We start from the raw sequence: 72,089 nt of genomic DNA on the forward strand, positions 1-72,089 counted from the left end.
AAAGGGGAGTGAAGGGACCATGCATACCACGAAAGGGGTGTGTGGGGACCATGCATACCACGAAAGGGGGGTGAGGGGACCACGCATACCACAAAAGGGGAGTGAGGGGACCATGCATACCACGAAAGGGGGGTGAGGGGACCACGCATACCACGAAAGGGGAGTGAGGGGACCATGCATACCATGAAAGTGGGGTGAGGGGACCATACATACCAAGAAAGGGGGGTGAGGGGACAATGCATACCACGAAAGGGGGGTGAGGGCACCATGCATACCATGAAAGAGGAGTGAGGTGATCATGCACACTACAAAAGGGCGGTGAGGGGACCATGCATACCACGAAAGGGCGGTGAGGGAACCATGCATACCACGAAAGGAGGTTGAGGGGACCATGCGTACTACGAAAGGGGAGTGAGGGAACCATGCATACCACGAAAGGAGGTTGAGGGGACCATGCGTACTACGAAAGGGGAGTGAGGGGACCATGCATACCACAAAAGGAGGGTGAGGGGACCATGCATACCACAAAAGGGGAGTGAGGGGACCATGCATACCACGAAAGGAGAGTGAGGGGATCATGCATACCACGAAAGGGGGGTGAGGGGACCATGCATCCCACAAAAGGAGGGTGAGGGGACTATGCATACCACGAAAGGAGGGTGAGGGGACCATGCGTACCATGAAAGGAGAGTGAGGGGACCATGCATACCACGAAAGGGGAGTGAAGGGACCATGCATACCACGAAAGGGGGGTGAGGGGACCACGCATATCACGAAAGTGGAGTGAGGGGACAATGCATGCCACGAAAGGGGAGTGAGACGACCATGCATACCACGAAAGGGGGGTGAGGAGACCATGCATACCACGAAAGGGGAGTGAGGGGACCATGCATACCGTGAAAGGGGGTGAGGGGACCATGCATGCCATGAAAGGGGAGTAAAGGGACGATGCAAACCACAAAAGGGGGGTGAGGGAACCATGCATACCACAAAAGGGGGTGAAGGAACCATGCATACCACGAAAGAGGGTGAGAGGACCATGCATACCATGAAAAGGGAGGTGAGGGGACCATGCATACCATGATTGGGTGGGTGAGGGGACCATGCATACCATGAAAGGGGAGAGGGGACCATGCATACCACGAAAGGAGGGTGAGGGCACCATGCATACCACGAAAGGGGAGTGAGGGGACCACGCATACCACGAAAGGGGGTGAGGGGACCACGCATACCACGAAAGGGGAGTGAGGGGACCATGCATACCATGAAAGGGGGGTGAGGGGACCATACATACCAAGAAAGGGGGGTGAGGGGACAATGCATACCACGAAAGGGGGGTGAGGGCACCATGCATACCATGAAAGAGGAGTGAGGTGATCATGCATACCACAAAAGGGCGGTGAGGGGACCATGCATACCACGAAAGGGCGGTGAGGGAACCATGCATACCACGAAAGGAGGTTGAGGGGACCATGCGTACTACGAAAGGGGAGTGAGGGGACCATGCATACCACAAAAGGAGGGTGAGGGGACCATGCATACCACAAAAGGGGAGTGAGGGGACCATGCATACCACGAAAGGAGGGTGAGGGGACCATGCGTACCATGAAAGGGAAGTGAGGGGACCATGCGTACCACGAAAGGAGGGTGAGGGGACCATGCATACCACGAAAGGGGAGTGAGGGGACCATGCATACCACGAAAGCGGAGGGGACCACGCATACCACGAAAGGGGGGTGAGGGGACCACGCATACCACGAAAGTGGGTGAGGGGACCATGCATACCACGAAAAGAGGGTGAAGGGACCATGTATACCATGAAAGGGGGGTGAGGGGACCATGCATGCCATGAAAGGGGAGTAAGGGGACCATGCATACCACGAAAGGGGAGTGAGGGGACCATGCATACCACGAAAGGGGAGTGAGGGGACCATGCATACCACGAAAGGGGAGTGAGGGGACCATGCATACCACGAAAGGGGAGTGAGGGGACCATGCATACCATGAAAGGGGAGTGAGGGGACCATGCATACCACGAAAGGGGGGTGAGGGCGCCATGCATACCATGAAAGGAGGGTGAGAGGAACATGCATACCACAAAAGGAGGGTTAGGGGACCATGCATATCACGAAAGGGGGGTGAGGGGACCATGCATACCATGAAAGGGGAGTGAGGGGACCATGCATACCACAAAAGGGCGGTGAGGGGACCATGCATACCACGAAAGGGGGGAGAGGGGACCATGCATACCATGAAAGGGGAGTGAGGGGACCATGCATACCACGAAAGGAGAGTGAGGGGACCATGCATACCACAAAAGGGGGGTGAGGGGACCATGCATACCACAAAAGGAGGGTGAGGGGACCATGCATACCACGAAAGGAGGGTGAGGGGACCATGCGTACCATGAAAGGGGAGTGAGGGGACCATGCATACCATGAAAGGAGGGTGAGGGCACCATGCGTACCACGAAAGGGGAGTGAGGGAACCATGCATACCACGAAAGGGGGGTGAGGGGACCACGCATACCACAAAAGGGGAGTGAGGGGACCATGCATACCACGAAAGGGGGGTGAGGGGACCACGCATACCACGAAAGGGGAGTGAGGGGACCATGCATACCATGAAAGTGGGGTGAGGGGACCATACATACCAAGAAAGGGGGGTGAGGGGACAATGCATACCACGAAAGGGGGGTGAGGGCACCATGCATACCATGAAAGAGGAGTGAGGTGATCATGCACACCACAAAAGGGCGGTGAGGGGACCATGCATACCACGAAAGGGCGGTGAGGGAACCATGCATACCACGAAAGGAGGTTGAGGGGACCATGCGTACTACGAAAGGGGAGTGAGGGGACCATGCATACCACAAAAGGAGGGTGAGGGGACCATGCATACCACAAAAGGGGAGTGAGGGGACCATGCATACCACGAAAGGAGAGTGAGGGGATCATGCATACCACGAAAGGGGGGTGAGGGGACCATGCATCCCACAAAAGGAGGGTGAGGGGACTATGCATACCACGAAAGGAGGGTGAGGGGACCATGCGTACCATGAAAGGAGAGTGAGGGGACCATGCATACCACGAAAGGGGAGTGAAGGGACCATGCATACCACGAAAGGGGTGTGTGGGGACCATGCATACCACGAAAGGGGGGTGAGGGGACCACGCATACCACAAAAGGGGAGTGAGGGGACCATGCATACCACGAAAGGGGGGTGAGGGGACCACGCATACCACGAAAGGGGAGTGAGGGGACCATGCATACCATGAAAGTGGGGTGAGGGGACCATACATACCAAGAAAGGGGGGTGAGGGGACAATGCATACCACGAAAGGGGGGTGAGGGCACCATGCATACCATGAAAGAGGAGTGAGGTGATCATGCACACTACAAAAGGGCGGTGAGGGGACCATGCATACCACGAAAGGGCGGTGAGGGAACCATGCATACCACGAAAGGAGGTTGAGGGGACCATGCGTACTACGAAAGGGGAGTGAGGGGACCATGCATACCACAAAAGGAGGGTGAGGGGACCATGCATACCACAAAAGGGGAGTGAGGGGACCATGCATACCACGAAAGGAGGGTGAGGGGACCATGCGTACCATGAAAGGGAAGTGAGGGGACCATGCGTACCACGAAAGGAGGGTGAGGGGACCATGCATACCACGAAAGGGGAGTGAGGGGACCATGCATACCACGAAAGCGGAGGGGACCACGCATACCACGAAAGGGGGGTGAGGGGACCACGCATACCACGAAAGTGGGTGAGGGGACCATGCATACCACGAAAAGAGGGTGAAGGGACCATGTATACCATGAAAGGGGGGTGAGGGGACCATGCATGCCATGAAAGGGGAGTAAGGGGACCATGCATACCACGAAAGGGGAGTGAGGGGACCATGCATACCACGAAAGGGGAGTGAGGGGACCATGCATACCACGAAAGGGGAGTGAGGGGACCATGCATACCACGAAAGGGGAGTGAGGGGACCATGCATACCATGAAAGGGGAGTGAGGGGACCATGCATACCACGAAAGGGGGGTGAGGGCGCCATGCATACCATGAAAGGAGGGTGAGAGGAACATGCATACCACAAAAGGAGGGTTAGGGGACCATGCATATCACGAAAGGGGGGTGAGGGGACCATGCATACCATGAAAGGGGAGTGAGGGGACCATGCATACCACAAAAGGGCGGTGAGGGGACCATGCATACCACGAAAGGGGGGAGAGGGGACCATGCATACCATGAAAGGGGAGTGAGGGGACCATGCATACCACGAAAGGAGAGTGAGGGGACCATGCATACCACAAAAGGGGGGTGAGGGGACCATGCATACCACAAAAGGAGGGTGAGGGGACCATGCATACCACGAAAGGAGGGTGAGGGGACCATGCGTACCATGAAAGGGGAGTGAGGGGACCATGCATACCATGAAAGGAGGGTGAGGGCACCATGCGTACCACGAAAGGGGAGTGAGGGAACCATGCATACCACGAAAGGGGGGTGAGGGGACCACGCATACCACAAAAGGGGAGTGAGGGGACCATGCATACCACGAAAGGGGGGTGAGGGGACCACGCATACCACGAAAGGGGAGTGAGGGGACCATGCATACCATGAAAGTGGGGTGAGGGGACCATACATACCAAGAAAGGGGGGTGAGGGGACAATGCATACCACGAAAGGGGGGTGAGGGCACCATGCATACCATGAAAGAGGAGTGAGGTGATCATGCACACCACAAAAGGGCGGTGAGGGGACCATGCATACCACGAAAGGGCGGTGAGGGAACCATGCATACCACGAAAGGAGGTTGAGGGGACCATGCGTACTACGAAAGGGGAGTGAGGGGACCATGCATACCACAAAAGGAGGGTGAGGGGACCATGCATACCACAAAAGGGGAGTGAGGGGACCATGCATACCACGAAAGGAGAGTGAGGGGATCATGCATACCACGAAAGGGGGGTGAGGGGACCATGCATCCCACAAAAGGAGGGTGAGGGGACTATGCATACCACGAAAGGAGGGTGAGGGGACCATGCGTACCATGAAAGGAGAGTGAGGGGACCATGCATACCACGAAAGGGGAGTGAAGGGACCATGCATACCACGAAAGGGGTGTGTGGGGACCATGCATACCACGAAAGGGGGGTGAGGGGACCACGCATACCACAAAAGGGGAGTGAGGGGACCATGCATACCACGAAAGGGGGGTGAGGGGACCACGCATACCACGAAAGGGGAGTGAGGGGACCATGCATACCATGAAAGTGGGGTGAGGGGACCATACATACCAAGAAAGGGGGGTGAGGGGACAATGCATACCACGAAAGGGGGGTGAGGGCACCATGCATACCATGAAAGAGGAGTGAGGTGATCATGCACACTACAAAAGGGCGGTGAGGGGACCATGCATACCACGAAAGGGCGGTGAGGGAACCATGCATACCACGAAAGGAGGTTGAGGGGACCATGCGTACTACGAAAGGGGAGTGAGGGAACCATGCATACCACGAAAGGAGGTTGAGGGGACCATGCGTACTACGAAAGGGGAGTGAGGGGACCATGCATACCACAAAAGGAGGGTGAGGGGACCATGCATACCACAAAAGGGGAGTGAGGGGACCATGCATACCACGAAAGGAGAGTGAGGGGATCATGCATACCACGAAAGGGGGGTGAGGGGACCATGCATCCCACAAAAGGAGGGTGAGGGGACTATGCATACCACGAAAGGAGGGTGAGGGGACCATGCGTACCATGAAAGGAGAGTGAGGGGACCATGCATACCACGAAAGGGGAGTGAAGGGACCATGCATACCACGAAAGGGGGGTGAGGGGACCACGCATATCACGAAAGTGGAGTGAGGGGACAATGCATGCCACGAAAGGGGAGTGAGACGACCATGCATACCACGAAAGGGGGGTGAGGAGACCATGCATACCACGAAAGGGGAGTGAGGGGACCATGCATACCGTGAAAGGGGGTGAGGGGACCATGCATGCCATGAAAGGGGAGTAAAGGGACGATGCAAACCACAAAAGGGGGGTGAGGGAACCATGCATACCACAAAAGGGGGTGAAGGAACCATGCATACCACGAAAGAGGGTGAGAGGACCATGCATACCATGAAAAGGGAGGTGAGGGGACCATGCATACCATGATTGGGTGGGTGAGGGGACCATGCATACCATGAAAGGGGAGAGGGGACCATGCATACCACGAAAGGAGGGTGAGGGCACCATGCATACCACGAAAGGGGAGTGAGGGGACCACGCATACCACGAAAGGGGGTGAGGGGACCACGCATACCACGAAAGGGGAGTGAGGGGACCATGCATACCATGAAAGGGGGGTGAGGGGACCATACATACCAAGAAAGGGGGGTGAGGGGACAATGCATACCACGAAAGGGGGGTGAGGGCACCATGCATACCATGAAAGAGGAGTGAGGTGATCATGCATACCACAAAAGGGCGGTGAGGGGACCATGCATACCACGAAAGGGCGGTGAGGGAACCATGCATACCACGAAAGGAGGTTGAGGGGACCATGCGTACTACGAAAGGGGAGTGAGGGGACCATGCATACCACAAAAGGAGGGTGAGGGGACCATGCATACCACAAAAGGGGAGTGAGGGGACCATGCATACCACGAAAGGAGAGTGAGGGGACCATGCATCCCACAAAAGGAGGGTGAGGGGACTATGCATACCATGAAAGGAGGGTGAGGGGACCATGCGTACCATGAAAGGAGAGTGAGGGGACCATGCATACCATGAAAGGGGAGTGAGGGGACCATGCATACCACGAAAGGGGGGTGAGGGGACCACGCATATCACGAAAGTGGAGTGAGGGGACCACGCATACCACAAAAGGGGGTGAGGGGACCACGCATACCACGAAAGGGGAGTGAGGGGACAATGCATGCCACGAAAGGGGAGTGAGATGACCATGCATACCACGAAAGGGGGGTGATGGGACCATGCATACCACGAAAGGGGAGTGAGGGGACCATGCATACCGTGAAAGGGGGTGAGGGGACCATGCATGCCATGAAAGGGGAGTAAAGGGACCATGCAAACCACAAAAGGGGGGTGAGGGAACCATGCATACCACAAAAGGGGGTGAAGGAACCATGCATACCACGAAAGAGGGTGAGAGGACCATGCATACCATGAAAAGGGGGGTGAGGGGACCATGCATACCATGATTGGGTGGGTGAGGGGACCATGCATACCAGGATAGGGGGGTGAGAGGACCATGCATACCAGGATAAGGGGGTAAGAGGACCATGCATACCTGGATAGGGGGAGGAGAGGACAATGCATACCAGGATACGGGAGTGAGAGGACCATGCATACCAGGATACGGGAGTGAGAGGACCATGCATACCAGGATTGGGGGGTGAGGGGGCCATGCATACCAGGATGAGGAATAGGGTGCCATGCTTACCAGGATTGGGGGGGTCCATGCGTACCAGGATGAGGAACAGGGTACCATGCATACCAGGATAGGGATGAGGGGTGCCATGCACACTAGGATAGGAGGGGGGCAGCACATACCAGGATGGGAGACCATATACCAATAAAAATGCTCACCACCCGGGCGTAGAACGGGTTCATAGCTAGTATAATATATACTGCTCAAAAAAATAAAAGGAACACTAAACAATACACATAATAAAACATTCTTTGCCCTATTAAGAGGGCAGAACTATATATATATATATATATGTATGTATATATATATATATATATATATATATAATATACATGCATGGTACCTTAGGGATAAGGGGGTACCATGCATACCAGGATTGGAGGCTGAGGTGACAATGCTTACCAGGAGGAGGAATAGGGTGCCATGCTTACCAGGATTGGGGGGGGTCCATGCATACCAGGATGAGGAATAGGGTACCATGCATACCGGGATAGGAGGGGGCAGCACATACCAGGATGGGAGACCATATACCAATAAAAATGCTCGCCACCCGGGCGTAGAACGGGTTCAAAGCTAGTATAATATATACTGCTCAAAAAAATAATGTATTGTTTAGTGTTCCCTTTATTATTTTGAGCAGTATATATAATATATATACAGTATATATATATAATATATATAACCTATATCTATAATATATATATCTATATCTATAATATATGAAATATATACTGTATATAATTATATAAAATATATATATATACATATATAATATACACTGCTCAAAAGAATAAAGGGAACACTAAAATACCACATCTTAGTTATCTCTGAATTAAATATTCCAGTTGCAAATTTCTATTCATTGCATAGTGGAATGTGTTCAGAATAATAAAACATAACAATTATCAATGTAAATCAAAATGAATATCCCATGGAGGTCTGTATTTGGAATGATACTCAAAATCAAAGTGGAAAATCAAATTACAGGCTGATCCAACTTCAGTGGAAATGACTCATGACAAGGAAAAGATGCTCAGTATTGTGTGTGGCCTCCACGTGCCTGTATGACCTCCCTACTGTACAATGCCTGGGCAGGCTCCTGATGAGGCGGCAGATGGTCTCCTAAGGGATCTCCTCCCAGACCTGGACTAAAGCATCCGCCAACTCCTGGACAGTCTGTGGTGCAAAGTGACGTTGGTGGATCGAGCAAGACATGATGTCCCAAATGTGCTCAATCTGGCCAGTCCACAGCTTCAATGCCTTCGTCTTGCAGGAACTGCTGACACACTCCATCCACGTGAGGTCTGGCATTGTCCTGGATTAGGAGGAACCTAGGACCAACCGCACCAGCATATGGTCTCACAAGGGGTCTGAGGATCTCATCTCGGTACCTAATGGCAGTCAGGCTACCTCTGGTAAGCACATGGAGGGCTGTGCGGCCCCCCAAAGAAATGCCACCCCACACCATTACTGACCCACTGCCAAACCGGTCATGCTGAAGGATGTTGCAGGCAGCAAATCGCTCTCCACTGCGTCTCCAGACTCTGTCACGTCTGTCACATGTGCTCAGTGTGAACCTGCTTTCATCTGTGAAGAGCACAGGCGCCAGTGGCGAATTTACCAATCCTGGTGTTCTGTGGCAAATGCCAAGTGTCCTACACGATGTTGGGCTGTTAGCACAACCCCCATCTGTGGACGTTGTGCCCTCAGACCATCCTCATGGAGTCGGTTTCTAACCATTTGTGCAGACACATGCACATTTTTGGCTTGCAGGAGGTAATTTTGCAGGGCTCTGGCAGTGCTCCTCCTGTTCCTCCTTGCACAAAGACGGAGGTAGCGGTCCAGCTGCTGGGTTGTTGCCCTCCTATGGCCCCTTCCACATCTCCTGGTGTACTGGCCTGTCTCCTGGTAGCGCCTCCAGCCTCTGGACACTACGCTAACAGACACAGCAAACCTTCTTGTCACAGCTCGAATTGATGTGCCATCCTGGATGAGCTGCACTATCTGAGCCACTTGTGTGGGTTGTAGAATCCGTCTCATACTACCACGAGTGTTAAAGCACAACCAACATTCGAAAGTGACCAAAACATCAGCCAGAAAGCATTGGTACTGAGATGTGGCCTGTTGTCGCCACCTGCAGAACCACTCCTTTATTGAGGGTGTCTTGATAATTGCCAATAATTTCCAACTGTTGTCTATTCCATTTGCCATTTGCACAACAGCATGTGAAATTGATTGTCAATCATTGTTGCTTGGACAGTTTGATTTCACGGAAGTTTGATTTACTATGAGTTATATTCCTCTTTATGAGTGTTCCCTTTATTTTTTTGAGCAGTGTATACTGTATATGTCATTGACGTCAGCCTCTGTGACATCAGCGGTAGTCAGTGAGGCTGCAAGGAGTCCCCACCTGACCTGAGGTGAACTCAGGAGTGTGGGAAAAAGTTCAGAAACTTTCCCACACTTATGAGTTTATCTCCGGTCAGCCGGGGAGGCTGCGCAGAGATGAATTCATTCATTCAGCAGTGGTTTACAGCCGGGGCAGTAGCATTAAGCACTGCTCCCGGCTGTAAACTAGTTAACCTCTGAGATAGATTGCTGCGGGGGACATGACTGAACTGCGGACAGGTATGGATATTGTTGTTTTTTTTATTTTTTGTTTTTTACAGGTGTTCAAGGGCTTCTGATGGATTGGCTGAAAAATAAATTTGGTCAAAAACTTGGTGTATTTACTTCATTAAAATATTTTTTAATTAATGTGTGTGTGTATTTTTTAACTCTTTACTATTTTAGGGTTAATAATGGATAGGAGTCTGATTGACACCTCTCCATTATTAACCCAGCTTAATGTCACATTCCAATAGAATGGTGACATTAACCCCTTATTAACCCAAATGCCACCTCTACAGGGCTATGGGAATAGAGAGGCTAAGTGCCAGAAAATAGATGCGCCTTTTCTGGGGTGGCTGGGGGCAGATGTTTTTAGCCAGAGAGGGGCCAATAACCATGGTCCCCTTCTAGGCTATTAATATCTACCCTCAGTCACTGGCTTTCCCTCTCTGGCAGAGAAAATTGCGCGGGAGCCCACGCAATTTTTTTCCGTGATTATAGACTTTAATTTAACCTCTAGAGTTTTTTTCCTATCACACACTAAACAATTTCATAAACACTGACATATATAAACCATTTTGATATGACATGGTTTACTATATGTGAACCATGTGTCATATCCTGTCAGGTTCTGCAATTATTTTTCTGAACCCGACAATTGAATTAACGGCTATTTTGATATATATATCTCTAACAAATATAAGTATATATATATATATATATATATATATATATATATATATACGATACACTTTATTGATCCCGAGGGAAATTATGGTATCACAGCAGCGTTACAACAGCATTCCAAACAAAACATTACGAACAGCATTAATACATCACATTACAAACAGCATTACATAGAGTAATTACTAGACACAGATCCTGCACATGACTAACCACAATACGTAACAAACAAAGGTACACGAGTCTCTGATCCTTTACATTAGTGCGCCGGCCCTAGGTCATAGCCATCTTTCACCCTTATATGTGTGTCACTGACATATATATATATATATATCTATTCTATGTGTATACATGTAGTTTTTTTTTGACATGTCAGTGTGATTTTACAGTAGCCGCATATGAAATGCCGGTGTTGTGAGTTCATTTTCCCCTTCACTACTGAGGCCCGAGGAACTCCCTCTTCTGGTGAAGAAAGGTAGTGAGCCTGATTGTCAAACACCTGGGGCTGATGATGATGACTGGCTGAGTGGAGTTAATGACTGGATATAAGGCTGCCGACGCCCTTCTGGCCTGCGGGTGATTTCTCTGTGGACTTCTAGGAAACCAGTCTGATTCCTGCTCATCTAAAGCTAAGATTTCTGCTTTGCCTTTTTGCATTAGTGTTTTGTTTTCCTTGCTTTTCTGGATTCTGCCATTCCCTGCTGGGGTGAGCTGAATCTCCTTTTGCCTGTTGCTCTGTCTTCAGAATATTCCTGAGTACTGACATAGCTTTTTTGAAGCCTAGCGTCTTCAGGGCCTTTTTTACTGTCAGTTGGTTGGCTCTTATTTTCATAGGGTTTTTCACGGATTGCAGACAGCAGCTTTCCTGTCCTTTCCTATCTAAGCTAGCGTGGGCCCCATCTTTGCTCTGTCTATCTTTCTGTCTGTGTTTTGTTCTTTCTTCTTGCTTCACCGTCATTATATGTGGGGGCCTGCCTTTTGCTTTGGGGTCTGCTCTGGGGCAGTTTAGATTTCCCTTTCTGTCTTTAGGCTATGTAGTCCTCCGGCTGTGATCGAGGGGCCTAGGGCTTCGTAGGAGCCCCCCACGGCTACTGCTAGTTGTGTTTATAGGTTCAGGGGTCTGCAATCCGATAGCTGCCAACTTCTCTGGTTTTCTGGACTTAGCTAGCATTTCTATTTTTTGCCTCCTACGGTGACTCAATCATAACATGCCGGCTTTTGTAAGGACACTGGTGCGTAAAAAACGGACAGCACACGCATCCATTGACTTGCATTGGCGAGTCTCCTCCGAGAATCGCAGCAAATCGTAGCATGCTGTGATTTTTTCCAACCCTGGAAAAAAAACGCAGATGAAGACACAATCATAGATTAACATTGGTATGAATTCAATCCGATTTTTTATCGGATTGAATTCGTCCAATTTAATCACAAGTGAGCATCAGCCCTTAGACTGATGTCTGAATTCCTGGGTGAATGTGGACTCATCTCTCAGCAATGCCTGCATTTATGGGTAAGTAGGAACCTGCTGTAATTAAAATCACCGCATGTTGAAGGGCGAAGTGCTCGGTCAGTAAGCTAATATACAAATGACAAAAAAATTGCATATTGTATATGGAGGTAGCTGGTATGCACCTATTCGCACTCGTCTGGATGTGCCAGTCAGTTTTTTGTCATTAATAATCTGAATCCTACTTTATCTTCCCCAAAGGATTTTCTTCTGATAAATTTGCAATACATAGTCATCATATCTGTAAAATGAATAGTTGCATTAATTGAAATTGGATACTTTTTAGAGAATGAAAAATATATATACACAGCTCATAGGAAGAAGCGAAAGCTTGAATATTGTATCACGATTGCTGACAGTGGGTACGTCAGTTCTGGTGTTTTCTACTTTAGTAAGTACCTAAATTACCCATAATATAACAATTATGGGTCATCCCTGTAGCAATTTTGACAGCTACCATTCTCTTTGACAACTGGGTGGAATGAGACAGGGGAAATGGTAATGCATAGCTGCCAATTCATAAATACAATCACTGAGATCCGGCACAATGTAGACTGTGGAAAAGATGTTTCAAATAGAAATATTTGCTGAAACAAACATGTAACAAGAGATGGCAGGTCATCTTCAAAATCAACCATTTATTAGGGACTAGACGCTCCCCTTAATAATTTTTGCACTTACCATAGAATACGGTAAGTTTTTCCCCTTATGTAAATAAAACATAATCAATGCAGAATCGAGAAGTTACACAACTTTAATAGACTGATCTGTGAGCAGCTGCAATAATTACTACAATCTATCACTGTATCATTCTGGAGTTTTTATTGTTTAGCAAGCATTGCCGCCTCTGTATAATTACAATAATTTGTGGAACTTTCTCTCCCATCTCCTTACTGCATCTGTGGAGCTCAGAGCCACAGTGATCTTGGGGTTCTTTACCTCTCTCACCAAGGGTTTTCTCCCCCATTTCCCCCTGGCCAGGTCTAGGAAGACATCTGGTGGTCCCAAACGTCTTCCATTTAAGGATTATGGAGACCACTGTGCTCTTAGGAACCTTGAGTACTGCAGAAATTCTTTTGTAACCTTGGCCAGATCTGTGCCTTGCCACAATTATGTCTCTGAGCTCCTTGGCTAGTTTCTTTGACCTCATGATTCTCATTTGGTCTGAGATGCACTGTGAGCTGTGAGGTCTTATATAGACAGGTGTGTGCCTTTACAAATCAAGACCTATCAGGTTAATTAAACACAGCTGGACTCCAATGAAGGAGTAGAACCATCTCAAGGAGGATAACAAGGAAATGGACAGCATGTGACTTAAATATGAGTGTCTGAGCAAAGAGTCTGAATACTTATGACCATGTGATATTTCAGTTTTTCTTTTTTAATAATAATAATTGCAAAAATTTCTACATTTCTGTTTTTTATCAGTCAAGATGGGGTGCAGAGTGTAAATTAATGAGAAAAAAATGAACTTTTTTGCATTTACCAAATGGCTGCAATGAAATAAAGAGTGAAAAATGTAAAGGAGTCTGAATACTTTCCGTACCCACTGTAGGTCTCTCTTGTGAAAAAAGTACTTTCAAGTTTAGGAACAGCCAGACAAGATCAATGACATTAATCCTTCCATTTTAACTGTTTTCATAGAAACGTATAGTAAGACATTTATAATGCATGCCGCAAATGTCTCACCACCTGTCATTCTTCATGAGATATGTATTCTATGTAACTGCACTTAGCAAAAAGGTGCCTCTCTGAAAAAACTATACCAGCCTGAGCTTATTTTAACCCCTTCTCCCCAAAGCCTGTTTTCATCTTCCTAATCAGGCCAATTTTTAGAATTCTGACCACTGTGACCTTATAAGGTCATAACTCTGGAACGCTTCAATAGATCCCACTGATTCTGAGAATGTTTTCTCGTGACAACCTGTACTTCATAATAGTTGTAAAACTTCTTTGATCTGACTTGTGTTTGTGATAGGGCAAATCCCTCAATGCTCTGACTCTGACCCCAGGGTTCTATTAAAGGGTTCATTGGTATGCAAGTCACAGCAAATCCACTCAGTGCTCTGGTTCTGATCCCAGTCTCTCTTAAAGGGATCCCCAGTATGGAAGTGAGGGCAAATCCACTCTGCGCTTTGGTACTGACCCCAGGCCTCTCTTAAAGGGATCTCCGGTATGGAAGTTAGGGTAAATCCCTCAGCGCTCTGATTCTTACCCCAGGCTTCTATTAAAAGGATCGTTGGTATGGAAGTTAGGACCGTTCCACTCAGCTCTCTGGTTCTGACCCCAGGCTGACGGGATGATGTGGGATATTAGGTCTAGTAGTCTGGTGGCTCTGGTTGATGGGATGATGTGGGATATTAGTGGTAGTAGTCCGGTAGCTTTGGCTGACGGGATGATGTGGGATATTAGTGGTAGTAGTCCGGTGGCTTTGGCTGACGGGACGATGTGGGATATTAGGGGAAGTAGTCCGGTGGCTCTGGCTGACGGGATGATGTGGGATATTAGGGGTAGTAGTCTGGTGGCTCTGGTTGATGGGATGATGTGGGATATTAGTGGTAGTAGTCCGGTAGCTTTGGCTGACGGGATGATGTGGGATATTAGTGGTAGTAGTCCAGTGGCTTTGGCTGACGGGACGATGTGGGATATTAGGGGAAGTAGTCCGGTGGCTCTGGCTGACGGGATGATGTGGGATATTAGGGGCTGTAGTTCGGTGGCTTTGGTTGACGGGATGATGTCGATGTGGGATATTATAGTGAATGTGGCTATGCGGAGTGGGCAGGGCTCTACACTCAGCTTTATATATATGGATATAATCATTGTAATTTGTTACAACTAACCGTAGTTAGATACTATGCCCGGGCAGCGCCGGGCTCTTCAGCTAGTAGTTAATAAATAACATTTCCCACTAGAGATGGGTGAACCAGAACAGTAAAGTTCGGCGTCCGTACCGATCACCTACTGTTCGGGCACAGACACCGAACACAGACTTCACCAGGAAGTCCTTGTTACTTCTCGAGTTCGGCTGCCAGAACACCGGACGTTTGTCGCGTTGTCTTGTGCATGACAGCTTGGCAAACACAGCTTTTGATTGGCGGTGAAATCATCCCCGCCATTCAGAGAGCCACGGTTCCCACGCTGTCAAAATACAGCGTGAGTGCTCAGCTGTGACTGGAGATATAAAGTTTAGCGGGGATCTCACCGAGGTCATAGCAGTTCAACTCGGCTGGGAACGGAGCCTCAGTGACCGGACATAACCTCAATGATGTCACCATCGGTCACTGAGGCGACGCTCACAGCCGCTTAGTCACCAGTGGTTCTCAACCTGGACGGTCGCATCTTGGCACGTCCAGGTTGAAAACTGTACATTTGACAGCGTGGGAACCGCGGCTCTCTGACCGGCGGGGATGATTTCACTGGCGATCAGAAGCAGTGTTTGCCACGCTGTCATACACATGACAGCATTGCAAACACTGAATGTTCAAGCCCCCCATTCAAGTGAATAGGGTCCGGGTTCAGGTTCGGGTACTGTTCTGGTATCCGAATCCAAATTTTTTGTAACTGCTCGGCTGAACCCGCTGGACCCAAACATTCGGGTGTCCATCTATCTCTATTTCCCACATGTTTAATTTTTGAAACGTAATTTTTTTGTTAGAAAGTTATAGAGGTTAAAAGTTGACCAGCGATTTCTCATTTTTACAACAAAATTTGCAAAAACATTTTTTAAGGGACCACCTCACACTTTAAGTGGCTTTGAGGGGCCTATATGACAGAAAATACCCAAAAGTGGCACTATTCTAAAAACTACACCCCTCAAGGTGCTCAAAACCACATTCAAGAAGTTATTAACCCTTCAGGTGCTTCACAGGAATTTTTGGAATGTGGAAGGAAAAAAATTAACATTTACTTTTCTTTCACAAAAAATTTCCTTTAGACCTAATTTTTTTTTACTTTTGCAAGGGTAACATGAGAAAATCTACTTTTTGGGCACACGGCAGGGCTTGGAAGGGAAGGAGCGCCATCTCACTTTTTGAATGTAAAATTTGCTGGCATAATTAGCGGATGCCATGTTATGTTTGTAGAGTCCCTGATGTGCCTAATCAGTGGAAACCCCCAACAAATGACACCATTTTGGAAACTAGACCCCTTAGGGAACTTATCTAGATGTGTATTGAGCAACTTGAACCCACAGGTGCTTCAGAGAAGTTTATAACGTTGAGGCGTGAAAATAAAAAAATCTTATTTTTCCCAGATAAATCTTTTTTAGCTTAAAATTTTGCATTTTCATGAGGGTAACAGAAGAAATTGTTCCATACAATTTGTTGTGCAATTTATCCTGAGTGCGCAGATACCCAATATGTGGAGGAAAACAACTGTTTGGGTGCATGGCAATAGTGCAAAGCTCAGAAGGGAAGAAATGCCATATTATAATGCAGATTTTGCTGCACTTTATGAAGTTGCCATGTTACACTGGCAGAGCCCCTGAGGTGCTACAAACTACACTCCCCAATGAATTCATCTAGCTGTGCAGTGGTCATATTGACACCACAGGTGTGTCACAGACTTTTATACCATTGGGCAGTGAATATAAATAATTTACATTTTTACCACCAAGATTGTGTGTTAGCCCCAAGTTTTACATTTTCATGCTGGGAAAAATGGCACCAAAATTTGTCCCACAATTTCTACTGAACGTGGCAATACCCTATAATGTATGTGGCTATACAGTACTACTTAGCCATATGGAGAGATTCAGGAGGGATGGAATGCAGATTTTCCTAGAATAGTTTGCGGATTCTATATAAAGAGTCCCTAAGTGATAGAATGACAGAATCCCCCGCTCAAGTAACCCCATTTTGTAAATTACAACCCTTTGGGAATCTATATACAGATGTAGTGACAATTGTGACTCCATGAGTTTTTTCCAGAAAAAAGCAGCAGTGGATGTTGCTTTGTGAAAATTACAAACTGCCGTTGTAGTGACCAGTACATTATGCCCAGGTCATGCTTCTGGAGACATGCACCCGTAAGTTAGCTGGGATCTCATCACTACTGAAATGCCAAACATGTGGGCGCTAACTGTGGTTTAGGCACACTGGGGTTCAGAAGGGAGGGGGCATTTGGATTTGGAAGCGGAGAATTTGCTAAATTTCTTTTAGGGAGCGAGGAGCCATTTCGCTTTTCCTTTGTGCCTTTGTGCTACCAGTAACGTGGAAGCCCACTAAATTTCCGATAACAGATGTTAGACCTGAGTGAGGGCTTGCTTTTTTGTGGATTGAGTTGAAGCTTTTATTGGAAATATTTTACATAGCATTTATGATCACATTTATCCGTAACTCTACGCTGAGTACTTACATTGGGGTTTCCATTTAAATCTCCGAGTGACATGACAGATACTCTGCATTGCAGGATATAACTGCAGTATCTGACAGGCTGCTCATTCTACTGATACCCCAATACAGAGCCACTGCTGCCATGTGGGTCTCTATTAATGCACCTACTGTGTGGTACAAAAACAGTGCTCCTCTTATGCCCCACATAATAATGCCACCACTGTGCTCCTTACATAGTAATAATACCACATTTGTGCCTTCTAGATGGTACCACTGTTTCCTAGAAAATATTAATGCCCTGTGCAATACTCTCGAAAACAATGTCCACATTTTTCCCCTAGAAAGTAATAATGCCACATGTGCACCTTTGAGGGTCAAATACTCTAAGAGCCCATATACCAATAATGGTTCTTAAGTGTCCACTTAACATTTAATAATGTCCCCAGAGCCCCCTACACACATTTTGATGGACCCACAGCTCCCCTATACACAGTATTATGCCCTTACAGCTCCCTTATACACAGTAAGGTGAGCCCACAGCTCCCCTATAGACATAAGATGAGGCCACAGCTTGTCTGTACACAGTATGATGGTACCACAGCTCCCCAATATACAGTATAATGGGCCCACAGTTCCCCTATATACAGCTGCCACACAGTATAATGGCCCTCAAAGTAGTTCCCACAGTTTATGACTGCCCCCCACAGTAGCTTCCACACTGAATAAATGCCCTCTCAGTAGTCCTCACCATGTATAATGTCCCCCACGGTTTATGACAGCCCTCAACAGTAGCTCCCACACTCTATATGGGTCGCACGCCCAGGGCTGTGGGGTACCGGGCCGGTGTCAAGGCGGGAATGTGTCACAGCAGCGGTGACCCGGTCCGTGGCCCTGGGTGCCCAATATCAATGGCGGTGATGTTAATGGTGTTAAAGTTTATATGAATAGTTCGTGACACCACCCGTGGTGTTTGGCAAGTAAGATGTTGAGCCAACGCTGCATACAGATCCGCTGGGACTGATGGTGTGGTGCAGCAAAGATGGTGTATCTCCCCACAGGTGGAGCTGTAGTCCCAGGGCAGAGTAGGTGCAATGGATGAGGAGAGGCGCAGAATGGTATGGAGGCTGGTACCCAGGTGTAGTGGTGCGGGAATTGCTGGAGGATACCAGAGTATGCAGTTCCAAAGCTTTACTCACTGTTTGCAGTTCATTCAACTGCCTGCCTCCGTACCGTGTTCTCCAGGTCAGGGCTCCAGCCAACCTCCAGGCAGGATAGGATTCTCCCTTCCACACTCCGCCAACATGTACCTTACTGAACGACTCCTCCAATGCGCCTTTAGGTGCGAAGCACTCCAGTACTTAGTTACCCTGGAATGCCTCTCTCTAGGTGTTCCTAGTGTTTACTTGTATGACAGACAGCTGTAGCCTGCTTCAGGGACTCCTCACTGCATCCCGGCTCTCTATTCAGTTGCTGTTGTGTCCCAAGTCTATGATGGGAGCAAGGCGTTAGCGGCTCACTACTCCTCTGGTGTCTGTTGCCGGACATAAAGATCCAATCAACCTCGGGGACTGGGCCCCGGCCTTTGCGCTCTCTGGACTGGAAGGGTTCTCTATCTTTCTTCAACCAGCTTCCCACCGTCCTTCTATTCTCCTTCGTTCCGATCTGTTCTATCTCTCTTATGGAATCTGTAGTCTCCAGTCTACGTCTCTTTCTCCTCTTCCTTCCCTAGGGAGCTTGTTCCACTAAGACCAGTCCTCAGCCTCTCCTGACTGACTGCCTTCCTCTGCCTTGAGCTCCTCTCAGGCTGACCTGCTGTCAGCCTGCTCTCTCTCTCTCCTTCTCTGGGACTCACCCCAGACTGACCAGAAATCCTACACCTTCCCTCTCTTTTATATCTAACTTCACCCGCCTCCCCAGCACCTCTCGTGTTACGAAGCCAGGGACCACAAAAGGCACCCTATGACCTTTCCAGCATAAAGCATGGATGGGTTCCTGCTGAACTATCCTGTGTGTGGGGTGCAGGTGTTGGAATGCGGAAAGGAGTTCCCAGCCTACCTGCATGGTGGGGCACTACACCTTAGGAGAAGGTGCAGTACCTCTGTGGCGACTGAAGCCACACTGTATGATAGCCCCCACAGTAGCCTTTAAACTGTATAATAGCCCCACATTAGCTCCCACACTGTATGGCCTGCACAATATTCCCCACATCATATGATGGCCCCCAAGGTAGGCTCCAAACTGAATAATGGCCCCTGCATTAGCTCCCACGCTTTATAATGTCCCCCCCGCATTAGCCCCCACGCTGTATAATGATCTCTGCATTAGTATAATGGCCCCCACATTAGCTGCCATGCTAAATAATTGCCCCTGCATTAGTATAATGCCCCCTGCATTAGCTTTCATGCTGTATAATGGCCCTATGCATTACCTTTCACACTGTATAATAGCACCCATTAGAGTTGAGCGAAACGGGTCGAAAAAATTCAAAAGTCGCCGACTTTTGGCAAAGTCGGGTTTCATGAAATGAAACCCGACCCTAGGATGAGGTCGGCCACGAGGTCGGCGACTTATGTGCCAAAGTCGCGTTTCAAAAGTTTGTTTTGCGCTCTTTTTCAGCCAATCAGGATCCACGGACACTGTGGGCAACGTGATGACATAGGCACGGGTCACCACCATCTTTCAGAAGGGCATGCAAGTGATTGGCTTGCTTTGGTGGGCGTCACAGGGGGTATAAAAGGGCGTGCACGCCGACCGCCATCTTACTTCTGCCGATCTTAGTATAGGGAGAGGTTGCTGCTGATTCTGTAGGGAGAGCGTTAGGCAGGGAAGAAGACAAAAAAACTGCTTCTGCTGCTAGCGATTTGGCCTGCACAACACACAAGTCACTGTGTGTGCAGTGCAAGGGGAGGCTATATTGTGGTGTATCAGTGGTGTTGGTTGTTGGGCTGCCTTTTAAGGCTTCCTGACACGCTGGCATTGCTGTTTACCCACTGCTCCGCAAACTGCTTTTTTAAAAGCAATCCAATCTCCCTTATCCTCTCGTCACTTTGGTCACAGGCAGCTGTGCCATCGAGCGTGTCACATAGCGCTCAGATATCAGTGGGCCGCACACAATCCACAAGTGTCCACTGTCCACAAGTGTACGCAGAGATTCAAAATCTCCATTATCCTCTCGTCACTTTGGTCACAGGCAGCTGTGCCATCGAGCGTGTCACATAGCGCTCAGATATCAGTGGGCCGCACACAATCCACAAGTGTCCACTGTCCACAAGTGTACGCAGAGATTCAAAATCTCCATTATCCTCTCGTCACTTTGGTCACAGGCAGCTGTGCCATCGAGCGTGTCACATAGCGCTCAGATATCAGTGGGCCGCACACAATCCACAAGTGTCCACTGTCCACAAGTGTACGCAGAGATTCAAAATCTCCATTATCCTCTCGTCACTTTGGTCACAGGCAGCTGTGCCATCGAGCGTGTCACATAGCGCTCAGATATCAGTGGGCCGCACACAATCCACAAGTGTCCACTGTCCACAAGTGTACGCAGAGATTCAAAATCTCCATTATCCTCTCGTCACTTTGGTCACAGGCAGCTGTGCCATCGAGCGTGTCACATAGCGCTCAGATATCAGTGGGCCGCACACAATCCACAAGTGTCCAGTGTCCAAAAGTGTACGCAGAGATTCAAAATCTCCATTATCCTCTCGTCACTTTGGTCACAGGCAGCTGTGCCATCGAGCGTGTCACATAGCGCTCAGATATCAGTGGGCCGCACACAATCCACAAGTGTCCACTGTCCACAAGTGTGTGCAGAAATTCTAAAACTCTCCAGTCCTATAGACACCTTGTACCTTGTTTTACATTACTATATAGTTTGTTGGATTTTGTCTACATTTCTACCAAAAATGAGGAAGGCTGGTGGAAGAGGCCGTGGAATTGGGCGGGGGTTGGCAGCTGGTAATGATGGTGTTGGTGGTGGATCTGATGGTAGTGGCAAGAGCAAAATAGGACCGAATGCAGGAGGTGCTGACCCTGCGTCATCGTCTGGCTACATAAGGCCTCGAACGCTTAGTTTTCTAGGAGTTGGCAAACCGCTTTTAAAGGCAGAGCATCAGGAAAAAGTTTTGTCTTACATTGCTGACTCAGCCTCCAGCTCTATCGCCTCCTCTTCTTCAGTTGTAAAAAGTAAAAGCACTGAGTCGTCATTGGAGGCTCATGTTCATGAACCACACCTTTCCTTGTGTCCTTCACCCCAACCAAGATTGAAGGATGACGCAGGCCATACTACTGATTACTCCATGGAGCTGTTTTCACATACCATGCCTGGATTATCAAGTCAAATGGTGAATTACCCAGGCCAAGATGAATCTGACATGGAGTGCACTGATGCACAGCCGCTGATGGATGATTCTGCTGGTACATTCACTCAGAGCACTACATTGTCCTCGCAGTGTACAGAGCCAGATTTTGACCCTGATGAGACTCAGGTGCCCCTTCCCGCACACTATACCACCATACACGGTGACACAGAGAAAGGTGCACATGACATAGAAGAGGAGGTGATGGATGACCCAGTTGTTGACCCAGATTGGCATCCATTGGGGGAAGAGGGTGCTGCTTCCAATAGCTCAGATGAGGAGCATCCACAGCAGACATCGACATCGCAACAGCTGTTATCTGGCAGGCCCGGAGCACTCCAAAGACAGGTTCCAAACATCAAAAGAGTTGCTGGACAGCTTGTCCAGAGGGTCAAAAGATCACAGCGTGCTAGGCCGCAAAATGTCTGCCAAAGTAGGAAGAGTGCAGTGTGGCACTTTTTTGAACAAAATCCTCATGATCAGGCCAAGGTTATCTGTAAGAAGTGCGCAAAGACCTTTAGCCGAGGGAAAAATCTGAAAAATTTGAATACCAGTTGCATGCTTAGACATTTAACCAGCATGCACTTGCAAGCGTGGACACAACACCAAACCTCAAGTGCCACATGTGCAACTGATCACAACGAAGGTAGTCAGCAATGCTACATTGTTTCCCCCACTGTAAGCCCACCGGTTAGCACAGCAGCAAATGTTGAGGTGTCGTTGCAAGGCCACAGCAGTCAGGGAATCCCACTGTTATATCAACGAAAGACTGATTCTAGGCCATCAGAAAGAACACCAACTCCATCACCATCATCAACCCTCTCTCAGTCCGCCCTGTCCACCGCTACTTCCACCATATGCAGCTCTCAAGTCCAGCTCACCCTCCCAGACACTATGAGTAGGTCAAGAAAGTACTCAGTCTCTCATCCGCGTACACTGGGTTTGAACGCCCACATTGCCAAACTAATCTAGTTTGAGATGATGCCCTTTCGGTTGGTGGAAAGCATAGCTTTCCGCGAACTCATGGCCTATGCAGTACCACGCTATGACCTACCCAGTCGCCACTTCTTCTCTCGCAAAGCCATCCCAGCCCTCCACCATCATGTGAAAGACCGCATTGTCCATGCACTCAAGCAGTCAGTGAGCGGAAAGGTGCACCTCACAACTGATGCATGGTCCAGTCGGCATGGCCAGGGCCGTTACGTGTCCATCACTGCGCACTGGGTTAATGTGGTGGATGCAGGGTCCACAGGGACAGCGGTGGTGGGACAGTGCTGCCTAGCCCACGGTATAGGAAACAGTTGGCTGTAGGCGTTCGACCCTCCTCCTCCTCCTCCAGAAGCGACAGCTCGTCCACAGAGCGCAGTCGTACGAGCACTCCATCTGCAGCTGCCACTGTTGCACACGATGTGTCCCCCTATCGAGCAGCTAGTGGAAAGCGTCAGCAGGCTGTGTTGCAGATGATGTGTTTGGGCGACAGACACACCGCCAAGGTGCTGGCCGAGTACTTGAAGCGACAAACTGAGTCATGGCTGGGCAGTGTACATCTTGAGGCAGGCAAGGTAGTTAGTGATAACGGCCGTAATTTTGTGGCAGCCATAGCCCTTTCAAAACTCAGCCACATACCTTGCTTGGCTCACACCTTGAACCTGGTGGTGCAGTGCTTCCTCAAAAATTATCCGGAGTTAACAGCCCTGCTCCAGAAGGTGCGAAGACTGTGCGCGCACATCCGCCGGTCGCCTGTACACTCCGTTCGTATGCAGAAGCTGCAGCGATTGCTCCACCTTCCCAACCACCGCCTCATTATCGACATTGCAACAAGGTGGAACTCCACCCTGCACATGGTGGAGCGGCTGTGCGAGCAGAGGCAGGCCATAATGCATTTGTGGGAGGATACACGGCCAGGCACTTTGAGAGCAGACATGGAGTTGACAGGCGTGCAGTGGTCGAAGCTGAAAGACCTCTGTAAAGTCCTTCAGTGTTTTGAGGAATGCACACGGCTGGTAAGCGCAGACGACGCCATCCTAAGCATGAGCATCCCACTTATGCGTCTGCTCATGCAAACTTTGACGCACCTTAAGGAGCAGGCGTCTGCAGCCAATGTTGATGAGGAGGAAGAGGAGGAGGGAATCCTTGATGACATTCAGCCATTGTCTGCTCAGGGACCTCTCCTGGACGAGGTGGAGGAAGAAGAGGAGGAGGAGGAGGAGGATGATGGGGATGATTACTTAGGGGAGGAGGATGCATCTCGTGGGGCAAGTGAAAATGTTGGCGTGGCAAGGTCTGGTACAGGGTTTGTGCATGACTGGAGGGATGTGGATTTGCCAGAAAGTGCTCCTCCACCCAGCACTCGCAGTGCATCATTGACACCGGGAACATTGGCCCACATGTCAGATTATGCCTTGCGGATCCTAAAAAGGGACCCCCGCATTGCCAAAATGATGAACGATGACGACTACTGGTTGGCCAGCATCCTGGATCCACGCTATAAAGGCAAATTACAAAACATCATGCCACAGGAGAACCTTGACCTAATATTGTCTAATAAACAAGCAACTCTGGTAAATCGGTTGCTTGAGGCATTCCCAGCACACAGCAGCGGTGATGGTTCTCACACGAGCCGTACGGGCCGGGGGCAGCTTGGCAGAGATGTTCGTGGTGCACACAGCAGAAGTGGCGTTGGAGACAGGGGTTTCATGACAATGTTGTGGACTGATTTTTCAAATACCGCTCACACAACTGGTAATACTGCATCGATGGAAAGTGACAGGAGACAGCAGTTGTCAACTATGGTTACAAACTACTTTTCCTCCCATATCGATGTTCTCCCACACAGGTCATTCCCCTTTGACTATTGGGCCGCTAAACTGGACACCTGGCCTGAATTGGCCCAATATGCCTTACAGGAGCTCGCTTGCCCAGCTGCAAGTGTGCTATCGGAAAGAGTCTTCATTGCAGCTGGATCAATCCTGACAGAAAAAAGGACCCGTCTGTCAACCCAAAATGTGGATGATCTAACCTTCATTAAAATGAACCACGCATGGGTTTCCAAGGATTTTGTCCCACCTTCCCCTGATGACACATAGGGTGACAGAAAAATGGCTTGCTTTGGTCCACCTCTTCCTGGTACTTCACCTATTTCGCCTTTTGCATCAGTTAAATGTCCAACATCAACATATGCCACTTTCTAAAACTCCCTAACTGTGCTGCCTCCCCCCCCATGGCCGGGGTCACCACCTAGCGCACGACACCGTGCGAGTGCCGTTGCCCTGGACAGGTGGGTAGGCCGACTCTTGGGCGCGGGCACTGGCACAGGGTCCCTCATAGTGCAAGCAAGTGTCTCTGATGGCGGTGGTGCACACCCGCCGTCAGACACACCGCTGTACTATGAGGGGCCCAGTGCCAGTACCGACGCCCACGAGTGGGCCCCCCTTGCTTGGCCAGGGCCCCAGCATTTGCAATCTTTACCTCTCCCTGCTCCTCCGCTGTGTAATCTGGGCCGTCAAATCCATACTGTGCCTGACACCGTCTGAGCCTGCCTCCTGAGACATATATTTTGAATGTGTACGCTATCCATACATGTTATCCGGGGATACGGTACCCCTTCTGACCTTTGTGCAATGACGTGCAATCCATACTGGGCCTAACACCGTCTGAGCCTGCCTCATGCTGTATAGACATATATTTTTAATGTGTACGCTATCCATACATGTTATCCGGGGATACGGTACCCTTTCTAACCTTTGTGCAATGACGTGCAATCCATACTGGGCCTAACACCGTCTGAGCCTGCCTCATGCTGTATAGACATATATTTTGAATGTGTACGCTATCCATACATGTTATCCGGGGATACGGTACCCTTTCTAACCTTTGTGCAATGACGTGCAATCCATACTGGGCCTAACACTGTCTGAGCCTGCCTCATGCTGTATAGACATATATTTTGAATGTGTACGCTATCCATACATGTTATCCGGGGATACGGTACCCCTTCTAACCTTTGTGCAATGACGTGCAATCCATACTGGGCCTAACACCGTCTGAGCCTGCCTCATGCTGTATAGACATATATTTTGAATGTGTACGCTATCCATACATGTTATACGGGGATACGGTACCCCTTCTAACCTTTGTGCAATGACGTGCAATCCATACTGGGCCTAACACCGTCTGAGCCTGCCTCATGCTGTATAGACATATATTTTGAATGTGTACGCTATCCATACATGTTATCCAGGGATACGGTACCCTTTCTAACCTTTGTGCAATGACGTGCAATCCATACTGGGCCTAACACCGTCTGAGCCTGCCTCATGCTGTATAGACATATATTTTGAATGTGTACGCTATCCATACATGTTATCCGGGGATACGGTACCCCTTCTAACCTTTGTGCAATGACGTGCAATCCATACTGGGCCTAACACCGTCTGAGCCTGCCTCATGCTGTATAGACATATATTTTGAATGTGTACACTATCCATACATGTTATCCGGGGATACGGTACCCCTTCTAACCTTTGTGCAATGACGTGCAATCCATACTGGGCCTAACACCGTCTGAGCCTGCCTCATGCTGTATAGACATATATTTTGAATGTGTACGCTATCCATACATGTTATCCGGGGATACGGTACCCCTTCTAACCTTTGTGCAATGACGTGCAATCCATACTGGGCCTAACACCATCTGAGCCTGCCTCATGCTGTATAGACATATATTTTGAATGTGTACGCTATCCATACATGTTATCCAGGGATACGGTACCCTTTCTAACCTTTGTGCAATGACGTGCAATCCATACTGGGCCTAACACCATCTGAGCCTGCCTCATGCTGTATAGACATATATTTTGAATGTGTACGCTATCCATACATGTTATCCGGGGATACGGTACCCCTTCTAACCTTTGTGCAATGACGTGCAATCCATACTGGGCCTAACACCGTCTGAGCCTGCCTCATGCTGTATAGACATATATTTTGAATGTGTACACTATCCATACATGTTATCCGGGGATACGGTACCCCTTCTAACCTTTGTGCAATGACGTGCAATCCATACTGGGCCTAACACCGTCTGAGCCTGCCTCATGCTGTATAGACATATATTTTGAATGTGTACGCTATCCATACATGTTATCCGGGGATACGGTACCCCTTCTAACCTTTGTGCAATGACGTGCAATCCATACTGGGCCTAACACCGTCTGAGCCTGCCTCATGCTGTATAGACATATATTTTGAATGTGTACGCTATCCATACATGTTATCCAGGGATACGGTACCCTTTCTAACCTTTGTGCAATGACGTGCAATCCATACTGGGCCTAACACCGTCTGAGCCTGCCTCATGCTGTATAGACATATATTTTGAATGTGTACGCTATCCATACATGTTATCCGGGGATACGGTACCCCTTCTAACCTTTGTGCAATGACGTGCAATCCATACTGGGCCTAACACCGTCTGAGCCTGCCTCATGCTGTATAGACATATATTTTGAATGTGTACACTATCCATACATGTTATCCGGGGATACGGTACCCCTTCTAACCTTTGTGCAATGACGTGCAATCCATACTGGGCCTAACACCGTCTGAGCCTGCCTCATGCTGTATAGACATATATTTTGAATGTGTACGCTATCCATACATGTTATCCGGGGATACGGTACCCCTTCTAACCTTTGTGCAATGACGTGCAATCCATACTGGGCCTAACACCGTCTGAGCCTGCCTCATGCTGTATAGACATATATTTTGAATGTGTACGCTATCCATACATGTTATCCAGGGATACGGTACCCTTTCTAACCTTTGTGCAATCACGTGCAATCCATACTGGGCGTGAGAACGGCTGGCGAGCTGTTAAGCAAGCTACAGCACCTGTCCAGACAAGTACAGGGATTCCCTAGCGAGGAGACTTATTTGATTGTTTTCTATGTTGGGACAGCAATTTTTGGGGAGCACTATACTCTGGAGAATGATAGATGGGGCCCACCATACACTGGAACATTCCAAAGGTGGACATCAGACACTGGAGCAGCATTTACAGGGCCCATTATACACTAGAGCAGTAGAAATGGGGCCCATTATGTTTGGAGCATTATTTGGGCCCATAAGACAGTGGAGCTTCATCCATGGGGACCAACATATACTGTAGCATTATGTGGAGCTCATCATATACTGTTTCAAACATTATATGGGACCAATGATTTTGTATGGAGAAATAGATGGGCCTCGTCATGAGATGTAAAAAGTGAGGTATTTTTCATTGTACTATACCGCTATTTCTCTGCCGTATCGGAGCATGATGAGTTGTGGTATGTGTTAAAGGGGCGCTCTTTCGCCCAGGGCACATGAAAACCTGCAGCCAGCCCTCCCCCCCCACAAATTTAGCCAAATAACCCCCATTTTTTAGTGCGTAACTTGTATTATGAAGTTAATTAAGGTTGACAAGCTTAAGTAAGAAGAATTGATGCTTTTGGCATTCAAATGGGCACTGTAGGTGTGTTTCCTGTCCTCCTCTCACTGCCGACTTTTATTCCCCATTGACTTACATTGGGTTTCGTGTTTCGGGACGACCCCGACTTTTCCCTATAATCGGACGATCTTGCTCGACCCGACTTTTGGAAAAGTCGGGTTTCACGAAACGAAACGCGACCCTAAAAAAGCAAAAGTCGCTCAACTCTAGCACCCATATTAAGTTGGTACAGGGGAATATCCTAAGGGAGGGACCTCACCCTAATACGCCCTCTCATCTTCCCCTACTTGACTGCGGAGGTTGGCACCCTACTGTGAAACGGTATGGCGCCCCCGCTCAACGTCAGATAGCCCTAGGTACCCTACAGAGAGCATAAATCTTGATGTATAGGTGAAATATCTACTGCAAGACAAAATACATACAATGATATCTACCTAAATACAATGCTGTTTTTCTACATATAAGGCAGATAGTCAAAGGACATCATGTGGGAATGGTGTAATAATTTGATAAAAGAAGTCCAAAAAAACCCCATGACAATTGATAATTTGTTTGTCTCACTCATAATTATATTTGATTCTGTGATACTTTTTATTTACAAAGAGCTGGAACTGTGATTTCTCCTCCTTCGCCACTGTTTAGAAGCACTTCACCTTCATATTAAATGGTGCAGGTTTCTTTTAGCACTGCAGGAGTTATTTGCTCAATTAAGGGCTCTTGGAAGCTTTCTTGCATTAAGGCTCTCAGCTGTTCACTCTTAGCCACTCAATATCTCCTAAATAATCTGGGCCCTGGCTAGCACTCATTGCCAGAGCCGGCTCATGCTGCATGGCTAGAAGATGGTGGTTTGTGGTTATTGTTTGAGAAGGCGTTGGTGCATTTTTCTGAGACTGTTGCTAGGTTTGGGTGTGTGCTAATTCCCCTCCTTCACCTACTTTGGTTTTACCCCATCCTCCTCTCCCCGGTGGTTGTGGTTGTCCTCAAGGAACATTATGCTGAAGGATCCCTCTTGGAAACTGAGTCTCTTATGAGATTGTGACCCTCGTGAATTCTGTATCATTCCGCCTTGCTTTGCCGCCCACCTTTAGGATTCACAATGTGTTTCATCGACCTCTACTCAAAAAAAAAATTGCGTCCTCTGTAACATCACTGCTACCACCATCTCCAGTCATTGTGGATTTGGAATTTCAGATAGCTAAGATTGTTGACTTTCTCTTAGTTCGTTGGTTGCTTCAGTATCTGGTACACTGAAAGGGATGCGGTCCTGAAGTGTGGATGTGGCTACCAGGATCTGACATCCATGCGGCCAGGTTGATCCGATCTTTTCAAGTGGCACACCGTGATAAACCTGGTTCTGATGTTCCGGAGGTCCCTCATATAAGGATGCATACTGTCACTGGTTTACCATGACAGAGAGGAACCAGAAGACCACAGTGTCTGATTTCTCCTACTCTTGCACTGTTTAGAAGCACTTCACCTTCATATTAAATGGTGCAGGTTTCTTTTGCAATGCTGGGGTTAATCTCCTCAGTTGAGAGCTCTTGGAAGCTTTCCTGCATTAAGGCTCTCAGCTGTTCACTCTTAGCCACTCAACATCTCCTAAATAATCTGGGCCCTGGATAGCACTCATTGCCAGAGCAAGCTTATGCTGCATGGGTAAGAGATGGTGATTTGTGGTTATTGTTTGAGAAGGCATTGTGTCATTTTTCTGAGACTGTTTTGGGTGTGTGCAAATTCCCCTGTTTCTCCTACTTTGGTTTTACCCCATCCACCACTCCCCTGTGTTTACCTCTGATGTTTGTGTGAGCATATTTGTATGATTGGTATCTTCTGACACGTTACCACCGTTTCCTTAGTGTGAGAGTGGCTGCTCAAATATTTGGGCATCGCAACATGCAATATCATCTTGCCTCGCTCCAAGTGGACCGGGCGAGAGGCCTGAAACTATAAATGGAAAAGTGAAAACAGTTCTACAAAGTGTTCAAGTGTGGCATCAGTTGTCTCCAGGCATTCGGCATGGTGGGAGGAAGGAGGCTCAGGGTGAGGAATATGCGATCCAGAGTCACGGCTACTCAGACTTGACCGTGTTGAAGACAATGTGCAGGTGGTGGTTTCAAAGTGACAGGAAGTATTATCCGCTATCCAACTAACAACCTTTCGACACTGCTCTGGCTTCAATAGTGGTGTGCTGCTGTGGTCCCCTAGTACTTGGGAAAGTATGGTGGAACGAGAAGATGTGGGTGTTTCTTGTGGTCACATTTCAGCTTTCCCACGGCCTCGGCCTCTGCATGCACCACCACCACTTACCTGTGACTTACCACGTGCCTTGGCCATTTTAAATAGACTACAATTTTTTCCTCGTTCACTACAAATGGCTGAATTTTAAGCCAAAAGATATGTGATCCGTGTGCGTTTAAACGACAGTTTAAAATATCTGTCCTGTGGTTAAATTGTTTTTTTCAGCAAACTGTTGTCAATAACTACGGTAAGACACAGGAAAAACAGTTCAATGGAGGACTCAAATGCCACAATTTGTATCCCACCGATAGATGAGACGTCTGACAGAGATAGCCCACTTTCAAATATCTTTCCTGTATTTTTTTTATTTTTGGGGCAGAAAAAATGTGTGAATAAGTAGGCTAAGACACAACAAAAAAAATTCTATGGAGGCCTGAAACCTTCTGCATATTAAAAGAGAGCTGGGTCACCTGATAAAACCTGGGAGAAGATTAACCCTTGTTGTGCTGCCTGTCAGCAGGTCACACAAAGTATGTAAAATGCTGAGTCCACATAAAAATGCACAGCATTTTCATGAAAACACAATATATCTGGTATCCCATAGAAATGGCCACTTTGTCGGATACCACACATCCCAAACGTCTCTTCAGACACCACCACTAGAACACCATGTTGAACATGTTCTGTGATGCAACAGCCATGTTATTGTTTGCAAAGGGGTGTTTGTGGTCTCTGCAGAGTTCACCTATCATTTCTTGTGTCTCCCCCCTCTCAATGAGTTCAAATAAATATCAATTATAAAAAAAATCATAGGGTTGGACAGGAAGAGCAAATAGATAGTTGCGATATGGCACTGCGCCCTGCCAAGACTAGAGTTAAGGCCCCGTCTCACTAAGCGATCTCGGTAGCGAGATCGCTGCTGAGTCACAACTTTTGTGACATCTCACCAGCGAGATCGCTATGTGTGACAGCGATCAGCGAGCGGCCCCCCTGCCGGTATCGCTGATCGCTGGAAGAAACCTCTGGACATTTCTTTGGTTGCTGGTCTCCCTTTGGCCAGCACGCATCGCTGCGTGTGACAGGCGGGAGACTAGCGATCAGGTGTAAAAAATAATAAAAAAAAATAAAAAAATATAGTTATTCTCACCTTCCGACGTCCCGTTCAGCCATCCTGCCTCTCTCCACGCTCCGGTCCCAGTGATCCTTTCCACGAATGACCGCGAGACTTTGTTATCCCTCGAGACCGTGACATCTCGCGGTCATTCGTGCAAAGGATCACTTATTTTGATTCTATTTTTTACAGCGATGGCCAGCGATGCCAGGCGCTCGGCATCGCTGTGCTGATCGCTGGTGAAGCTGTCTGTGTAACAGCTCACCAGCGATCACATAGCGACTTACTAGCGATCCTGACACCTTGATATCGGTGTCGAGATCGCTGGTAAGTCGCTTAGTGTGACGGGGCCTTTACTTTTTTTAATTACCAACATTACATAAAAATGTTTACATGCAGATGAAGTTGATAGAAAACCACAATCTGTGTCCTCCCAGCATTCCTCTGTACACATCTTATTATTTAGATCACTATTACCTTGACCTCTTTCCCTTCAGCATTTCTCTGTCTTCAGATCACAGATATCAAAAAAATGCTTCAGACACAGGGCAATAAGTATTGCCTATGATTGAACAGTTCTGGATTATATTTATATAGTGTGAAACATTAATTAGGCCTAAAAAATTTATTTGTCTAAAACACAGTTGGTGGACACTTAGTAATCCCTCTCCCATTCAAAGGAATATGAAGCTCTTGAGATCCATTTGTAGGAGTCCAGATATTAAAACTACTAAACAACAAAGATTATCTTTTCAGTTGAAAAAGATTTTTGAAGAAATGTAAACAAGTTATTCAACATTTATTTAGCCTCCCTTCACAGCACAGTAGAACCATAATCGTGCTGTTTCACAATACTAGAGCAAAGGGAAAACAGAAATTCATGATGCAATAACGCAAATGCCCCACAACGAAGGTGAACTGTACTACAGTGCTGGGAACAGGATAAATTGCCCAATGTCTGATGCCAGACTCTTTCAAACATCAACTACCTGCTGTTGATCATCAGCGCTAAACAAAAACCAAAAAGCAAAATGCAGGGTTTTTTTTAATTAGTCTCTGGGCCCATATGTGAATTGTGAATCTCTCTTATTAAGGGCATGTCACACTAAGAGATATCGCTAGCAATATCACTATAACTTGTGACGTTATAGCGATATTGCTAGCGATATCGCTGTGTGTGATACTTACCTACAACCCGCTCCCCCACTGGTTATCGCTGATCGCGCGAGAACAGGCTGGACTGTTTCTCGTCGTCAGCTTCCTGCGGCGCTTCCTGCTGTGACGACGAGCGATGCGTGGAGCCGGGCGGGAGGACGCAGGATTGCCTGGTGTGACAGGTAAGTAACGACCCCCGTCCCCAGCGATGTCGCTAGTCAGATCTGCCTGTGTGGCAGCTCACTAGCAACCACTTAGCGATGCACCAGCGATCCTGACCTCGCCATAAGTGTGACAGTACCTTTACAGTCTCCAAGTTGTGTTGGTGTCAACAGAGCTTAATCTTAAATGAAGGTGGTTGGATGACTGCTGATGACCCTGAGGATTTAAAGAGTGCTTGTAAGATAGTATCAGGATCAACTTCAGCTGGAGGATTTTAAGCAACACTGGAGGAGGAGGAGGTTGTGTTTATTCTAGATTCACCTTCCTTCTTTGATGGGGTGTCACTTAATCTTAGAATTATGGGCTGTTCTGACGTTATCACACTACCATTCAAAGGAAAATTGCATTTCATTGGTTGTCCATCTAGGTATCTGTTGTAGTATTTTTTGTAGACACCAATTGCATCTTCCTTTCTTACAAACACAACCTCTGCAACTCCTGAACTCAACAAGTGTTCCAAGGGTTATTGGGGTGCGTGTTACTTTGATGCAGGGCATAAGCAAACAGTATGGGAGTACCAAATGAATAATGTGAACTTGGTTTTCATTTGGCCATCCAGTATGTGGGTTCAAAGGCTTATTGGCGTGCTTGCTACTTTGGTGCAGGGCAGGCCTTGCATTCAATGCATAGGCTTACAGTACGGGAGACACACTTTCTTTTAATGGGAACATTTTTGTCCTGAAGCCCTCAATTACATCTGTTGAAAGAGTTATTGGGGTGCGTGTTACTTTGGTGCAGGCCAGGCCTTGCATTCAATGCATAAGCAAACAGTATGGGAGACACACTTTCTCCTAATGGGAACATTTTTGTCATAGAATCGTAGAGTTGGAAGGGACCTCCTGGGCCATCTGGTCCAACCCCCTGCTCAAAGCAGGATTCGCTAAATCATCCCAGACAGATGTCTGTCCAGCCTCTGAAGACTTCTATTGAAGGAGAACTCACCACCTCTCGTGGCAGCCTGTTCCACTCATTGATCACTCTAAATGTCAAAAAGTTTTTTCTAATATCTAATCTATGTCTCCTCCCATTCAGTTTCATCCCATTGCTTCTAGTCTTTCCTTGTGCAAATGAGAATAAAGATGATCCTTCTACAATGTGAAAGCCCTTGAGATATTTGTAGACAGCTATTAAGTCTCCTCTCAGTCTTCTCTTTTGCAAGCTAAACATTCCCAAATCCTGCAACCTTTCCTCATAAGACAGGGTTTGCAGACTGGTCACCATTCTGGTCGCCCTTTTCTGAACTTGCTCCAGTTTGTTGATGTCTTTTTTAAAATGTGGCGCCCAGAACTGGACACGGTATTCCAGATGAGGTCTGACCAAAGAGGAGTAGAGGGCAATAATGACTTCACGTGATCTAGACTGTATGCTTCTGTTAATACATCCTAGAATTGCATTTGCCTCTTTTGCTGCTGCATCACACTGTTGACTCATATTCAGTCTGTGATCTATTAGTATATACAAGTCTTTTTCACATGTGCTGTTTCTTAGCCCTATTTCTCCCATTCTGTATATGCTTTTTCATTTTTATTGCCCAGATGTAGCACTTTGCATTTTTCCCTGTTAAAAACCATTCTGTTAGTTGCTGCCCACTGCTCCAGTTTATTTATATCTCTTTGAATCCTCTCTCTCTCTTCTCTAGTATTAGCTATCCCTCCTAGCTTTGTGTCATCAGCAAATTTAATCAGTTTACCCTCAATTCCTTCATCAGGACAGAGCCCTGTGGTACCCCACTTGAGACATTCTTCCAACTGGATGTGCAGCCATTTACGACCACTCTTTGGGTCCTATCACTAAGCCAGTTTTGAATCCACCTAACAGTTGCCTTGTCCATTCCATACTTAGTCATTTTTTTTAAATAAGGATTGTGTGAGATACTTTGTCAAATGCTTTGCTGGAGTCAAGATATACTATATCTACAGCATTTCCCTGATCCACCCAATCAGTGATTCTGTCATAGAAGGAAATTAAGTTAGTCTGACATGACTTATTAGTTACAAACCCATGCTGACTCTGTTTAATCACTTCATTCTTATCCAGGTACTTACATACTGTACATGTTGTTTAATAATTTGTTCAAAGATCTTTCCTGGTATAAAAGTCAGACTCACCGGCCTATATTTGCATGGGTCCACCTTCTTCCCCTTTTTGAAGATAGCAACAACATTTGCTCTTCTCCAGTCTTCTGGGACTTCTCCTGTTCTCCAAGAATTTTCAAAGATTATGGAGAGGGGTTCAAAAATTTCTTCTGCTATCTCCTTCAGTACTCTGGGGTGTAATTCATCTGGACCTGGAGACTTGAATTCATTTACGTTAGCTAAGTGTTTCCTCACTATATTTCTGTTTATAGATATCCTGGATTCTTCTATTCCCTTAATTGGACAGTGAAGAACTGTTGATGTTACATTTCCTTTCTGAGAGAAAACAGATGCAAAATAGGAATTTAAAAGTTCGGCCTTCTCAACAGCCTGTCTTACCATTTCATCATTTTCATCCTGTAAAAATCCTATAGCATCTTTGACTTTTCTTTTACTTTTGACATATCCCCAAAATCCTTTATTATTGCTTTTGATGTCTCTTGCAAGCCTCAATTCATTGTCAGCTTGATATAATCTGATTTGTGCCCTGCAGGTTCTGCAGACAGCATTATATTCTTCTTTAGATATGACTCCCTCTTTCCATTTTATAAACATTTCTTTCTTCCGTTTTAACATGTGCTTAAGTTCTGTATTCATCCATCCTGGTTTCCTTAAATGCTTCCTATTCTTCCCTCTTTTTGGAATTGTTAACAATTGTGCTTTGAGAATTTCATTTTTCAAGATTTCCCATCCTTCCTGGACATTTTTGTCCTTAAGGATATCCAGCCATTTCATCGCTCCAATTCTCTTTCTGAATCCCTTAAAATCTGCCTTTCTGAAATCTAACCTTGACGTCTGAGTCATGAGGCCCTCAAGTACATCTGTTGAAAGGGTTATTGGGGTGCGTGTTACTTTGGTGCAGGGCATGCCTTGCATTTAATGCATAAGCAAACAGTATGGGAGTACCAAATGAATAATGTGAACTTGGTTTTCATGTGGCCATCCAGTACGTGGGTTCAATGGCTTATTGGAGTTCATGTTACTTTGGTGCAGGGCAGGCCTTGCATTGAATGCATAGGCTAACAGTATGGGAGACACACTATGGGAGACACACTTTCTTCTAATGGGAACTTTTTTGTCATGAGGCCCTCAAATACATCTGTTGAAAGGGTTATTGGGGTGCGTGTTACTTTGGTGCAGGCCAGGCCTTTCATTCAATGCATAAGCAAACAGTATGGGAGACACACTTTCTTCTAATGGGAACATCTTTGTCATGAGGCCCTCAAGTACATCTGTTGAAAGGGTTACTGGGTGCGTGTTACTTTGGTGCGGGGCAGGCCTTGCATTCAATGCCTAGGCTAACAGTATGGGAGACACACTTTCTTCTAATGGGAACATTTTTGTCATGAGGCCCTCAAATACATCTGTTGAAAAGGTTATTGGGGTGCGTGTTACTTTGGTTCAGGCCTTGCAGTCAATGCATAGGCAAACAGTATGGGAGATCCACTTTCTTATGGGAATATTTTTGTCATGAGGCCCTCCTGTATGTCTCGTCAAAGGGGTATCGGGGTGCATCCTAATTTTTGGCAGCCCAGTCACTCATTGCATAGGCAATAACAGTATAGGAGACCCACTGTTTAATAATGGCCCTTTAAGAATAGTAATGCCGACTGATGACCTTAGAAAAATAGGTTTTTCCTTCATAAATGAAACAGGATGTGTCCGATGAAGTGTCACACACCACATGGCCAGCTAAGGTTGTTAAATGTTAAAATGACATTTCCCAGTGAATGCATTTGTCTTGGTTGAAAGCAATGGTAAAGTTGAAAACCGCATCAAAAACACTACGTGTGAACATAGCCCAAGTGGTGGAGGTACATTTTTTGGGGGGTTATTTATTTTGCCTTACATACAAATTATTACCCTGGAAAGGATGTTCCTTAACATATTTCCCTGGAAAATCCATTTTAGTTTTGTTTTTGTATGTTTTAGTGTGCGCCTGTAAAAGTGGCGTCACACTCTGACAACATTGGTCAGAGCAGTGACCTAGGAGTCAGAAATGCTTCCAGGGGTCTTCCCCATGATGTTCCCGTGTCATTGGAGTACTGTTCCCATCGATTTCAGACGTTTTTAGACCCTAAAAGGACCCCCGGGGGGTTTGGGGTAAAAATGCTCAGTTTTCCCATAGACTTAGTGATTTGGATACAAAATGATTTCCAAAACTTTAATCATCCCAAGGAGCACTGTGCAAGCGATCATATTGACATGGAAGGAGTATCATACCACTGGCCCAAACGGCGCACTCTTCCATGCTGCAAGCAGCACTGAAGTTAGCTGGGATCATGACCTAACAGTGTGCCTCAGTGATCCGGCCAGTTTCAGAGCAGTGTTTACAAGCTCCATTGTAAAGAGCATGTAAGCACTGCACATATTCTATAACCTAGGCAATAAGCAGTGAATGCTAAATTTATCCCCTTCCTTGAGACCAGAGAAGATTTTTAATAGCAAATAAATTGCAAAGTTGCTTTTTTTTACAAGAACATTCTAAAATGTACCCATTAATGAACATGAAAGTAACCCTTTAACCTTTGTTTTTCACATTTACATAGATTTAGAATCAATTTAATTTTGACCAGTCTTAATTATTCCTTTCATATGAAGTAGACACTTTAACAAGAAGATGCTTGAATACATGGGTCTTTTTGTTGTGTGCTTTTATTAGCCACAATGACAGTATATGTTGGGTATGGACAGACAAAGAAACATGCTGATCGCTGCAGATTGTGAAACAAAAGGAATGGGAAGATTACAGTGTAGGCCAGTGGTTGGGGCCTCTGGGTCATTCAATAGAAGGTAGGAAACAATGCCTCTATTGGTATGATCTAAGCATTCTAGTTTTCTGGTTAATCATGTAACTCTGGTATCTGGACAAAGGAGAGTGCAAAGGGAAATCTGTCATCCGATGTTGTGATGGGACTTTCATCTTCTCCATGATGATGTGATGTTCTTCTCCATGACATAGCCTTTCTTTGTTCTGCAAAAACAGGCTCTCTTCCTGAGGGCCTCTGTACAGCCCGGCCAGATCTGCGTGCTAGAGGAAATCACTTATTGATTCTCAGAGAAATAATGCCGACACCTCTTATAATATATTGGTTGGTAAGGCTACTTTAACATATTATTAAGGTCATTGTGTTGGGAATCCCTTGGATCAGATGAAAATACAATTTTAATGAGTCTATTTTTAAGGAGTGAAAGGTAATTACCAACTATGGAAGATTAATAGCAGCTCTGCCACAGGACTCAGTCAGTAAATAACCAATGCGGGTTTCTCAGGGCCCCGTTCAATGGTAATCACAGTCATTGTCTCCTCAGTACATCAGCAAATGTATTTTACTTTTTATACCGTGTGAATTGTTTATTTTATTCGTACTGTTATACAAAACATCTGTATTAACCTTATAAAAAATAATTGGTAACAAAAAATTGGACAGGATCGAAGAGTGAACTTGGCATCTATATATATAAGAGGCATCGTGATTACTCGCTAATCCCGCCCCCTGCACAGTAGCTCCGCCCCCACATCACCACACATAATCCGGCCCCCACCCCATTGCCACACACAATCCCGCCCCCACCACATTACCACACACAATCCCGCCCCCCACCACTTTACCACACACAATCCGGCCCCCACACCACATCACCCCACACAATCCTGTCCCCCCACCACATCACCACACATAATCCCACCCCCCCACCACATCCCAACACACAATGCCGTCCCCCCACCACATCACCACACACAATCCCGCCCCCCACCACATCACCACGCATAATCCCGCCCCGCCCACCACATCACCACACATAATCCCGCCCCACCCACCACATCACCACACATAATCCCGCCCCACCCACCACATCACCACACATAATCCTGCCCTCCCACATCACCACACATAATCCCGCCCCCCCACCACATCACCACACATAATCCCGCCCCCACCACATCACCACACATAAACCCGCCCCCCACCACATCACCACACATAATCCCGCCCCCCCACCACATCACCACACATAATTCACCACACATAATCCCGCCCCCCACCACATCACCACACATAATCCCGTCCCCCCACCACATCACCACACATAATCCCGTCCCCCCACCACATCACCACACATAATCCCGCCCCCCACCACATCACCACACATAATCCCACCCCCCTACCACATCAACACACATAATCCCGCCGCCACCACATTACCACACATAATCCCGCCCCCACCACATTACCACACATAATCCCGCCCCCCCACATTACCACACGAGGCTCCGTCCCCCCACATTACCACACGAGGCTCTGTCCCCACACATTGCCACACGAGGCTCCGTTCCTACACATTACCACACGAGGCTCCGTTCCCCCACATTACCACACAAGGCTCCGTCCCCACACATTACCACATGAGGCTCCGTCCCCACACATTACCACACGAGGCTCCGTTCCCCCACATTACCAACACGAGGCTCCGCCCCCGCACATTACTACATGAGGCTCCGTCCCCACACATTACCACACGAGGCTCCGTCCCCCCACATTACCACACGAGGCTCCGTCCCCACACATTACCACACGAGGCTCTGTTCCCTCACATTACCACACAAGGCTCCGTCCCCACACATTACCACACGAGGCTCCGTCCCCACAAATTACCACACGAGGCTCCTTCCCCCCACATTACCACACGAGGCTCCGTCCCCACACATTACCACACGAGGCTGCGTCCCCACACATTACCACACGAGGCTACGTCCCCACACATTACCACACGAGGCTCCATCCCCGCACATTACCACACGAGGCTCCGTCCCCACACATTACCACACGAGGCTCCATCCCCACACATTACCACACGAGGCTCCGTCCCCACACATTACCACAAGAGGCTCCGTCCCCCCACATTACCACACGAGGTTCTGTCCCCCCACATTACCACACGAGGCTCCGTTCCCACACATTACCACATGAGGCTGCGTCCCCACACATTACCACACGAGGCTCTGTCCCCACACATTACCACACGAGGCTCCGTCCTCACACACTAACACATGAGGCTCCATCCCCCCACATTACCACACGAGGCTCCATCCCCACACATTACCAAATGAGGCTACGTCCTCACACATTACCACATGAGGCTGCATCCCCACACATTACCACACGAGGCTCCGTCCCCACACATTACCACACGAGGCTCCATCCCCCCACATTACCACACGAGGCTCCGTCCCCACACATTACCACACAAGGCTACGTCCTCACACATTACCACATGAGGCTGCGTCCCCACACATTACCACATGAGGCTCAGTCCCCACACATTACCACACGAGGCTCCGTCCTCACACATTAACACACGAGGCTCCGTCCCCCCACATTATCACACGAGGCTCTGTCCCCACACATTACCACACGAGGCTCCGTTCCCTCACATTACCACATGAGGCTCCGTCCCCCACATTACCACACGAGGCTCCGTCCCCCACATTACCACACGAGGCTCTGTCCCCACTCACTACCACACAAGTCTCCGTCCCCACACATTACCACACGAGGCTCCGCCCCCCCACATTACCACACGAGGCTCCGTCCCTCCACATTACCACACGAGGCTCTGTCCCCACACATTACCACACGAGGTTCCGTCCTCACACATTAACACACGAGGCTCCGCCCCCCCACATTACCACATGAGGCTCCGTCCCTGCACATTACCACACGAAGTTCTGTCTCCACACATTACCACACGAGGCTCCGTCCTCACACATTACCACACGAGGCTCTGTCCCCACACATTACCACACGAGACTCCGTTCCCCCACATTACCACGAGGCTCCGTCCCCCCACATTACCACACGAGGCTGCGTCCCCACACATTACCACACGAGGCTCCGTCCCCACACATTACCACACGAGGCTCCGCCCCCATACATTATCACACGAGGCTACGTCCTCACACATTACCACACGAGGCTCCGCCCCCCACATTACCACACGAGGCTCCATCCCCCCACATTACCACACAAGACTCCGTCCCCACACATTACCACATGAGGCTCCGCCCCCTCACATTATCACACGAGGCTACGTCCCCACACATTACCACACGAGGCTCCGCCCCCCCACATTACCACACGAGGCTCCGTCCCCCCACATTACCACACGAGGCTCCGTCCCCACACATTACCACACAAGGCTCCGTCCCCACACATTACCACACGAGGCTCCTTCCCCACACATTACCACACGAGGCTCCGCCCCCCCACATTATCACATGCAGCACTTCCTTTCTATGTAATTCAACCACTTCAGCTAAGATAAACGAACATTTAATTGTGTTTACAGAGAAATTTTAACTTAATTTGTTTCGTTATGAAATTTGTTTAGATGCTGGAATGAATAAAAAACGCACATCTTACTGAATCCAGTTTGTTTTTGATTTTACACTGTGAATAAAATGTATCATTAGTATTATTCAGATTTGTAATGATTATTATTGTTATTAACTTCATTTTAATTTAATTTACCACCTGCGTAAGCGCTATTGAATGTTGTCATTATTTACTTTAGTGTAATCACCAGCAGCGTTAATTAGATAGCAATGAGCGTGCCGAGCGTTAGCTGGCTGGAAACAGCTAGTAAAATAATATAAGACCTATTACTGATCTGATGATTTGACGATATCCATATCCATGTAACCGCTGCAGCCAATTACTGATCGCAGATGGTAATTTTTGTTGCATTACAAATCATTGTAGCTTACTAGGAATCACACAATTTGTAATGTTAAAGGGAACCTGTCACCTGATTCATGCTGCCCAAACTACGAACAGCATGAATCAGAGATTGGCTGCACGGTTGTAGCCAGGTATATTTTTCTATGTTATCTCTCTGCTGTTTCAGAGAAAATATAATTTGAAGACAGTATGAAGTTTGAAGCTCCCAGCAGGCTTTTCCCAGTGCTGCTCGACGTGATTGGCAGCTCTCTATCTATGTATGTGGCGACTTGCAAAGTCAGGCGTCACAAATGCCTGTGAACTCTGATGGCATGAGATGCCAGATCTTCAGTCATTTTTACATGTATACATGTAATTAGTGTAAGGGCTATTTTGCAGTCTATTGGGTAACTGCCCCTACAGAAGAACAACTAGCCCAGGAGAAGAAATCCTGCGCCCCTGGGATTGAGTGATGCTGGAGATTAAAGGGAATCTGTCATCCTTTTTTTCGACTCTTTGCTGCCGGCACCGCCATCAGGGGCTTATCTACAGCATTCTGTAATGCTGTAAATAAGCCCGATGTAACCTGAAAGATAAGAAAACGGAGTTAGATTATACTCACCCGGGTGCGGTCCTGTCCGATGGGTGTCGCCGTCTGGTCTGGCGCCTCCCATCTTCATACGATGCCGTCCTCTTATTTTCTTCCTGTTGTGGCTCCTGCGCAGGCGCACTGCTCTGCCCTATTGAGGGCAGAGCAGAGTCCTGCAGTGCGCAAGCGCCGGGAGAGGTCAGAGAGGTCCGGCGCCTGCGCACTGCGGTATTCTGCTCTGCCCTCAACAGAATAGAGCAGTGTGCCTGCGCCGGAGCCACGACAGGAAGGAAAGAAGAGGACGGCATCGTATGAAGATGGGAGGCGTCGGACCGGACCGCGACACCCATCGAACCGGACCACCCCCTCTCCGGTGAGTATAATCTAACTCTTTTTTCTTATCTTTCAAGTTACATCGGGGGCTTATCTACAGCATTACAGAATGCTGTAGATAAGCCCCTGATGTCGGTACCGGCAGCAAAGAGTCGAAAAAAGGGCGACAGATTCCCTTTAAAGAGGCCAGCCTGTGCCTTTGATGTCGTTGCTGTCGGGACTGCAGCAAAATCTGTGCAGCCTAATGGGACATAGTGTCAAGGTCCAGATTGAGAGGAGAGGTTTTAGTGGACGTATAGTGCTATATGCAGTGGGAGTGAGGAGAGCTGCTACACATTGACAGAAAAGAGCCGGGATCATCACACCATGGGGTTCTGTTGGCTCAGTGTACTGAATAACTTTGAAGAGCTGTAATCATCATCATAAACTGCTCCAGTAAAAGTGATTTTTTTTCCCTGTTGCAACTGAGGTCTGGACATGCTGATTGTGCGTCCCTTCCACAACATTCCCCTTTTGATTCTGCTAAAGCCAGCTCGCCGCCGTGAAGACCGTGACCGTTTGCAACCGTTATGCCCTGGCTTGGTGGAGGTCGACCCAGACATGTGCACACGGAAGAAACCTGTCAGTCAACTAGAGCGGTGCAGATAGAAGATGGCTGGGGACGGCGTTAGACTAGTCCCTTTTTGTCCCTATGGTACCCAGCTGGATCTTCAGACTCTATATTTCTCGGAGAAGAATATATGTGGCTGCAATCATTCAGGCAGGCTTTGATTCCTGCTGTCCATAGTCTGGGCAGCATGGAACAGATGACAGGTTTCCTCTAAAACACAACAAAAAAAAATACAACTAAAAACCATAGATACTGCAACATGTTTAGGGTACATTCACATGTGTGGTAAAAATGAGGAAATGGTAAATACTGCTGCGGAGTGGGTGAAAGACAGAGGAGACCACTTGAGCAGTGGCATCAGAAAAGCGGAGGAATCAATAACCCATCTTTTTTAATTTTACGACATTCTCTACTTTTTGTAGACAACCAATTCCATCTCTTCTCTATATTAAAAGTATAAAAAAAACTTTAAAAGTAAAAAGCTATCTTAACCTTCAATATGCAAAATACAAAATAAGTAAATAAAAATGTATTGGGTTCTTGCTTTTCACCCTTGTAATTAGCTTCCTGTTCACCATGTCTTGCTTCCAGGGCATCACATAACGCATGGGGATAATTGGATGTCTCCTGGAGAACTCAGATACATGTGAGTGAGCGAGTCTGTAGAAAAATGGGGTAGTATTAATTAGATCTGATAGTGTGCTTTACACCAAATTTTATATGGGCTCATGTGCTTCATTTAGAAATTTCTTGTCGTAAATTGCATACATGAAGAGCGAACATTGCAGCTGTGTATAAAGTCTTATCTGTTCATCATTGATACATGTATATTTTGCAGCAGAGCAAATTAATTCTTAGATTGTAATGTTTGAGCAATCATTTGATAACAATTGTCCTTTTCAGTTTTTAAATAATTCATTTGTCATCATTGCATTTATGGCCAGCTTTAGGAGCCTTACATTGCTCATATCATCATTAGTCATCACATTCATTTCAGTGACGCACAATATTAAGCCTATTATACAGTACGGTGCAAAATTTCAGGCAGGTGTGGAAAAAATGATGTGATGTAACAATGCTTTAAAAGAAATAGAAGTGTTCATTAACAAAGTACAAAGTCAATGAGCAAAAGAGAAATCTAAACTTAGATTGTAAGCTTGCGAGCAGGGCCCTCATTCCTATTGGTATCCGTTTTGATCTATGTGTTTATTGCTATGCTATGCTATAATGTCTATTGTCTGCAAAAGTCCCCTCTATAATGTAAAGTGCTGCGGAATATGTTGGCGCTATAGAAATAAAATTATTATTATTAAACTTAATATTTGGTGTGACAAATCTTTGCCTTTAAAACAGCATCAGTTATTCTGGGTAAACTTGCATACAGTTTTTGAGCTTGGCAGGGAGGCTGTTACAAATATCTTGGAGAACTAATTACAGATCTTCTGTGGATATTTTCCCCCAAAATAAGCCCTAGCATGATTTTACAGGATTTTTAATGTATGCTTCAAATATAAGCACTACTCCAAAAGTAAGAGGAGGGGGTAACTAGTAAATTGACCAGAGCCACCACTCTCTTATGGGCCCACAGCGTTTCTATTGTGAGGTTAAGGCAGCTTAAAGACCTTTGGTGTCATTATGGTTATGTGACCATGATGTCACCAAAGGTCCTTTATCTGCAGGAGTCTATAAGAAATGAAGTGGAGACAGGCTGGTATGTACCGTATGTGCAGTATCTGTGTATATAGTTGTGTGAAAAATAGTTTGCCCCTTTCCTGATTTCCTATTCTTTTCCATGTTTGTCACACTTAAATATTTCAGATCACCAAAAAAATGTAAATATTAGATAAAAATAACACAAGTAAACACAAAATGCAATTTTTAAGTGAAAGGTACTCAGGCCAGATTACTGTCAAAATTGTTCTCAATCAAGAAATCACTTAAATAGGACCTGGCTGACAAAGCAAAGGAGACCAAAAGCTCCTAAAAAAACGAGACATCATGCCTCTATCCAGTGAAACTCTAGAACAAATGAGAAACAAAGTAATTGAGATCTATCAGTCTGGAAAAGGTTATAAAGCCATTTCACGAGATTTGGGACTCCAGCAAACCACAGTGAGAGCCATTATCCACAAATGGAAAACATGAAACAGTGGTGAGCCTTCCCAAGAGTGGCCAGCCAGCCAAAATTACTCCAAGAGCGCTGCAATGACTCATCCAAAAGGTTACAAAAGACCCCACATCAACATCCAAACAACTGCAGACTTCATTTGCCTCAGTTAGGGTCAGTGTTCATGATGCCACCATAAGAAAGAGACTAGGCAAAAATGGCCTGCATGACAGAGTTCCAAGACAAAAACCTCTGCTGAGCAATAACATAAAGGCTTATCTCAGTTTTGACAGAAAACATCTTGATGATCCTCAAGACTTTAGGGAGAATACTTTGTGGACTGACAAAAGTTGATCTTTTTGGAAGGTGTATGTCCCATTATATCTGGTGTAGAAGTAACACAGCATTTCAGAAAAGGAACATCATACCAACAGCAAAATATTGTCATGGTAGTGTGATGGTCTGGGGCTGTTTTGTTGTTTCATGGCCTGGAAGACTTGCTGTGGCAAATGGCCATGAATTCTGCTGTCTACTAAAACATTCTGAAGGATTAAGAAAAACAAAATTGAGATGTTGGAGTGGCCTAGTCAAAGTGCTGACCTTAATCCGATTGAGATGCTGTGGCATGACCTTAAAACGGCAGTTCATGCTCAGAAACCCTCCAATGTGGCTGAATTACAGTAATTCTGCAAAGATGAGAGGACCAAAATTCCTACAAAATTCACTTTTTCACAAAAGCCTCTGTAGGTTTTGGTTTTCCTTTTTCCTTAATAATAAAGAACATCATTTAAAAACTGGAATTTATGCTTAGTGATGGGCAAACACCTGGATGTTCAGGTTTGGCGGATCCGGCCGAACATTTCAAAAAAGTTTGTGTCACAATCCATTATTGGATCTGTGGGAGATCTAGCTTCTCAGATTAAAACTTTTTCCTTTCAGGCCATCGGGGGTTAATGTCAGTTTCTTTCCCCACTGGCCTGCTGGTGTAATTGTATTGCTGGTGCGTTTACTGATGTGGGTGGTGACCACTCCCACATCCTTTAAAAGGTCACCTGATGCATCAGTTGACTGTCGGTGTTTGTTCATTCTAAAGCGACCGAGCTGGAGACAGGAGCTTCCTGGGTGCAGTGGTGCTTCAGCTTCAAACGTTGCATCTGGTGTCTCTATCCTGCTGTGCAGTGCTTTGCAGCAGAGAAAAGCTAAGTTGTACTTTTGTTACCTTGTCCCTTTGGTGTCTGTCACGTCCCCCCTGTGTTTCTTACCTGCAGTGGTGCGGCTAGTGCCTGTCACCCGCCAGTGCACTAGCTAGGGCAGTTTTAGGTGACATTTTAGGGATGAGGTATCCTGATGTCGGCAGGGGGAAGGACCTGCAAAGGGAGTTAGGTTATAACAGGGGCAGGCTCAGGTTGGAGCTCAGGAGGTGACCGTCCCTGATTCCCTATTGTCAGGGCCTCCCTCTGCTTTATTTCATCAGCATTGTGTTGTTTTGTGCTGTTAGGTGACCGACTAACCATTGGGTCATGTCACACCGGGTCAGTCACATTGTGACAGTTTGGTTCGGATACCAGAACAGTACCCGGACCCCATCCGCATGAATGGGGGCCCAAACATAAGTTGTTTACCATACTGTCATCTGGATGACAACACGGCAAACATTGCCTTTGATCGGTGGTAAGATTGTTACCAGTGGCCAGACAGCTGCAGTTCCCTTGCTGTCAGATGACAGCATGAGACAGCAGCTGTGACCAGCGGCAAAAAGTTTACCTCCGTTCACAGAGGCGTCGGATGATGAGAGAGTACTACTCCTATGCCTACTGCTACAAATAACAGCAAGAGCAGGTGGCAACTGAAGGGAATATTCATCAACCAACTTCTGCGCTATAAATTTAAAAAAAATGAACTCACTGAGCTCAGCGCTGCACCGTGACTTTTTTCACAGTGCTAGCGGCGATCTTACTGAGGCCACTGCAGTTCATCGGTCCAGCTCACACTGAAGTGAGCTGGGAATGCAGCTTTAGTGACCTGTGGTAATCTTGATGACATCACTGCTAGTCACTGACGCTGCGCTCACAGCAGCTCATTCTCCCGTGGTTTTCAGCCTATGCTATCACATCTTGGCACCATCCAAGATGAAAAGCAATTTTTGCAAAAATGTATTACAGCATGGGATAGTATGTCAGACAGATGAGGGATATTGTTGTTTTTTATTTTTGCTTTTTAACAGGAGACCAGGGCATTAATGGAATGGGCATAATGTGAGTATAAGGCTATGTGCACACGTATGCAGAAAATTTCTGCATAAAAACCGGACTCCTTCCCAGAAAATGCGCGTTTTTGCTAAGATTTTTGCGCATTTTTGCCGCGATTTTTGAAGCACGTCCCCAGACACATAGAAAATAGCTAGAAATGTGGAATTTTCCACGAAATTAATGAGCATGCTGCGTTTCTTTTACCGCGAAGCGTTTTTTTGCGGAACAAAATGCATCAATATGCACAAAATGTGCAAAATGCATTAAAATGAATGGGAAGCTTCTTTTAAGCGTTTTTTGAGTGGATTTTTTGGTAAATCCGCAGGAAAAATGCAAAAAAAAAATGCTGTGTATGTTTTTAAATAACTTTGTAAAATGGTGTGTATTTTTATTTAAAACAAAGGACTTTATTCTTGGTGATTTTACTGATCATATGACTATGGGGTTAGTAATGGAGAGGTGTCTTATAAACACCTCTCCATTACAAACTGCTGGGCTTGATGTCACCTGAAAATACAAAGATGAACCCCACAAATATGAACCCCTGAAGAGCAAGGCAGGCAAAACGCCAGAATTGACGCATCTAATAGATATCCCTTTTCTGGGGAGGCTGTAGGCTGCTATTTTTAGGCTGGGAGGGGCTGGAAGGGGCCAATATCCATGGCCCCTTACCAGTCTGACAATACCAGCCCCCAGCTGTCTGCTTTAGCTTAGCTGGTCGTTAAAATGGGGGGGCCCAAGCCGTTTTTTAAATTATTTATTTAAATTTTTAAAAAACCGGCATGGGGACAACTCTATTTTTGACAGCCAACCATGATAAAGCTGACAGCTAAGGGTTGCATCCCACAACTGTCAGTTTCACCATGCTTGTTATCAAAAATAGATCTTTAAAAGGTATTTATTTATAGTGCAGGCTCCAGCTGATGAATACTCCCATCAGCCGCCACCTGCTCTCGCTGTAGTAGTAGTAGGCATAGCACTCACATCATCCAATGCCTCTGTGACCGTAGATAACCTTTTTACGGCCGATCACTGCGGATGGCTGTGAGATGAACTGCAGTTCTTAGAACCGCCAGTGTTTTTCATGCTGTCATGCAGATGACAATGTGGCAAACATTCCATGTTAGAGGTGCTGAACCCAAACAATAACACAGACTTTCTGGAGAAGTCTGTGTTCAAGGTCCGTGCCCGCACAGTAGGTGTTCGGTACGGACCCCGTACATTACTGTTTGAGTTCGCCCATCACTACTTGTGTCATCTTTCTCTAATATTTTAATTTGTTTGGTGATCTGAAACATTTAAGTGTGACAAACATGCAAAAGAATAGGAAATCAGAAAGGGGGCAAACACTTTTTCACATAACTATACGTGTGTATGTGCAATGCATATGTGTGTATACATGTGCAAGTGGTGTGTGTGTGATGACATGATTATATTTGAATAAATGTCTTATTTTTTCCATGAACAACAACATTTATTCTTGAAGAAAAAAATCAACATCTCATGAAAGCTTTAACCCATCATTAGCAGCAAAAAATAATATAAGACCCTGTCTTAGTAGGCTTGTACAAATTCTGCAGTTTTTCCATGTTTCTCTATGTAATCTCAGACATACTAGATAATGATGAGAACAGAGCTCTGTGGGGGCCAAATCATCACTTTCAGGACTTCTTATTGAAGATAAGTTCCAAATGATATTGGTTGTATGTTTGGGGTTGTTGTCCTGCTACAGAATAAATTTGGAGCCCGTCAGATGTCTTCTTGATGGTGTAGCAATTAAGTATATGCTTACATTTCTATTTCTCAGCATTGAAGACACCTTTAATCTTGACCAAATCCCCAACATCATTTGCTGAAATGTAGCTTCAAACTTTAAAGGAACATCAACCATACTTCCCTGTTGGCCTTAAATCCATTTTGAAGGTATGATTTTTGGTCGCCATTCTTCCATGAAAACAACTTCTGGCCAAAGAGTAGATTATTGTAGCTGGGTCAGACTGATTTAGTTCCGAGCTGATGGCAACACTGAACATCTTCCAATTTTGATAGAAATAAGCATGATGTGTCTTTCCTCTGCTACACTGATTCTCCTTCACCGACTATGTCTATGGTCCTCAATGCTGCCCATTTCTTGTTGCTTCTTCTTTTCTTTAAAAACTTTTCATGGAAGATACCTTGTTGATACAGCAACTATCTTGTGTTTTGTAGCTGTGCTCAGTCTTGCTATGGTGTATAACCTGTACCATGAAACAGTGTTCCACAATCTCATCTTTATAGCAGAGTTGTTCCTCACTTAGATGTAAGTCTCCTTTACAGCTATTTCTGTTTCAGTTAAAGGGAATCTGACAGTAGGATCATCCCTCCTAAACCATCTAAATGGGCTTGTAGCTCACATAAAGTTGAATAAAATGACACCTTGATATCTGCAGTCCTATGGGCTGGACACTGATCTCCCTGAGAATCTACCTCTGCGGATTATTGTAAGTAAAAAGGGGGAGTTACCAGTGTGACATGTAATGACTGATGCTTTACTCTAATAATCACACACAGTTCTGTAGTGAATTCATAACTAACACAGCACAGCAGATGTGAACTTTGTTTAACCCCTTAGCGACCGCCAATACGCCTTTTAATGGCGGTATTTATCTGTACTAAAACCACAGCGCAGCTAATTCACTGCGCTGTGGAGAAAGTGAATAGCGCCCCCCCAGTGTTGGATTTTCTCCGGGGTCTTGGCTGCCGGGGGTAGCCGAGACCCCAGAGAACATGAATCGGTCAGTTTTTCCCGACCCCGCTTTTGCGATCGCCGTTATTAACCCTATAACGGCGACCGCAAAAAAAGCCGCAATTTTACATTTAATTTCTCTTTCGCACATCAGAGAGAGAAAGAGGGTCCCCGATCCCCCCGGTACCTCTCCGTGGTTCTCTGTCCCCTCCGGTGGTCCTGTGTCCAGCCGGCGTCCTCCGGTGGGCGCCGCCATCTTGGATCCGGGGAAAATGGCGGGCGCAGATTCCATTCATTCATTTTGATCACGATGATAAACTATCATCGCGATCAAAATAAACAAAATAGTACATAACCCCCCCGTTTATCACCCCCTTAGTTAGGCCAACATAACGAAATAAAGAAAATATTTTTTTTTCAGTTTTCCATTAGGGTTAGGGTTAGGGCTAAGGTTAGGGTTGGGCTAGGGTTAGGGTTAGGCTATGGTTAGGGTTGGGCTAGGGTTAAGGTTGGGCTAGGGTTAGAGCTAGGGCTAGGGTTAGGGTTAGAATTAGGGGTAGGGCGAACTAGGATTAGGGTTAGAATTAGGATTAAGGATTAGGGTTGGGATTAAGGATTAGGGTTGGGATTAGGGTTAGGGGTGTGTTGGGGTTAGGGTTGGAGCAAGAATTGAGGGGTTTCCACTATTTACCAACTTTGGGGGTCTAAAAAAATCACTTTTTGTGGAAATAAAAAAGACTTTTTATTTTCACTGCTCTGCGTTTATAAACTTCTGTAAAGTGCTTGGGGGTTCAAAGTGCTCACCACACATCTAGATAAGTTCCTTAGGGGGTCTAATTTCCAAAATTGAGTCGCTTGTGGGGGGATTCCACTGTTTAGGCCCATCAGGGGCTCTGCAAATGCAACATGACGCCCGCAGACCATTCCATCAAAGTCTGCATTCCAAAATGGCACTCCTTCTCTTCCGAGCTCTCCCATGCACCCAAACAGTGGTTCCCCCCACATATGGGGTATCGGCGTACTCAGGACAATTCGCACAGCAACTGTGGGGTATGATTTCTCCTGTTACCCTTGTAAAAATAAAAATTTGGGGGTGAAAAGATCATTTTTGTGGAAAAAAAATGGATTTTTTATTTTCATGGCTCTACATTATAAACTTTTGTGACGCACTTGAAGGTTCAAAGTGCTCACCACACATCTAGATAAGTTCCTTAATGGGTCTAGTTTCCAAAATGGGGTCACTTGTGGGGGCTTTCCACTGTTTAGGCCCATCAGGGGCTCTGCAAACGCAACATGATGCCCGCAGACCATTCCATCAAAGTCTGCATTCCAAAATGTCACTCCTTCCCTTACAAGCTCTCCCATGTGCCCAAACAGTGGTTTACCCCCACATATAAGGTATCAGCGTACTCAGGACAAATCGCACAATAACTGTGGGGGTATGATTTCTCCTGTTACCCTTGTAAAAATAAAAATTTGGGGGCAAAAAGATAATTTTTGTGGAAAAAAATGGATTTCTTATTTTCACGGCTCTACGTTATAAACTTCTGTGAAGCATTTGAAGGTTCAAAGTGCTCACCACACATCTAGATAAGTTCCTTGGGGGGGGTCACTTGTTGGAGGTTTCCACTGTTTAGGCACATTAAGGGCTCTCCGAACGCAACATGGCATCCGATCTCAATTCCAGCCAATTCTGCGTTGAAAAAGTCAAACGGCGCTCCGAGCTTTGCCGTGTGCTGAAAAAGTGGTTTACCCCCACATATGGGGTATCGGCGTATTCAGGAGAAATTGTACAACAAATTTTGTGGTTGATTTTCTCTTTTAACACTTGTGAAAATAAAAAAAATTGGTTCTGAAGTAAAGTTTTTGCAAAAAAAAGTTAAATGTTAATTTTTTCCTTCCACATTGCTTTAGTTCCTGTGAAGCACTTAAAGGGTTAATAAACTTCTTGAATGTGGTATTCAGCACCTTGAGGGGTCTAGTTTTTAGAATGGTGCCACTTTTGGGTATTTTCTGTCATGTACACCCCTCAAAATTACTTTAAATATGATGTGGTCCCTAAAAAAAATGGTTTTGTAAATTTTGTTGTAAAATGAGAAATCGCTGGTCAACTTTTAACCCTTATAACTTCCTAACAAAAAAAAATTTTGCTTCCAAAATTGTGGTGCTGTAAAGTAGACATGTGGGAAATGTTATTTATTAAGAAATTTTTGTGACACATCTCTCTGATTTAAGGGCATAAAAATTTAAAGTTTTAAAATTGCAAAATTTTCGCCATATTTCTGTTTTTTAATAAAAAAGCACAAGACTTATCAAAGAAATTTTACCACTAACATGAAGTACAATATGTCACGAAAAAACAACCTCAGAATCAGCGGGATCCATTAAAGCGTTCCAGAGTTATAACCTCATAAAGGAACAGCGGTCAGAATTGTAAAAATTGGCCTGGTCATTAAGCTGCAAACTGGCTCTGTCGCTAAGGGGTTAATCAAAAACACATTTGCATCAACAGTTGTCCTTTCACAGTGCTTCAGTGTCCATTTTACAGGCAGCCAGTGTGGGGGAAGGGCAGTACAGCAGGCCTGACAGCTTTGTAGGATGACAGTGGCAGAGTGTTTGTAATGAGACAAGTTTCAACTCTGCTGTGCTGCATTTAATATATAATCAGGCACAACTCTGCAGCAGAGCTGCTTACCAGCAATATGAGGGGACAAGCACACTGCTAAATTTTGTAATGAGACAAAGTTCACTTCTGCTGTATTTTGTTAGTTCTGATCTCACTGCACAGCGGTGAGCATGAAGCAAATATCAGCCATTACTTGGTTCACATTGGTAATGCCCCCTTGTATTTAAAATAATCCCCGGAGGCAGATTCTCATGAAAATCAGTGCCCTGGCCAAACATTTTAACAGCTTATTGATATATTAAAAAAAATGGATTTCTTTGGAATTATTGGTGTAAAGCCAATAATCTTGTACTCAACACTAAAAAAACTGCTGAGATGGTTGTGGATTTTAGGAAAGATCAACATGAGATACTTCCAATCTACATCCATGACGAAGTGGTTCTTAGGGTCACAGAGACCAAATTCCTTGGTGTTATCATCTCTCATGATCTTAAATGGGGGAAAAACGTGGATGCTGTTATAAGAAAAGCACAACAGAGGATGTTCTTCCTGCGTCAGCTGAAAAGATATGGTTTGTCTAAGAATCTGCTGATCTTATTCTTTAATGCTGTCATCAGATCTGTGATTTGTTCCTCTCTGATAGTCTGGTATGGGGGAGCCACTGCGCATGACAAACTCCGCTTACAAAGGACTTTCAGAACAGCAGAGAGAATTATAGGCTCCCCCCTGCCTAAAATCCAGGATCTTTATGATAAGAGTATTCGATCCCACGCATTGAAAATTTCATCCGATCCCTCTCACCCGGGACACTCCTCATTCCAACTACTCCCTTCAGGACGTCGCTTCAGAGTCCCCAAATGCAGTACCAACCGCCATATGAACAGCTTCTATCCACTCTCTGTTCAACAATTAAATCGTCATGTGTAGACTATATACTGTATCTGTCTTGTTAGATGTTACTTGTTGTATCTGTTGTTATATATTATGTTGCCTCTTTGCCACAAAGAATTCCTTGTATATATGTAATATGTACTTGGCGATAATAAATTTGATTGATTGATTGATTGAATAAGATATCGTATAGCCAGTATCTATGTATCATTTTATTCACCTTTCTTTAACTTGCACTCCTTTTGCATATGAAAATGATGATCAATATCACATGTTTGGTATTATTGGTTACTCATACACATGACTATAATCCTACAAACTTCCTGACTTTGTGTAAGTATACTTAGAAGAAATTATGCTGTTTTGAAGACAAAGTGGTGGCCCCACCAAATATTGAATTAAATTAGATTTCACTTTTGTTCATTCACTTTGCGTTTTGGTCACTAATAAAAATAAACTATTAACACTTTTTGGAAGCATTGTTATTTTTCAGCATTTTCCATTTCTGCCTAAAACATTTGCATACTGTGTGTATCACTAGAAATACTGTAGCATATACTGTAATCTCAGATGGTAACTCTCCGCATGCAGTGTATTAAATGAACTATTAAACCAGCAAGAATTAGGAGGGGACCACACGACGAAGAGTAACATGACAGCAGTTCTCATACAAGCTGTGCAACCCTTGTACAACTTGTGTATGAATTGCTGTCATGTGACTCTTTTTGAGCTGTTGAGATCTTGTGAATAAAACACCCGAGCCTCAGTTGTGTGCTACTTGCATTGAAGTCTATGGCAAGTAAGTCCCAGGCTATTGGCGGAGACAATATTCGTATATCTGATACATTGGAAACATTTGCGACTCTGTCACAGGTTACAATGTGATACCATTAATAATCATTAGCTATGATGCAACAATGTGAAACTGTGATCTTAAGGGGAATCTGTCAGAAGGTTTTTGCTACTTCATTTGAGAGCTGCATAATGTAGGAAAAGAAACCCTGATTTCAAAGATGCATCGCTTAGTTTACTGGGTGCAGAAATTGTGACGGAATCAGAGTTTTTAGATGTAGCAGAACTCAAAAGCTCACCCCGCCCACTCCACAGCTTTCTATATACTTACCTATTGACGATGAGCTGCTTATCAGAGGAGGGGGAGTGGTCTGACCAGCAGCCACATGAGCTATAGTCCAGGCAGTGATATTCTGTTAATCATTTATTGTATTGAAACAACAGCACACAACCTAATAAGTGACACATCCCTGAAATATGTGTCTCAATCCCTACCTCCTGCTGTCCTCAGATTACATAGCAAAAACCTGCTTAAAGATTCCCTTTAAGGTTGCAGGACACACGTTGCAGTGTAGCCCTGACCATCTTAGAACACTATATATAATAACAAAAAAAAGTCATTAACTGATACTCTGACACTCTGGTTTTGAAGTTTCCACCAATCTCCAGTTTCTGCTGCAGCAGTGACATCCTGACCCACAGACATGTGACTCCTGCATGCAATCACTGGCTGTGGTGGGTCATTACTGTAGGTATCACTAATTCATATAAATTATATAAATGTAGGACAAGGCCAGCATCTCTCCAGAATTAAAATAATGCACAGGTGCCCACATGCCATGAACAATATACAAACTATATACTAAAAAAGGCATCAGCACACAGTACATAATCTCCATTATCGCTAAATACATAAAAATAAAAGGTAATACAAATATACAAGCCATCCAACCACGACAAGTTGACCTCACGGATCCCATCTCTTCCCCAGCGCATGTGAAGCCTTTGTGTAAAGAGAGGCATGACTCAGGAGGGCTAGGGTTTATACATGAGATACCCTTTGCTGTGTTTGGATGGCTTATACAATTTTTGATAAAAAATGTAACAAAATATCTCACAGTATTATGTATCAATAGTGGAATTCATGTATTCATTGATTGCAGTGCACTGATGTATTTTGTTAGTATGAGCAAACTGAAAAATATTGATGTGAACCAAGAAGAGCTGGAACTGAAGCGGTAGAAAATCAGTAAGGAGACCACGCTTTCCTATGTTATTTTAAAATAACGTGTTTTCACCATATTTTTCTTGGCCAGAAAACACTTTTAAAACCAACAGATTATTTTAGTTTGACGTAACAATTATTATGAAGAATCGTTTGACTATATACTAGTATTCATCTATGTAAAATATACACTAATTTACTTTGTTCTAAAAGGATTTACAATTAATTCATTAGAAAACAAAGTAAAAAATATACAGAAAAGAATAGAAAAGGCCAATAATGCAAGTGTTGCCTTTACCCTTTTATGTCGGTGATGGTTGATACCGAGACCATGGTGCCAGGATTCTGCTTGTATTCACTTGGTTCCTTTAAGTCACTCAGGTCTTGTGTTGGCCGCTTCTCATTGCTGATTACAATGCTTTTATTTGGATTTCTATATTTTTGACTGTTTACACTCTCACATCGGCTGCAAACCTCTGACATTGCCGGAATGGTAATCGGCGTGGCAGTGGCCTTCCCCACCCTGTTATCTTGATACAGTATGATACTTTGCTGCAGTCTGACGCTGTGCTGAGATTTACAGTAATTTCTACAAAGCTGCCCCCTTTACTTTGTCTTTGAAGCTGCTTCCCTCTGCTTATACCTTCGGTCTCGTTCCCTTTCTTCTCTCATCCTTCCCTTACTTAGTTACCGTTGTTGTGATAAACAAGACTGTTCCGTGTACATGTATTCACCTGCACGGTGCGGCCTGTGTGTATCAGAGGTATAGTATTTCCACTCTTTCATCCACACTCCAGCTCTTTGTGACTTTCTTATACAGAGATGGCACAATCATGTTGAATTAATAAACACTGTGATTGAAAAGCAATCTGTCTCCATGTTTTCTTAAAGGGAACCTGTCACACAGTACCACCACATAAAGTACGGCCACCACCATTAGGGTCCGTTTTCCAGCATGCTGGAATGCTATAAAAAAGTTCCCAAACCAGTCTGCGGATCCCCAAAAAAAGCTTTTATTGTTGAATCTATTTTTATTGAAAGAACAAATAAACAGAGGAAACATACAGAATAAGAAAAATATGCAAGTTATACACCTTTCTGTACATCGTTACAGCATAAACAGTTACTTATACATCTATCACATCTATTCAAGATGAAATCTTGTAGTTTCTCAGTAAGATGTGTATTAGTGGTTTGCATACCCCTGTTCCTAACCCACTCTGACTGATTGACCTACACTAGGTAATGGTTCACCCATCTGCATAGGACATACCAAATATTTGTTCCTTATTTCTTATTATCACGCGTGGGTAGGTTCATAGGGCTAAGTGACAGCACATGTGAAAAAGACTTGGGTATACTAATAGATCACAGACTGAATATGAGTCAACAGTGTGATGCAGCAGCAAAAAAGGCAAATGCAATTCTAGGATGTATTAACAGAAGCATACAGTCTAGATCACGTGAAGTCATTATTTCCCTCTACTCCTCTTTGGTCAGACCTCATCTGGAATATTGTGTCCAGTTTTGGGCACCACATTTTAAAAAAGACATCAACAAACTGGAGCAAGTTCAGAAAAGAGCGACCAGAATGGTGACCGGTCTGCAAACCCTGTCTTATGAGGAAAGGTTGCAGGATTTGGGAATGTTTAGTTTGCAAAAGAGAAGACTGAGAGGAGACTTAATAGCTGTCTACAAATATCTAAAGGGCTGTCACATTGTAGAAGGATCAACTTTATTCTCATTTGCACAAGGAAAGACTAGAAGCAATGGGATGAAACTGAATGGGAGGAGACACAGATTAGATATTAGAAAAAACTTTTTGACAGTTAGAGTGATCAATGAGTGGAACAGGCTGCCACGAGAAGTGGTGAGTTCTCCTTCAATGGAAGTCTTCAAACAGAGGCTGGACAGACATCTGACTGGGATAATTTAGCGAATTCTGCTTTGAGCAGGGGGTTGGACCAGTTGGCCCAGGAGGTCCCTTCCAACTCTACAATTCTATGATTCTATGATTCATTAAACGATGTTCGTACTTATTCAGAATTTGTTTTGCATAGTTCAGTAGGGGTGTAATGTGTAAGAAAAGAGAATGTAGGGAGAGAAGAAAGAAGACATAAGAAATTTCAGAATAGAACTTTTAGGGGTAGTAAGGAGAGGAAGGGAGAGAAAAAAGGAGGGGGGGAAGGGATCAGCGGTCCCCAAATCCCGAACCAAACCCTAAGAAGCCACCTCAACCAACTGCGATAACCCAGCTGTTTCTTTAAACAAGATCCAGGGACGCCAGACTCGGGTCAAGCGGGTGCCATCCCCATCCAAATCAGCCATCATCTCCTCCATTCGAAAGATATCTGCAAGTTCCGCCACCCATTCCACCATAGTTGGCGGTGTTACCACTCTCCAGTGGCGAGGAATTACCATACGTGCTGCGGTAATACAAAACCTTAGAAGGCTCCGTTTTTGAGCTGATATGGAACCTGGAAGGATCGAGAGGATAGCAACCTGCGGAGAAGGGGGCACGACATCTCCATTAATTTTTTGATAAGCCAAGAACACTTTCTTCCAGAAGGGTTGGATCATAGCGCACTGCCACCATATATGGTACAGTGTGCCCCTCTCAGTTCCACATCGCCAACAGGTGTCCTCCACTGTCGGAAAAATAGACTTTAATCTAACGGGGGACATATACCATCTGGTCAGTATCTTAAAATTTTTCTCCTGTGCGCTCCCGGCCGGGGACATTTTAAATGTAAATAGGTAGGCCTTACTGAGATCCTCTTCCGAGAATTTACATCCCATCTCCTCCTCCCATGCCCAAACATAACTTGGAGTCACCTCCGAGTTCTCAACTCGGAGCTCCTTATATAAACGAGAGATCAAGTGAGAAGGAGGGTCTTGTTGCTGCAATAAGTTTTCCAATCCTGTCATAGGAGGGCGGGAATCGCAGTTCGCCATATGTCTCTGGATAAACGACCTCAGCTGATTATATTCCATCCAGGAGAGCTTCTCATTGGGAGACTGTTCACGGAGAGTCCCCAAGCTTGGAATGTTTCCTCCCATTAGTATCTGTCCCATACGTAAGTCTGAGCTAATATGCCAGCCTAGAAAACGATTTCTGTAACGCCCTGAGGGGAAGTCCGGGTTACCGAAGAGTGGTGTCAACGGATTCAGGGCACTAATCAATTTTTTCTTAATCTTTATACGATTCCAAAGTCGTAATGTCTCTTGTGCCAAAAATCCAGTCGAACCCACGGAACCGCTCGTAGTAGGATCACAATATCGGATCCAAGGCAGGTGTCTCAAGGGAACACCAAAGGATGTCTGTTCCAGTTGCACCCATTGTTTAGAGCTATAGCTATATTGCCAGTCAAACAGTCGTATCAGTATGGAAGCCCTATGGTAGAGTTCTAAGTCAGGGAGTCCTGCCCCACCTCTGGACTTTGGATTTGTCAAGCTGGTGTATCTTAAACGAGGCCTAGACGCCTGCCAAATAAAGCGGATCATGGCGGACCTAATGGTTTGGAAGAATGTCCTTGGCGGTATGATCGGGAAATAAATATAAAAATCTAGGAAGAACATCCATCTTAAAGGAATTCATCCTACCAAACCATGAGATGTTCTTTCTTCCATATTCTCTTAATCGTTTCAATGTCGAGTCCAGAAGGGGCAAGTAGTTAATTTTATAAAGGTCGGTCATGTCTGTAGGGATTTGTACGCCCAGATATTGAATAGCTCCGTTTTTCCACCAAAAGGGGAAATTCTCCATTATTCTCGTAAGTTCTGTTTGTCCCAAGGATATATTAAGAGCTTCAGTTTTCTGAAAATTAATTTTAAAATTACTGACTGCACCGTATCTTTTAAACTCCTCCATCAACGACGGGAGGGAAATTTGCGGCTGAGTTACGTATAATAGGAGGTCATCTGCATAAAGAGAGACCTTACAATGAACCCGGTCCACCCACAGGCCGTGCACATTGGGGTTCTTCCTAATTGCCATCGCTAAATGTTCCATAACCACTGTATATAGAAGGGGTGAGAGAGGGCACCCCTGTCGTGTGCCGTTTCCGATAGCTATAGGGTCTGACAAAGCGCCATTGATCCTAATTCTCGCCGAGGGGTTGGAATACAGGGCCGCGATCTTTTGTATAAAGCGATTCCCCAGGCCCATCTGTCGTAAGGCCGAAAACATGAATCCCCAACTTACACGGTCAAAGGCTTTCTCCGCGTCAATCGACAACAGTACCATTGGCTTATGTTCTGACCTCGCATGCGCAGTCAGAATGAGGGTCTTGTTTATCCCGTCTCTCGCCTCCCTTCCCCGCACAAACCCCACCTGGTCCGAGTGCACAACCAAAGGCAGAAGAGGAGCCAACCGGTTCGCCAAGATTTTTGCGTAAAGTTTTACGTCTACATTAATGAGTGATATTGGACGGTAGTTGGTCACCACCGTAGGATCTTTTCCCGGTTTCGGGATCACCGCAATAAAAGCCTCCAAGGATTGTGGTACAAAGGAAACATCGCCTGTAATGGAGTTAAAATGTGTGTCATAATAGGACTAAGTTGCTCTCGAAATATCTTATAAAAATGAGGGGAATAACCGTCTGGTCCCGGGCTCTTGCCCGCCGGGGTATTCCGTCTGTATTTAGTATCGGGAGGGCGGTTTCATGTACATAGGACTCAATTTGTGGTTGGGGGTCTACAGGCGATCGAGAGGGGTCTCCCTCGTTTATATTGTATAATGATTGGTAATAGCGCCGCATGATGTCTAAAATTTCGGTTGGGTTTGACGTCGCTTGACCGCGTTGCTTCTGAAGAGAAGGTATGTATGTAGTCTGACCACGCGGATGTAGAAATCTAGCCAGCAGACGTCCACATTTATTAGCTTGACCGTATAACAGGCTTTTAAACCGGTTTCTATAAACGGGACTTTTCGTTTAACAGGGACTTCAGGTCATCTCTACATTTGATCAGGGCAATCTGTGTCTCCGCTCTTAATTCATTCTTATGAGTCGTTTCCAAACATAATATTTTTTCGGTAAGATCCCCAATTTCCTTACTTTTTATGTGCTTCAGACGGGAACCGTGCTTAATAAATATCCCTCTAAGGACACATTTAAGAGTTTCCCATTTGGTTGGCATGGCGGTGTCATCATGTGCGTGGTCTTGTATGAATGTCGATATGGTGGTTTTGACGTCAGCTACACAGGTGGGGTCTTTGAGAAGATTATCGTTCAGTCTCCACGTCCACTGTCGCCTCCCTGAATCAGGGGGGCTAATGTCCAGAAAGACTGGGGCATGGTCCGACCATAAGAAGCTTCCGATAGACGGTTTCAGGTTCCAAGCCAACGCGCAGTGGCAGAGAAGAAAAAAGTCTATTCTGCTGTACGAGTTATGTGGCATGGAGAAGAACGTATAATCTTTCACATTGGGGTTAAGAAGCCGCCAGACATCGGTGAGGTGCAGGTCATGAAGGTCTCTCTTCACAGAGGCCATTTGTCTAAGAGAAAGGTAAGACCTGTCCGCTGTTGAGTCCAATGTCGGGTTAAGAGTCATGTTAAAATCTCCCCCTAAAATAACAACCCCTTCAGCGAAGTCAGCCACAGTCTTCAAAAAGGACCTGACAGCTCGAATTTGATCCCGGCCGGGAGCGTACCAACCCGCTATAGTGTAGGTTGTTGAAAAAATCTGGATCTTCAAGATCACATATCTTCCCTCTGTGTCAATCAGTGTGTCTAGTATAGTATGTTGGAGGGACCTGTGGAGTGAAATGGAAACACCTCGGGATCGTGAGTCCGGGTTGGCGCTGTGGAACCAAGACGTGTAGTATCGATTGGGTATATTAGGAATATGTCCGATCTTAAAGTGCGTCTCTTGTACTATCAATACATTTACTTTTTTCTTATGCATACCATACAGAATATTTGACCGTTTCTGTGGTGTATTAAAGCCCCTGACATTTAAGGAGCCCAATACAATCTTTTGTGTGACAGTCTTACCCGGCATCGCGTTTGCAATCTAGGTTCGAGATAGTAGGCCTTCTCCAACCGGATGAGTCCGCTCCGGGATTCAACGACCGCTGTAGGAGGGGGGAGGGAAAAGCTGGTTGGGAAGGCTAGGGTGAACACAGAAAGTAACAAAGACAGAAGTTAGAAAGAACAAAGGTAACAATACGGGTGTGTATACACTCACACCCAAAACAGCGTAGGACCGGTTGGAGGTATACACTAGTTACTGTCTGCCTTACTGGCAAGCAGCGCCTCCGAGGGGGGTAAGTGTACGGCGGGAAAAGAAAAGGAGATCCGTCCCCCCTGGTCACCAACCCCATAATGAAATAACATTCTCTGGCCCTTGAACAAGGATATCAACCCCTTAAGGTTATAGGTATCATTGTCAACGAACCCTTGAAACTGGGACACATCATGTTTCGTATTCAGGTCCAACAACATTAAGGGCCATGTAACCAACATATCTAGAGAGCCTTAAACTACTATAAATCTTTTTTCCCACTGAGTAGGCCCAATGCTCGGCAAGACCTTCACATATCAATAAGTGCTCAACATGCAAATACATCCATCCAAGAGTAAATCGGAGGAGCATGGGGTGGGAGGGAGAAGAAAGAAGAAAGGAGGGAAAAGGCAGAAGAGCAAACACCATTCAATCAAGTAATCTGAGTTAACCCTCTCCTCTGCGTGTCCGATGAGGTCAATCCCCAACTTCACCCCCCACCCGCCCCTCCAAAGATCCTCCCCCGAGTCTTCAGGCTTCGCCGTCAGTTATTATCTCCTTCCTCCTCCGGATGCACCTGTCCACGTCCGTGGGGCTGCCTTCCGGGTCTGCGCTGTCGTTGAGGAAATTGCCTCCCTCGAACCTCATCCCTTCTGTAGAAGAATGGTAGAGGTGGCCAATCATGTATGTCCACCTCATGTAGGTCCATGGCGGCCGAAAAAGCTGGAATACCGCTGGGGTGACTCAGACGATGTACTCTGCCTCTCCTCTGCACCCGGAGGCAGAATGGGAATCCCCAAGTATAAGATAGATCTTGTTGCCGCAGCTCCTCTAAAAGAGGGCGAAGGGCCCTACGTGTCTGCAGTGTCCATCTGGAGAGGTCTGGTAGGAGCTGTATGCAGGTATCCAGGTGTTTGATGGGTCCTGCTCTCCTGGTCGCTCCCATGACTGCGTCCTTAAGTTGGTATTTATGGACCCGGCATATCACATCTCTTGGTGGGTCTTGTTCGCCAGGACGTGGGCCCAGAGCCCTGTGAGCGCGATCTAACTCCAATGGGGTGTCTTGGGGTCTATTCAAGACCGAGTTGAAGATGCTTCTTAAAGTGGCATTCAGCTCCTGAGGAGGGATAGATTCGGGTAGACCCCGTATTCGTATATTATTCCTGCGACCCCTGTTTTCAGAGTCATCCAACATCTCCGCTAGGGTCTGTAACTGCCTAGCCTGGGAAGCCGTGACGGCCTCTTGAGCCTCTATTCTTGCACTCAGGGAGGTCAGAAGCTGGTCGTGGGATTCAACCTTCTCTCCACATTGTTGGATGTCATCCTTAAGTATGGACAGTTCCGCTTTATAAGAAGATTCCAAGCGAGCAATATATTGTTCCATATCTTGTTTCATCGGTATGTCCTTTATCTTACTGTACAATAATGCTAAATCAACTCCTGCGTGTGCCTCAGGTAGTCCCACTGGGGTAGGGGTCACAGGTCCACCTTTTGGTGCTGTAGACGTGGTTGATTGAGTGGTAGGTGGGGGAGTTGTGCCATGCAATAGGTTTTCCTGAGGGGTACTTCTTATGGGGTAGTCAAGCTGCCCTCTCATCTTGGGGTCTGTTTCTCCCTGAGGTGTATCGTCCCTCTTAGTGGCACTGTCACTGTCTGGGGGATTAGTGCTATTTCTTTGGGGCTGTGGCGCTGGGTGTTTCAGGGTGGCACCTCTCAGGACCGCGCTGGATGTTGCGCTGCTGTTTCTTCTGCCCGGCTGCGGGATCTCCCTGCAAGCCGCATGGTGCCAGGGGCCTAGCGGTGCTTCCGCCTCCGTGGGGGGCCCGCTCCATTCCCTCCACAGCCGCCACCCTCTCCCCGCTGGATCCTGGGGAGATCTCTCCGTCCACCTCTCTCCCTCCACATCGCTCCCCCACCTCCGGTACCTTGTTACCCGCCGTCGGCGGGGTTGATTGTCTCCTGTGTGCCACTTCCATCATGGCGCCTGCACCTGCCGCCTTCCCCCTCCCCGCTCCTGTGAAGTAGCGGGAAATAGCAGTATGGGGGACCTTTTCTGATGCCGCGGAGCCTGCAGGCGCACTCCCTCGGCTTCTCCTCGTGGACATTGGGGTTCTGGACATCGGGGTAAGTCACTTGTTGGGCTGGTTCCCAGTATAGGAGCGGGAGCTCTCCAGGCTGCGTCCTCACTCCTCATCCGCCATGCCACGCCCTCCACAAAGTTTTTATTATATTCATAGATCTCCGTCCTCCTTCCTGCTTCATGTGGATGACGCGTCCTACGTCATCCACACAGTGTCCTCATTGGTCTCCTGCACCCGCACACTTCTCTCTGCCCTCTAGCTCTGTTTTGCTGAAGACAGAGCACAGTACTGTAGTGCGCATACACCGGCTGTTAGAAGTCAGGTTTCTGCTTCTGCTCTGCAGGAATCCAGAGCCTCACATTCTGCGGTCTCCTGCTGTCTATCTACTGCAGAGAAGTTACTTTGCAGCAGAACGCTCCAGAGACTAAGTCCCTCTGTATTCCTACTGGGCATGCTCAAAAGACAATCTCCCATTGGAGATCGGGAGTCATGTGCCCAAGTCCTGCTCCAGATCTCAGTGGTCCATCTCAGAGATCTAGCCATGCGCTAGTATAGACTATACTTGCTATGTGTGAATGGTGACGGATGTATGATTCTGGTGACTGACTTATTAAGAAACCCCTTCCCTCTGATATTACGCATGTGGATAGGGAATTAGTTAGGGAATGCAGCTCCTCTGTCTTAGGTCCTGCTCCTGTGACCAGATACCATGTGCGCATTTACCTGAGGCCCGTGATACTAACAAGCTCAGTGTTTTTGTATGTTTATGTTGCGGCGCCTCTGTGTGTGAACAGAGCCCACTTTGCGCACTTCGGGTGAAGTCTAACCCGTGCGCATTATACCGCCATATTGCTTGTCTGTCATTTCCTAGCAGCGGTGTAACATCTACTGCACGGTGGACCCTGAGCGGCGAACGCACTTTATTATTTTAATTTAGTGCGTTCCGCCGCTCCTAACATTATACTAGCGCCAGGGTCTGGCTAGTGATGGCAGAACAGCAGCAGCCGGTTGGCTATTCTTGAGAGTGCTATCTCAGCTGCGAAATCCACTGAAGATGCTGTACAGGCAATCACAGACGCGGTTTCACGTATGTCCACGTCCTCCCGCGCGCTGACAGTTACCCGCCTCCCGTTGCCCGATAAATTTTCTGGCGATGGCGCCTTCTGTAGGGGGTTTCATCAGCCAGTGGTCTATCCAGCTGGAGTTACTGGCTGCGCGATTCCCTACAAAATGGGCCAAGGTGGGGTTTATTGTTTCCCTTCTGTCGGGCAAGGCGTTGGAGTGGGCTACGCCACTATGGGAGCATGGTGACCCAGAGGTTCGGACCGCTGCTTAGTTTTTAACAGCTATTAAGTAGGTCTTCCTGGGACCACGGGTCATGCATGACACCTCTCTTCAGCTACTTGCCTTGATTCAGGGATCCTGTTGTGAGTTTATTCTCCCCTTCACCTTTGGTGTCTGATGAACTCCCTCTGCTGGTGAAGAGAGGTACTGAAATTGATTGGGATGGGAAGAGCCTGTCATCTGAACGGGCGGAGTGTGATTGAACATCTGGAGTTTCTGAGTGGATATAAGGCAGCCGACGCCCTGCAGGGCTGCTGGTGATCCTTTCTGCTCTGAACTTTTGCTTCCAGCTTAGTTCCTGTCTACTAAAAGCTAAGTTTTGCCCTGCTATTATTCCATGAGATTTTGTCTGGTTTCCTTAGTGTTTGTATTCAGCCAGTCCTGGTTTGGACTGGCTGAATTCCATTTTTGTCTCTGATCAGTTGATCTCTTTGCTCTGTTTTCAGAATATACCTGAGTGCTGATATAGTGATTTTGAAGTCTAGCGACTTCAGGGCCTTTTTCCCTATCAGACGGTTGGGACATTTTTGGTAGGGTTTTTTGCGGATTGCAGCCAGCATTTTTTCTGTCCTGTCCTATCTAGTTAGTTGGGCCCCATTGTTTGCTCAGCCTGTCTTTCTGTCTGTTTGTGTTTTCATCTGTTTTTCACCGACAATACATGTTGGGGGCTGTCTATTGCTTTGGGGTCTGCTCTGGGCCAGTTTAGATTTACCCTTTCCTTCTTTAGGCTTATGTAGTTCTCTGGCTGTGTCGAGGGGTCTAGGACACCGTAGGAACCCCCCACGGCTACTGTTAGTTGTGGTGTATAGGATCAGGGGTCTGCAATCCAATAGTTACCAACCTCTCCGGTTTTCTGGACTTAGCTTGCATTTTTGTTTCCTCCTCCTCCGGTGACTCATTCATAACAGGATCCCTCTCGGTTAGTCAGTATGCCATTCGATTTCGGACACTGGCTTCCGAGCTGGAGTGGTCTGACAAAGCCCTCATCCCTGTGTTTTGGAGAGGTTTGGCGGAGCATGTTAAGGATGCTCTCTCTCTACCAGAGAGCTTCCTGCAAGTTTGGAAGTGCTGATTGCCATTTCCACCCGCATTGATCTCCATTTTTCGGAGCGCAGCCTGGAGCGTGCTCAATCCAAATGGAAGGCTACCCCGGCTTCCAACTTTTTTGAGCCTCTGGAACCACCCGAGCCAGAGACTCCACTCCCAGAGCCCATGGAGGTGTCTCGCGCCGTTCTCGAGGTGCGTCCGGCACAAAACTCCATTTGCGGTTACCATTGTCAACACGCTGTTCCCCAGGATAACGGGGCCCCGCAATGGCCAAACTCTGTGCTGCCGGGCAAGACCTTTGTCCCCCCTCGCCTTTGGCCGAAGGTTCTCGCGTGGGCACACGCGTCCAGATCGGGTGGTCACTGTGGCTAAATGCAGACCACAAAACTCCTGGCAGGGTCTTATTGGTGGCCGCACAGGGCTCGGGACATTAAAAAATATATTCAGGCATGCGCCTCATGTGCTCGGGTTAGCCTCCTTAAACAGAGTCGAGACGTCCGCCAACACACCGCAGCGTTCCACTTCAACTTATGCTCTGGGAGGTTTTGCTGCTCCCATTGTCTCCCACGTGTCCCTTCTTAAACCTGGCAATCTTGCCGCCTCTGATACCTTCCAAGTGTCCCGGTTTTTCATTTCACCTACCGGGACATCAGACTTGCCTTCGGATGAGTCTGAGGCCTATGCCTCTGATGGGCACAAGGTGGTGGATTGGAAGGCTCAGAGGGGAGGGGGCCCTAGAAGGGGGGGGCAATGTTAGATGTCAGGTTTCTGCGTCTGCTCTGCAGGAATCCAGAACCTCATATTCTGCGGTCTCCTGCTGTCTCTCCACTGCAGAGAAGATTACTTTGCAGCAGACCGCTCCAGAGACTAAGTTCCTCTGTGCTCATACTGGGCATGCTCATGAGACGATCTCCCATTGGAGATCGGGAGTCATGTGCCCAGGTCCTGCTCCAGATCTCATTGGTCCATCTCGGAGATCTGGAAGGTCCCGCACGGCTATAGTCATCTGCGCTCTTTCACCTTTCCTGGCACAGGAACACATTGAAGGACACTGTGTTGGTGACAGAACACGTCATCCACGTGAAGCAGGGAAGGAGGATGGCAGGGCCGGACTGGCCATCTGGCAAATGCCAGAAGGGCCTGTCTAGTCGTGGGCTGCCTTGTCTGCTACGTTGTTAACAGAATCAGTATTCTCAAGACACCCATACTGTTAAGAGTTTGACATCACTAACCCCAGCAGGCCACGGGTATCATTAGAAATATTGGTCTTGTAGAAAATCTTGCATCCCTCCATCCAGGGTAGTATTAGTAATATATGGGCCTATTTTATTTCAAATGCAAAGCTGAATTTTAGCCCCAGTCTGTTCCTGGAGGATGGTGATCGCAGGAAGAGAGGAGACGCCGGATCACGACCAGAGGCCCCCATTGGACCGGACGGCGAAGACTGTGAGTGTAATAAAAGCTCTTTTTTGGATCTTCAGATTAGAATGGGGGCTTTTTACGGCATTTTAGCATGCTGTACAAAGGCCCTAATGGTGGTTGCTGTACTTTATTTGGGAAAAACCTGGTGCAGGTTCCCTTTAATATAAAATAAAGCCACCATCTTTAACTACTCTTTTACCACAGTCCAATGATATACAGTAATGCTCATAATCCAGCCCTGACTTTACTTCCGTTCACTTTCGGTTAATAGGCGCCAGTGCATTACAGGATTTTGCTGTGCCGTTAGTAGCAGAGGTAAGTGCGCCTAACGCTGTAGTTGTGCAGGCGCAATATGCAAAGTGATCTGTGGGTGATGTAGGCTGTGTCATACACATCAATTCAATCCAGGAAGACAGCAACTGCGGGGATTGAAGAGGCACTGAGAAAAGAAAAATGGCAGCCATCGGGCCGGACTGTATGCCAGGAGTATAAAAAGTCTTTTTTGGCATCTGCAGAGGGATTTGGATGCTTGTGTACAGATCGATGGACTGCGGTAATAGAGCAGGTAATGTTGGTGGCTTTAATTTATATTGGGAAAACTGTGTGACAGGTTCCTATCAGAATACACTGGGACAGCTGCAGATGTGAGGACTGAATAATGAGTAGCGTTATATGGAAAAGTGACTGTATTCTACTTCAGCCCACTATTTTGGATACGCTGAGAAAAAAGTTACTTGTAGCTCTGAATCTAATAACCTTCTCTATATTTTAGGCAGGATTATATCATTGCAATGTAGCAAGTGAAAAGTAGTTTAGCACTTACTTAGTGGGGTATTATAGTTTTAATAAACGTTATTCTTTGCATAAAAAAGTCAAGCAATACTCCAATATTTCAATTCCTCATGGTTCAAAGGACCTCTGCTTGCAGTCCTTTATTGGAAAAACTTCAAGCCATGTGGATTCTGTTCCTGAAACCTGCAAATAAAATTCAGTATTTTCTACTGAAGATTTGTGGACGATACTTATTTATCATTTATTCTCATCGCTTAAATATTAACAACTTATTCCACAATGCCATGTGGATAGCGTAACCATTGTGATCCTGTACACAATCGTGTTTACACTCTAATTTCCCTGTCTGACACACAGACAAGGGCAAATTTTATTAAACTGGAGACCATGTCACATATGATAGGCTTAGGGTACCGTTACACCTAGCGATGCATCAGCGATCCCGACCAGCGATATGACGCGGTCAGGATCGCTGGTGCATCGCTAGGTGGTCGCTAGTGAGCTGCCACATAGGCAGATCTCACCAAAGACATCGCTGGGGTCGGGGATCGCTACTTACCTGTCAGACGCGGCGATCCTGCGTCCTCCCGCCCGGCTCCACGCGTCGCTCGTCGTCACAGCAGGAAGCGCCACAGGAAGTGGCCGATGAAAATTGATCCAGGACCTTCTCGCGCGATCAGCGATAACAAGCGGGGGAGCCGGTCGGAGGTAAGTATCACATGCAGCGATATCGCTAGCAATATCGCTGTAACGTCACAAAATCGGTGACTTTACAGCGATATTGCTAGCGATATCGCAGTGTGTAACGGGGGCTTTAGATACATGGCTCAGTGGACCGCATCATACATGACAGGCTTATATTAACAGCTCAGCAGACTGCATCACACATGAAGGCCTTAGATACATGGCTTAGCGGACTACATGATGGGCTTAGACACAGGGCTCAGTGGACTGCATAACACATGATGAGCTTAGATACAGGGCTCAGAGGACTGCATCACACAAGATGGGCTTAGACACAGGGCTCAGAGGATTGCATCACACAAGATGGGCTTGGACACATGGCTCAGAGGACTGCATCACACATGACAGGCAGATACATGGCTCACTTGAACGGATCATATATGAAAGTAAATTTTGTATTTAACTGGAAATCAAGATCCCAGAGTCTGGAGAAAGAGTGGAGAGGCCACAATCCAAGTTGCTTGAGGTCTAGTGTGAAGTGTGAAGTTTCCACAATCAGTGATGGTTTCAGGAGCCATGTCATCTGCTGGTGTAGGTCCACTGTGTTTTATCAAGACCAAAGTAAGTACAGCCGTCTACCAGGACATTTTAGAGCACTTTATGCTTAACTCTGCCGACAAGCTTTTTGGAGATGGAAATTTCAGTCTCTAGCAGGATTTCACACCTGTCCACACTGCCAAAAGTACCAATACCTGGTTTAAAAACAACAGTATCACTGCGCTTGATTGGCCAGCAAACTCCCCTGACCTTAACCCCATAGAGAATCTATGGGGTATTGTTAAGAGGAAGATGAGAGACACCAGACCCAACAATGCAGACGAGCTCAAGGCTGCTATCAAAGCAACCTGGGCTTATATAACACCTCATCAGTGCCATAGGCTGATCACCTCCATGCCACGCCGCATTCATGCAGTAATTGATGCAAATAGAGCCCCAACCAAGTATTGAGTGCATTTACTGAACATACATGTAAGTAGGCCAACATTTCGAACTGTAAAATTATTTTTCAAGCTGGTGTTATAAAGTATTCTAATTTACTGAGATAATGACTTTTGGGTTTTCATTGGCTGTAAGCCATAATCATCAACATTAACTGAAATAAACACTTTAAATAGATCACTCTGTTTGTAATGACTCTGTATAATATATGAGTTTCACTTTTTGTATTGAAGAACTGAAATAAATTAACTTTTTGATGATATTCTAATTTTGTAAGAAGCACCAGTATTGTCATCACTGTCCCCATTGGGGCTCACAGTCTAAATTTCCTATCATAATAATAGCAATATTTAGTTACATAGCACCAACATATTCCACGGGACTTTTGAAGGTGGATGTACAAAGAAAAATAGACAGTACAGGGCGATATACAATAGAAATACTATCAGTGGGGGCTTACTTGCACAAGAGCTTACAATTTCCTTTTATCAGATGCTCCTAGATGCAGAGGCCTTCCTCTATATCCATTTTCTAAAAGTTATTGAAGATTTACTAACCAAAATTCTGTCTCAAACAGAGATAGAAATATGGCACTCATGCCATGAATACTTTTTGTACATGAGATGGTGGCTCAAGATGCGCCATGTTGCACTAAAGAATTCCAAGAAGAGGTGTCTAATGTGTCTACGATATACCAGTTCTATAATTTAACTGTGATACATTTAGCCAACCTTGTCAAATTCTAAGCTGTCTAAATTTAAGACAGTATTAAAGGATTTTTCCTATAGTTAAAGGTTATTTCCTACCCATGCGATAGGTCATATCTTACTGATTATGAGAAAGAGTCTATGAATGGAGCAGAGGTCAATGCTCACCTCTGATCCATTCATTGTCTACGCAGTTCATGGCAGTGCATGTAGCCTCATCTCTGCTCAATTCAGATGGGGATCTTCATGGTTGCAAACTTCCTTTAATAAACCTGCCCTATTGCTTCTACTTTTAGTTTTGTTTAGTTTTAGTTCGATATTTTCTGAATGTTGTTTTACTGTTCTGCTATTCCAATAAAACACAAATTGTGACAATTTTTAACAGCAAAATAGGACACTTTATTGTGTGTGGAAGTAAAAGTATGCAGTGTTGCTCCAACCTGCTAGAGACAGTCTCAGTAATACATACCATATGACTACATTATATAAGAACTATTCCCAAAAGCTAATAGAAGCTGATGTGAAAAGCATGTGTGCACATAAGCAGGATGTTATATAGCCAGAGTTTTGGAGATATATTTCCATATATAGGTCATCTGTAATACAACTACA

The 72,089-nt window shown here is 46.2% G+C and overlaps 1 protein-coding gene across 1 annotated transcript; it reads right to left on the minus strand.

The window, feature by feature from the left end:
- Nucleotides 1-37,944: 37,944 nt before the first annotated feature.
- SPMIP10 (sperm microtubule inner protein 10) lies at nt 37,945-56,857 on the minus strand. The gene is made up of 3 exons (XM_073577361.1): nt 56,475-56,857; nt 44,113-44,221; nt 37,945-38,338 (listed from the first exon to the last, which is right to left on the minus strand). Exons 1-3 carry the CDS (start codon nt 56,657-56,659, stop codon nt 38,117-38,119), a joined length of 516 nt encoding a protein of 171 aa, XP_073433462.1. The 5' UTR covers nt 56,660-56,857; the 3' UTR covers nt 37,945-38,116.
- Nucleotides 56,858-72,089: the final 15,232 nt, after the last annotated feature.

The sequence above is a fragment of the Dendrobates tinctorius genome, unplaced genomic scaffold (genome assembly GCF_039654945.1).
Source record: "Dendrobates tinctorius isolate UK_male_01 unplaced genomic scaffold, ASM3965494v1 ptg000003l, whole genome shotgun sequence".
Classification (NCBI taxonomy): Eukaryota; Metazoa; Chordata; class Amphibia; order Anura; family Dendrobatidae; genus Dendrobates; species Dendrobates tinctorius.

Bases quoted from the DNA above. Each gene is read 5' to 3' on its own strand.
- SPMIP10 (XM_073577361.1), bottom strand. From the start codon at position 56,659: ATGTCAGAGGTTTGCAGCCGATGTGAGAGTGTAAACAGTCAAAAATAT. The intron at 44,222-56,474 runs GTAAAGGCAACA...ATTTTTCTACAG, and splicing joins ACCATCACCGACATAAAAGG to ACTCGCTCACTCACATGTAT. The intron at 38,339-44,112 runs GTGAAAAGCAAG...GATTTCCTCTAG, and splicing joins ACAGGAAGCTAATTACAAGG to CACGCAGATCTGGCCGGGCT.